We start from the raw sequence: 71928 nt of genomic DNA, 5'->3' as shown, positions 1-71928 counted from the left end.
ACTGAATCTCTATGAGACAAAACTTAAAGAAGAGAATGACCTGGAGTCTCTGGCTCCCATTCAGTGCTCTAAGAGAAGAATAGCCATGTCTGTCCAGGCGCCCCTGATCAACCTCACCGAGGTCTGCCAGGAGCACCCAGGAGACATACTACGGCTATCAGTCCTACTGCACCGTCTGCCATGAAGGCAAGGAGCTGCTGCTGTGTAGCAATTCAGTACCACGTCTGCCAAACAGCACCCAGGAGTCGTACAGTGACGGTGAGCTGAGGGGGCTCCATGCTTGCCGCGGTATGGCGTCTGCACGGGTAACCAGGAAAAAAGGGGCAAAATGATTGTTTGGCATTGCTTTCACAGAGGGAAGGGGGCCTGATGACATGTACCCAAAACCACGCACAACAATGTTTTTGCCCCATTAGGTATTAGGCGCTTAACCCAGAATTCCAATGGGCAGCAGAGACTGTGGAAACTGTGGGATAGCTACCCAAAGTGCACCGCTCTGTAAGTCAATGCTAGCCATGGTAGTGAGGACGCACTCAGCCGACTTAATGCGCTTAATGGGGACATATGCAATCGACTGTATAAAATCGGTTTCTAAAAATCGACTTCTATAAAATTGACCTAATTTCATAGTGTAAGACATACCCTGTACCTCCCGCAAGGGGTCTAGTGACAACACAAATGATCAGGTTAACAGAAATTCCCCTCCCCACATCCCCCCCACCCACCCCAGGCCAGAAATACAGCCTGAGAATAGGAACAGGCTGGGTACATCCTACTGTTATTCAACACAGATCATAGGAGTAGCACTTCCTGTCTCTCAGTAGGCCCCACTTCCATCATTTTGGGGTTTTTTTCCCCTTTCTTTTCCATTAACCATCTACCTTTTAATTTTCATTCAGCTTGCAGGATTTAGGTACAGACTCTTACTCCCATTCAAATCAGCAGATCATTCCAACCAATATGAGTCATTCAGAACAACAGTGAGGTTAAATCTGTATGCAGCTCTTTGAAAATATTGGTGCTAAAGTTCCACGAGCGAGATTATTTCAAACAACCCTGGAGTATAGTGTCACAGCCTGAAAGAATCGCGCACTGCTAGGGCTGCAAACAAGCATCAGTCATTCAGCTCGGACATGTTCCTGCACCAAAAGTCCTGACCTTTTAAAACTCTAGCTCTGCGAGCGCGGGGGGTGGGGTGGGGGGGAGCCAATGAGTAACACTGAGCTCCTGTAAAAAAAATTTATGATAATTTTAAAAAACACACACATTTGCCCTGCAAGAAAGGAGGAAATTTAAAAGATGAGGACTGTAGCTATGCCAGTGGTTGGGCATTCTATAAAGTGATTAGCGAGAGACATCCATCCATACTGATATACAATTCACACCTGTCTACCCTCTGGTGCTATGCTGGTCTTTTTTTCTCAGGATCTCTCACCTCTTCATCTCCAATCTTCAGCTGACAAAGCTTCAAACTCAGTAGCCAAAGACATTCTGACAACCCAAGACCCAACCAGCACCAGTGACAGGAATAATTCTCATCCCCTTAGGAATTCATTAGTGCCCGGAGGGCTTCCCATCCATACATCTGTGTATTCACAATACAGAAGTTTCTATGCATTTAGCCAATGGCTAGGTTCTGAAATATGAAGAAACACAAAACAGTTTCCCTTCTACTCCTTTATTCTTATCTTTGTAACTTTCTGACATATGCCCTTTTGGCGTGAAAAATGACCAAACTTGGACGCTTCTTCAAAGTTGTTGTTTTGTTTTTGTTTTTTTTTTAAAGTTTGAGCAAAATCATTTTGAATGATAGGAAATATTTTCCCAATGTACATTAATAATAAATTAAATAATAAAATAAATAATAACAATAATGTAATAAACAGCCAAAACAGCTGAAGCCTGAAACTTGAAATATGACAAGGGCATAATACTCAATGAGGCCCAGCACCTGGGGGGGGGGAGTGAGGGGGGTGAGGGGAGTAACCAAAAAAATGATTAAAAAAGTGAAAAATGGACTGCTGAGCATGCTCAGTGGGCATCTGCTAAGATTTTTAAAGAGCCTAATAAAGTCCTGACCATTCTGTGATTTTGTGCCCCTCTTTTCTGGCCAGGCCTAAAGGCTCTGGCAGGATAGGAACTACTGTTGGGACAATTTGCTTTCGGGTAGATTGTAAACATGTGAGTAAAAGGAAAGAAGCACAACAGAGTTCTCCAAAAAAACTGCCTAATATTCAGGCAAGAAGGAAAGCACAAGCGTGTGGAAAACAACATAAACCACATATCCTGCCATTTTAGGGGCTCGCCACGATTTTTGCTGCACTCTACGTTATTCTGCACATTCTAAACTCTTCATTTTAAAAGGTTTCCATTGTTTTCCTTTCTGAAGACAAGGCCATCACAATGAAAGCAGGGCTGCTGCTGCCCTGTTCACCTTGGCTTGGAGAAAACTAACTCCAGCCAAACAGCAGCACTAGCCAAGATGGGAATTTGTTCCCAACCTCGGTCCAATACTCACACGTGGTTAGGAACATCACAGCCTAGTTAGGATCAGTTCATTGCCAACATTATCAAATCCAAGGAATTTTTGTCTTATAAACAAACAACGAAAATCGCACCATAGGAAACAAAATGCAAAGCAGAGTGTTAACATGATGTTAAAAATAACAAGTAGAAAGAGTCAGGAAGTGCAAGGTTCCATCCCCAGTGGCGATCTGGCCAAGCTGAACCTATGGGACTGAATCCTCAATTAATAGAGTCAATACAGCTGGGCCAATTCACATTGGCTGAGGATCTGGTCACACAATGTCGAATTTGCTGTTCTTGTTTTTCAGCTTCACTGGCCTCAATAGAACAACAACAAATTTACACCAGCTGAGGACCTGGTCAGTATCTTGTCAATTGTGTACAATAAAACATCTCCAATGTGCAACACAGCTGAGTGAATATACCTTTTGGTGCCTTAACCTTTTACAGGTCCTGAATCATTAATACAGGGCATTGCAACAGGAGGGTTTTTTTTTGCATTTAATGGGCTTCGATCTCCTCTTACTTACATGATTTTACACCAGTGTAAATTCATAGACTCCAGTGGAGTTGCTGCTGGTTTACATCAGTGTCAGGAAGAGGAGAATCAAACTTAATAAATATACTGAGCTTGTCTCCTTTCATGTACACTGGTTTTACATTGGTGTCGCTCCACTGATTTCCATTGAGCCATCTAATTTATCCCATTGTAAACAAGCTCAGAACTATGTGCATGGTGTCAGTAAACTTCTGAGAACCAGACCCTCAGGTAGTGTAAGCCAGCTTAGCTCTGACTTTAATGGAGCTATGTCAGATTTACAAGAGCTGAGGATCTGGCCCATTGGGTCCTGCATCTGGCAAAGTACTTTTCGTCTCAAACATTGCTGCTGCTGGTTCATCCCTTTTTCTTGGGTTTGCCTTACTAAGGACCCTGTGATTCTGAAAAAATGATATTCCCTTCCATAAGGAGACACGTCTGGATCTGAAACTCACCTGTCTGACTCTGCGCACAAAAACCCGTCCTCTGGCAGGCACAGTGAAAAGGACAACTCACGCAACAGCTTGAGACATGCGGCCAGGAAGGAAATGTGCAAGCGAAAACAAAGCAGAGCCAAAAGCCCTTAATAAATAGATTGTTCAGAGAGAAAACCCAGGCCATCTGTCAGCTTGCCCGAGTAACAAGTGCTGGCATAATAATTAGCAGAGGGAAATGTAGAAGAGATGCCAGTTAACAATAAGCAGTTTTTACTTCTCATACCGGTTTGTTATGTACACGGTGAAAAATTCTGAACTCAGGAGGATACAATTCTCTCTCCCGGGCAAATTCTGCCAGCACTGAAACCCATGAAAGCTTGTAATGTCAGTGACACTGCAGGAATATTTTGAGGTGGGTAGAATTTGGCTCTCAGTATCTCAGGAGCAATTCCTGCCTTGCGGAGCACTGATAGCATCACATATTTGTTCTTAGGCTTGGATCAGCAGAAGGTTGAGACTATGGGCCTGATTCTGATCTCTGGCAGCAGCGCAAATCAGGATTAACTCCATCCCGATCAATGGTGACACATCTATAAAACCACTGTAAGTGGAGAGGAGCAGCAGGCCCTGTGAATGCTGAAGTGGCATTACTTCCTTTTCAAAAAGCACTTGAAACAGTCACATCGTGTCAGATCACTCATTGCTCAGAATCCTCCATCCCCTACTACAGCCAGGCCTAGTGGTAAAGCTTAAAATGTGCTAGGTTACAGAAGGCTGCAGACCTGGTCAATCAAAGACAGCAGAGGTGGGTCTGGACAAGTCAGTTGCTGGTGAGAGGACAGCATATATGAGAAAAATAGGAGTTACAACCAATATTCAGATTTTAAAAACAAAACTGCTTTCGAGCTCTGCACAGAAAACCTCAGTGCGGATGTTCTCACAGGACAGCAATGACTTTCTAGCAGTGACAGAGCTGTTGTAATAGCTACAAGAGTATTCCGTCCCTGGCGTCCTAGCAGTGACGTTCCGGCAGTGGCCCGGGCAGCGTAGCAACGAGGGAGGCGGTGTGGCAGTAACGTTCTGGCAGTGATGAAGGTGGTGTGGCAGCAACGGAGAGAGTGTTGCGCTGAGGTTCCAGATGTGGTCGTGTAGCAATGACGTTCCATCAGCAACATTCCAGCAATAATGAAGATGTCTGAGGCAAGCAGTGATAGGCTCAACTCGTGCTAGTCTATTTTTGCCTAACCTTTCTGTAAGGTCCTTCTGTCTTCCTTCTGAACCAGGACTTTGGAACAAACAAAACAGAAATGATGTGCCTGAGGGAATCCATCACAAGCATCACACTGCGCCCAGGTGTATACTCAGGCAGCACAGACATGATGGAAAAAAAAAAAAAAAAAGGGCTTAGTTAGGTACCTCATTGTCAAGTCTCGGTGCCTTGATTTAAGGGTTCTCAGTGACATAGGAGATAACACAGTCCAAACCTTACAATGACAGATTTCAGAGGAGCAGCCGTGTTAGTCTGTAGTCGCAAAAAGAAAAGGAGGACTTGTGGCACCTTAGAGACTAACCAATTTATTTGAGCGTAAGCTTTCGTGAGCCACAGCTCACTTCATCGGATGCATCCAATGAAGTGAGCTGTAGCTCACGAAAGCTTACGCTCAGATAAATTCGCTAGTCTCTAAGGTGCCACAAGTCCTCCTTTTCTTTTTGCAAACCTTACAATGTTGTCCCAAACTAATGAAGGTCCATTGTGGGTAATGGTGGACCCCAGCAGAACATCAGTGATACCACACTAGGTACTGACTGTGGGAGTGACGTTCCTGTCTAGCCTGTCGGCTTCAGCAAGGCCCTGAACATTACTTGAAAGTTTGTTTTTGTGTCTTTTATTTCCTTGTTTCATTTTTCAATGGTTAGCATCACTGTGAAACGAGGGGAAGAGAACGAATGTGTCTCACCTGTCCAGAGGCTGAAGGGCCCATTCAGTCCAAAATAGGCTCATAATGCACTAAAATCGAGAGGTACTTGGGGTTTTATTCTTCATGAACTATCCCAGCATAATCAGAGTCACTATATCAGCTGGTTGGGTGTGAGATGTGGTGGCTACCCACGTACAGCACTTAGGGGTGTGCTACATACCACATACCTGTCTGCTAGGGTGTGAATTGCAAACCTCACGTATCCACCTGCCCAGGTGAATCCCAGGTACCCAAGCTTTGGGGTGTGAGCTGTGAACTCTACATATCGCAGTTAAAGTATGCTGCGAAGAGCACCTATTCAGCTCCTAGGGTGCAAGTCACGAAGGGCACATGCACAGTGGTTAGGGTCTGAGCAAAGCTATGTAGCCAGAGCTGCTTGTCTGTGAACATCGCATGTACAAGTGGTGGGCACAGCCTGTGAATGGCGCATACGCTGCTGCTCCTAAGAAGCTGCTTTCGCTGCGAGAACATCATTGCCGCGGTTGTAATGTGGCTGCTACAACGCTGCCGATGGTGTCTCTCTACTGGGGTGTCACTGTGCTGGCTGGCTGGGCCAGGCTGGGCAAAGCAGGAACATTATCGTCGGAGCAGCTCCAGGCTGTGGGAATTCCGCAGATGGAACATCCCTGCTCCGCTGCCTCCATCCGTGCCAGCCTGCCACTGCCAGGACCTCTCTGCTCACCCGCCGCCTCCCCTGCTTGGGCAGCCATGCTGGCACATTGCTGGAGCTGTTAGAGCATCTCTGGCCTGGCTGGAAAGGTGCGGTGTGCCAGGGAGCACGGAGGTTTTCTAGACAGAGCTCAAAAGCAGCTTTGTTTTAAAATACAAATCTCAGATTATCAACCCTAATCTCCTCAATAAGGTGCAGGCAGGGCACAGATGTGGTGAGAGACATGGCGTCTCTCTGTGTGTCCATCTGTCTGTCACACGCACACACAAATACAGTTCTAAAACAAACCAAGCTATTGCTCCTACAGGCTGGGAAGGAAGCAACCCAGAGCAGCTGTTATTGCTGTTTCCGTTGCTGAATGTTTGGGAGATGCTCAAATACTCAGGTGATGGGGGCCACAGAAACACTTCAATAGACAGAGAGCGAGGATTCCCTCCCAAACCCGCACTACAGGCAGAGATTAACCCCTGAATACAGGCCAGGGCCATACATGGAGACCTTGCCTCCTATTCTGCAAGGTGAAGAGGATTTCACAGGCTGAAATTAGAGACACACACAGCCGGTTACATCATCTTGTGCTCATCCCACACATCCCTTTCCCAGCCTCTGCCGAGGGAGGATTAGTCCTCATGTGTGTTTGTAAAATGTCCAATTTAGTTTTAAATAAGTAATGGGGCTTCATCCACTTCCCTTGGGAAACTGTCCCCCAGCCTAACAGCACTCTCTGTCAGCAAACGTCTCCTTTCCCACCTTCACCCCATTGATTCTTGCCATAGCTTTTGCACCAACCTAAAGAATTCCCATCCCGCATAGGGTAAAACCCTCTTCACTGGTTTGCAGCTTGTTATTGTGTCCAATCTGAATTGTCGCTGAGTCAAACTCTGTACACCCAATTCCTGGATCCAGCTAAGGTGCACTTAGCCCAGGCTTGATGCGGGGGATGCCAAAGGTAGTTTTTATAGACTCATAGATTTTAAGGCCTGAAGGTACCATCACGATCGTCGAGTCTGACCTCCTGCACATTGCAGACCACAGAACCTCACCCACCCACTTCTGTAATAGACCCACAAACTCTGGCTGAGCTACTGGAGTCCTCAAATCATGGTTTAAAGACATCAGGTTACAGATAATCTACCATTTATACTAGTTTCAACCTGCAAGTGACCCATGCCCCAAGCTGCAGAGGAAGGTGAAACCCCCCAGGGTCTCTGCCAATCTGCCCTGGGAAAAATTCCTTCCCAACTCCACATGTGGTGATCAGTTAGACCCCGAGCACATGGGCAAGACCCACCAGCCAGATACCTGGGGAAGAATTCTCTGTAGTAACTCAGAGCCCTCCGCAACTAGTGTCCCGTTACCGGCCATTGGAGATATTTGCTTCTGGCAGTCGCAGATCGACTTAGTCACCTTTGCACTTCCTCAGTGCTGGAGTGTAACTGATGGTAGCAGTGGGGAGATATTTTTGCAAATCTTCCCTCTGTCTTCCCTTCCCAAGGCCTAGGACCAAACAGGTTCTGCCCACCAGAGGCCTTTCCCATGTGAGGTGGTTGTGCTAATGGCTACATTACAGCCATCAGCTCTTCTGAGGACTTTGATCCCTCTGAGCTCAGGCCAGGCAGGGCTGGGCCTTTCCCCATAGCCACCCAGTTCAGGCAGGAGCCAGTTCAACTGAACGATTTGAAGCTGGAAATCTCCCTCAATTCTCCTGCCAGCACCCTCTGTCGCTAAAACAGAACGTGAGGCAGAAGCAGTGATTTGCATGGCCATGCAATGTGACTGCCTGCTAAACTCTCAGAGGCATCTCCCGCCGTCAGGAGCCACTCTGCTCCTGGCCCCCCCCCCCCCCCCCCCCCCGTCACTCCCCTTGCCTCCTCTCCCACTCACTGAGATGCTGCTGCTGAAATAAATATTCATGGGGTAGAAACCAGAGATGAAAAATCCAGGGCGGTCCTGTGGCTGCTGCCATCCCTCGGCCAAGCCATGGAGAAGGAGATGTCATTCGTGCACTGGTACACTGTGTGTGTGTGTGGGGGGGGGGGATGGGGGGCAAGGCAACAGTGCTCTGTGTGCATAAGCATATGTATCTGCAGGGCTTTTCTTCTCCGTGCACTGGAGTTGGAGCAGGCTTTAGTTCAGCCTCCGTGAGACTCTCCAGCTCCTTTGAGCTGCAAATGCGTCCGAGTTATTTTTAAAGGCACGTCAGCTTCTGCGTGTGCAGCAAGAGGGAGGCCCAAATGAGAGGGGCAGCAGCAGTTTGGAAGGGCTCTGCTGGCACAGAGCCCAGGTTGTGCTAAATGTTGTCTGTGAAGTGCAGGAGAGAGCTGTGGAGGAGAACGCACACCCCCTCCCAGGCCTGGTCTTCTGAGTCCAGGGACCTGAGTAAGGAGAGAGAACAAAGTGGCATGGAGAGGTGAAATTGCTGCTGTGGCCCTCGGCGGAGGGCTGGGGTGCGGGACAGGCCAGGACAGTTACTGCCCAGCTTGTCCTGCTGATGCCCCTCACTAAAGCTAGGCAACATTTTTTGACCAAAACTTTTTTCTACTAAAAATGCAGACTCGGCAACACAAACATTTTGTGACTCTGTGTCGATTTCACCCAGTCTTTTCAGTTTAAAAAAAAAAAAAAAAGGAATCGCAATGAAACATTTTGAATTTTTGATTCAAAATGACATTGGTTAGAAATCACCTTTAATTTATTTTCAAAAGTAAAAATCATTTTGTGCTTAAAAAAGCACAAAAGCAAAACAAAGCGTCTCATTTCAGGCAGAACAAAATGTTCAGTTCAAACCAAACGTATTTTGTGTTTCGCTTCGCCAAGAATTTTGAACAGTTTTGCTTCCAATTAGATGTCCAGGGAGAGCTCATTCAGACCCCACTTACATGAGGAGCCATGATATGTAGTGGGATTGTCAAGACCCGTTTATGTTAATGTCACAGCTGTCAGGTAGCTACACAGCATGTACTCAACTCAACTGCAGACTCTCCAAACATGGACAGTTCTTGGCTGGCAGGATACCATGGATGATGGATGGATGGATGGATGGGTGGGTGCTTAGCAGATCTCTTGGCTTCCTTCTTCAGTTCTGGTTCCTTCTTGACTCTTGTGACCAGGTTCAGCTCTTCTGCTACAGGCCATCAGCTGCTTGCTACGAACAGGTCATCAGGGCAGATATGGTCATGTGCTTGTCTTCTCAGATCCCTGCACCAGGGAAATCTGGTCTCTGGCCTTTGTAAATCACTGGGCAGGACCCATCTGTCTGGGATGTTTTTATAAATCCTTTTTGCCTCAAGTCAGTTTCCCCTCAAGAGAGGTTACTGAATATATAACTCTTCTGCCAGGTGGTTAATGGCAGCAAAAAGGGCCAGGTTCAAAATATCTAGGGTCATTCTTGCTAAATAATTAAACCAGCTCACGTCCCCACCCAGAAGCCTGCGAAAATTAAACACATCCTCCCTGGGTGCCCTTAGCAGGTAGATCTTCCCCACTCGCAAGCCCTCCAAGATTGTGCACAAACAAGGGAATCTTTATTTTGGGAAAGGGAACACAATCAAACTTGGGGAAAACACAGCAACATAATAGAAATGGAAATAAAAAGTAAAACACACACCCTGCCACCATCTTCAAAGTAACCTTGGCAGTAGTCCACCTAATTCCCTTTCCACCCACCAGTGAGAATGTTCCACATTCAATGCTCCTTGACTGCACCACCCTACCCACCCACAAAACACCACTCACCATTTAGGTCAGCAGGTAGCAGTACTCCAAGTGCCTCTCTGCAGATCTATCACCCATCCCAAGGGAGATGCTTGCTTGGTCCTGCTTGGAGGTGCTACCCCAAAACGCAGCCTAGTGATTCAGCTTTACTAAAGTGCTGGGAAGGTAAGGCCTCACCAAAATCCATACAGCTCTTCTGCACCACCTCTCACATTGCCCTGGGGGATGAGCCAAGAGCGTTTAGGTTCCTTGAGTAGAATTCTGCTCCTGTGACACAAGCTCTTTAACATTGGGTAAGAACCCTTTTGATGTTTGAACCTGTCTGGGAGCCCAATACCCACCAGGAATCCAAGTTCATATACAGTTATGGTGACTCCCCAAGCGTCACCAGAAAGTAGCATATGCAAATGATGCTCTCTATGGCAGCACTTTTTCCTTTTCACCAACAGGGGGGAGTAGAGAGCTCTTTCCCCTTGGGAGCTTCTGGCCATAGGGCTTACAAATAGCTCCCCTTCAGGGAACTACCACAATAACAATTCCAGCCTCTCTTAGGAAAACATCTTAAGTCTCCCACCTCAACCAGAACTGCTCTTTTGGACTCGCAGACAGAGGTGGGACATATGCTCTCTTCAGGGCCTGGATCGTCCCCCACATCTACACAGAACCTGGGAAGCAGAGGTGCGTAAGCCACACAAATGTGCCTCCAAACCCAGCAGTCAGAACACTCAGATGTTACATCTGGGTGCCGAGGCACGTGCTCTGCCTCCCGCTGCTGCTGGGCACAGATGGTGGCAGGCTCTGGATTTGGAGGGAGGGGCATATCACTGTCTAGACCAGTGCTACTCAAAGGGGTGGGCCGCGGACCAGTGCCGGTCCGCGAGCCATCGGCTGCCGGTCTGCGCGCACATTGGGGGAAGAAATTGCCGGTCCCCCACATCCGATAGCTTGAGAAGCACTGCACTAGAGGGGGCTGCAGGTGTGTCAGCCAAGTGCAGGCTAAGTCAGACTGGGAGCAGGGTTCAATTCCTGCAGCACCCACACATGGGTTCTGAGTCTGACATCAGCCATCAGGTCTCTGGCTCAGTGCCAGCATAACCAAAGGGGCTGGTCTGACCCAGTTCACCGCGTTCTTTGTACTACTTGCCCACAGTATTGTGTGAGAATGGGGGTGAGCAGCCCAGCCGAGCTTCTGTGCCTCCTAAACACAAGACTGTGATGGAGGTGCTGCAGAGCCACCCTGGCCTAATGGAGGGTACAGTGCTTCCTAGACCTCCTGGGGAGGGGAGCCATCATTCCCCACCCCTTGGGAAGGTGCAGTGTATGCTCCTGTATGTGGCTGGCCAGCCATTGCCCTCCTCCTTTGGAATTGACTTGTGCCCATGGCAACGCTAGCAAGGAGAAATCCCTGTTTAACTGAGCATGTAGTGTGCCTCGGAATCAGTCAAATTGCTCTTACATTGCACATCATTCAGTGGGAAAGGAGTCACTTGGGACCATCACTACTCATTCTGCCCATTGCTTATCTGACCCATGGCGGTTTGCAGTTACCAGTTGCCATATGCAATGTCAGTAAGTACGAGCACAGATCAGACATATAGCTCCACATGGATAAAATCTGTCTGGAGGGCAGGACACTCATGTCAAGTAGGCTGGATCTGGCCTCCAGCAACCAGCATTTGCTACCACAGAACTAACACAAAGATTAACACTACCACCAGCTGAGCAAAATAACAGCAGCACCCATGGTACCAACACCAGACTGAAGGCAGACAGGCCAGGATGCTATGGTACAAGCACAGGCCAGTGCAGAGAGCCACCCTCCTTAACTGCCAGTATGACATGCTGATGACTGGTGCTGCTGGGTCTCAGGGCCTGTTGTCAAAATAGCAGTATTTAAATCTGATTGGAACTGGAGATGGAGGGAAAGGCAAGAAGGGAATCAGGCTGATGTGATTTTTCAGGTCCAGTAGTTGTTAATCACCAAGGCTATACGAAATTGGAATACCAGCTTTCCAATGCATTCATTAATTACTTTATGTTCCTATTGGCTCATGTGGGATCATAATTTCAAATGGCCCTTGGCTCCCAGGGACAGACAAAAATATAGGCCGTTCACCAGACAAACCAGGATGCGTTCAGCACCCAGACAACTGGAGCCAGTCCACTTCTGACCAGAATTCATCCTTCAAGCCTCTGACAGCTGCAAGATCTACACACGAGTACACTAGCACCAGGAATAATTCTCCCTGCCACTCTGTGCTATAAGGTCCACTCAGAGCCCCAATTCTCGGATTCACATCCCCAGCCTCTGCGTGCTAGAGGTGTCACATACCAGGAGGCTAACAACAGAGTTCACACTCCTGCCGCTCCATAGCGGAGGGTCCAGTGCCAAGGAGCGAGGAATGAATTCTGCAGTGCTGTGTATGTTGTCCAAACTCACACCATCTCAGAGAGGGCTCCTCAAACTCTCTCTCACACGGAGGCCTGAGGAACTATATACAGTAATTCTCTCTCTCGCTACATATACAATTTGTCCAAATACCTTGGAAATTGATATGAAATCCCTCTGGCATACACAATATGCATGGCTATGATTCACAACACAGACACGATGCACGGTGAGACCTTTCCAAACACGTCTTTTAATACAGATTTCGAGTACTACAGACTACATCACAATCCTGCCATAGTCTAGCCGAAGCCTACTGTGTCTAGGTTCGCGCCATACAGCTTTTGTACCTTGTAAATGTTACATACATTTTACACAATCAGTGCCAGCTGTTGGAATGAATAGATGAGAACAGACTCGTGGGAGACCTTTCCACTCCTTGGGGGCTGTGCCCGTTTCTTGGAGAAAGCTGTGCAGCTGCCTGCCGCACGCTGCTGCTGCTGAGATCCAGGCTGCAATGGAATTTTCTTTATTTTTTTGCAGTCCTCAGGAAAATGAGGCTTTCAGAGAAGATTTTTCTGCAGCTCTCTAAATAGCATCTTAGAATTAAGAGGTTTCATGGAGGATTATTTCAACTAAGCGCCAGGCGGGAGCTGGCAGGTGCTGGGGAGCACTGAGATCAGAGAAAACTCATTAGCTTGTAGGTAAAGCTAGTAAGCAGGGAGGAGGTGCAGCCTGCTTGTGTTACTTGCTCTGGGGAATAAGGGAGGAGGTCCCACAGCCTTCACCATAGAAGTGTCCTCTCCTGTGGCTCAGAGGTTCGGAGGGGCATGATCCAGGGAACAGTCCATCAAGGGAAGAGCGTTTCAGCCAAAAGCAGATGCTAAAGAGGATCACAACTACAACCAAACTCCACAGATGCCTATTACACTGGCACCAGAAGCTTGAAAGCAAAAGTGGCTGAGCAAAAAGGGCCAAAACTAGGACAAGAGCGGCACATGAGTGGTATTACCAAGATATGGTGGGACGAGAGTAATCACTGGGGTGTCACAACTCCTGGCTCTAAACTGGACAGGAAACCTACGTTAGGGGGAGGTTGGGAGTAGCACTATATATAGTATAAAAGAGTACATAGATTGTTGAAAAGGAAATTCTGGACAAGGAAGTCCATCTATAAACCAGACCTGTACACGATATAAATTCCAGCTTGTAAGACTACAAAAGCAACCATGCATGCAGAGCAAAACAGTATTGGAAAATGCTGAAAGGTGCAAGATCAGGAAGGACAACCAAAGCTTCCAGAACAGCGATAGCGAGTGACTCCAACAACCCTAAGAGAAACTGGTGCAACATGGTTTGGAGAAACAATTTTTTTTTGATACCATCAAAAATGATTGCTTGGAGCAACTCATTCTGGAGCATGCAAGAGGAGAAGCTATTTTTGAGTTACTTCTGAGTTAGACACTGGAGTTGGTCTTGGCATTTAGGGCCTGACGCTGCAAAGTGCTGAGCAATTCCAAAGGGGTGCTGAGCACACGCAACTTCCAATAGGAGTTGAGAGGTTCTCTGCAACTCTCAGAAGTGCTCTGTGCCCTTGCAGAATTGGACCCTCAGCTTGGATGAGCCACCAATTAACAGAGAGTGTGGGAAGAAAGGAGATAAGGGGGGGAGTGGTGGGGAGAGGGGAAGTGGAATGATCACAACTGCAATTAACCTTCACGGATGCCTATTGCACTGGCACCAGAAGCTTGAAAGCAAAAGTAGATGATCAGAAAGTGCCAACACTAAGACAAGAGCTGCACATGAATGGTATTTCCGGGACATGGCGGGAAGTGGAAGTGAAAGAATAGCAGAGGAGAATGAGAGAGAGAAATCAAGAGAAGAAAGAGAAAGAGAGAGTTCAGATTTTGCAGTGAGGAGGCCACAAAAGGGGGAGGAAGGAGAGAGAGAGAGAAGAGAATATGAGGAAAAGGAAGAGGCAGAGAAGGTAAGAGTAAAAGAGAAGAGAAGGAAGAAACAAGGAGAAACAAAGGGAAGTGAACAAGTGATTAATTCTCACTCGATGTATTTTATTAAGTGCCTGTATGCAGAAATGCACTGGCTGGTCTAGTGCTGCTGCATTTGAAATGATGTTATGTGCATTCCACATGCAATACTGCAAACTAGAGAAGTGTCACAACATGGTTGTGTTACCACAACCAGTCAAATAGAAGTGGAGATTTACAGATTTCCTGAGTTCTGAGGGACTTTTGTCTTTTTGAATTCCTCACCCCACCTCGGACTCCAGAGCGACAACATCTGTAATTACAGCCCGTCAAAAGCAATTCTCATGACAAATGCTGAAATTCACTCCTGTTGAAGAGGGCCAAGAGGTAAGCCCTTTGTCCAAGATTTTCGGGAATCATTAATGATATCGGGGGCTTCCATTTGTGACTTGACACACCTTAAAGTAGCCTGATTTCCAGAGCTTGGGTGCTCAGCACTTCCTGAAAAATAAGGTCTTAAGTTGGCCACCCAAGAATTGAGGTACCCAAAATCACTAGAAACTCTTGAAAATCTTGGCCTATATTTTGAGGGCTTAAGTGGGTCTTCAGTGATGCACAGGTCCAAGTGCTGGTCCTCGGTACAGACATCATTTTCACACAAACATAAACAAGTTTTAGATTCATGGGACTCAAAAAAACAACCTTGAAAACTGTGTCATAAAAGCAGGACAAGATGGAAACCCTGACAAAGGAAGGAAGTGTATGTGGGGTGATTCCTGGACCAAGTGTTAGGGTTACTGCCTAAAAATATTGCAGGACATAGGAGCAACTCTTCCATCAGACCTTGGCATGATTATCCAACATATTCTTGAAATGTATTGGAGACAATGTTTTATTTCAGAAGGTGGAGAAAGTTACGAGGGGAGAGGCTGTTCTAGATTTGATTTTGACAGATAAGGAGAAACAAGTTGAGAATTTGAAAGTCGAAGGCAGCCTGGGTGAAAGTGACCATGAAATGGTAGAGTTCATGATTCTAAGGAACGGTAGGAGGGAAAAAAGCACAAAAAAGATAATGGATTTCAAGAAGGCAGACTTCAGCAAACTCACAGAGTTGGTAAGATCCCATGGGAAGCCAGTCTAAGGGAAAAAATAGTTAAGAGAGTTGGCAGTTTTTCAAGGAGACATTATTAAGGGCACAAAAGCAAACTATCCCATCGTGCAAGAAAGATAGGAAGTATGGCAAGAGACCACCCTGGTTTAACCAGGAGATCTTCAATGATCGGAAACACAAAACAGTTCCTACAAAAAGTGGAAACTAGGTCAAATTACAAAGGATGAATATAAACAAACAACACAAGCATTCAGGGATAAAATTAGAAAAGCAAAGGCACAAAATGAGATTAAACTAGCTAGAGACATAAAGGGTAACAAGAAAACATTCTACAAGTACATTAGAAGTAAGAGGAAGACCAAGAACAAGGTAAGCCCGTTACTCAATGATGGGGAAAAAACAATAACCAAAAATGTGGAAATGGCAGAAGTATTAAATGACATTTTTGTTTCAGTTTTCACCAAAAAGTTTAGTAGTGATTGGACGTCTAACATGCCAGTGAAAATGAGGTAGAATCTGAGGCTAAAATAGGGAAAGAACAAGTTGAAAATTACTTCAACAAGTTAGATGACTTCAAGTCACCAGGGCCTGATGTAATACATCCTAGAATACTCAAGGAGCTGACTGAGGAGATATCTGAGCCATTAGCGATTATCTTCAAAAAGTCATGGAAGATGGGAGAGATTCCAGAGGACTGGAAAAAGGCAAATATAGTACCAGTCTATAAAAAGGGGAATAAGCACAACCCAGTCAATTACAGACCAGTTAGCTAAACTTCGGTACCCGGAAAGATAATGCAGCAAATAATTAAGCAATCAATTTGCAAACACCTAGAAGATAATAAGGTGATAAGTAACAGTCACTATGGATTTGTCAAGAACAAATCATCTCAAACCAACCTAATAGATTTCTTTGACAGGGTAACAAGCTTTTGGATAGGGGGGAAAACAGCAGATGTGCTATATCTTGACTTTAGTAAGGCTTTTGATACCGTCTCACGTGACCTTCGCATAAACAAACTAGGGAAATACAACCTGGATGGAGCTACTATAAGGTGGGTACATAATTGGTTGGAAAACCATTCCCAGAGAGTAGTTATCAGTGGTTCACAGTCATGCTGGAAGGGCATAGAGAGTGGAGTCCGATTCCATTCAATATCTTCGTCAATGATTTAGATAATGGCAAAGAGCGTATAAACGTATAAAGTTTGTGGACAATACCAACCTGGGAGGGGTTGCAAGTGCTTTGGTGGATAGGATTCAAATTGAAAATCGTTTGGACAAACTGGAGAAATGGTCTGAAGTAAATAGGATGAAATTTAATAAGGACAAATGCGAAGTACTCCACTTAGGAAGGAACAATCAGTTGCACACATACAAAATGGGAAATGACTGCCTAGGAAGGAGTACTGCGGAATGGGATGTGGGAGTTACAGTGGATCGCAAGCTAAATATGAGTCAACAGTATAACACTGTTGCAAAAAAAGCTAAAGTGTTGTAAGAAAGACACAAGTAATTCTTCTGCTCTACTCTGCGCTGATACGGCCTCAACTGGAGTATTGTGTCCAGTTCTGGGCGCCACATTTCAGGAAAGATGTGGACAAATTGGAGAAAGTCCAGAGGAGAGCAATAAAAATGATTAAAGGTCTAGAAAACATGACCTATGAGGGAAGATTGAAAAAGTTTGGTTTGTTTAGTCTGGAAAAGAGATGACTGAGGGGGATATGATAACAGTTTTCAAATACATAAAGTGTTACAAGGAGGAGGGAGAAAAATCTTTTTTGGTAACCTCTGGGTATGGGACAAGAAGCAATGGGCTTAAATTTTAGCAAGGAAGGTTTAGGTTGGACATTAGAAAAAACTTTCTAACTGTCAGGGTAGTTAAGCACTGCAATAACTTGCCTAGGAAGGTTGTGGAATCTCCGTCATTGGAGATTTTTAAGAGCAGATTCAACAAAGACCTGTCAGGGACGGTCTAGATCAGTGGTTCCCAAACTTGTTCTGCCACTTGTGCAGGGAAAGCCCCTGGCAGGCCGGGCCAGTTTGTTTACCTGCCGCATCTGCAGGTTCGGCCAATCGCGGCTCCCAGTGGCCGCGGTTCGCTGCTCCAGGCCAATGGGAGCTGCTGGAACTGGCGTGGGCTGAGGAACGTACTGGCCACCACTTCCAGCAGCTCCCATTGGCCGCTGGGAGCTGCGATCAACCGAACCTGCAGACGCGGCAGGTAAACAAACCGGCCCAGCCCGGCAGGGGCTTTCCCTGCACAAGCGGCAGAACAAGTTTGGGAACCACTGGTCTAGATAATACTTAGTCCTGCTTTGAGTGCAGCGGAGGGACTAGATGACCTCTCAAGGTCCCTTCCAGTCCTGTAATTTTATGACTCTATGATACAGGGCCATTCCACTCACAGAATGTGAATTGTATGAGCTAACCCCTGGGCAGAGTGCTGGATGCAGGAGGGAGCAGATCCAGTGGTAGAGCAGAAGGCAGGGGCTACTCTGTAGGCTATGGATCTGTGGATTGTGTGTGTGAGGAGGGGCACTCCCCAGTCAGGGAGTTTTGACCCCATTCCCTTCCTCCAACTCCACAGGGCACCGTACAATGCCATGCCAGGGCATAGAGGGATGGAGTAAGTCCAAGTCCAGAACTCCCAGCTGGATCAGGACATTCTGACCCTATTCCCTTCCTTGCCTGCTTCAGGATCCCGCCTGAGCACTTCCCACAAGATACCTGTTCCCCTCTCAGGCTCCATGAACGGATTTATTCTGCACTGAAACTGGGTCTGAGCGTCAGCAGGGATGCCATCCCCAGTGAAAAACTTGGTACATGGTCATTGGTGTGTAGCTAAGAGATAGACAACTCCAATTCGCACATCTATACAGAAGTTACTTTTCAGACGCACCTATCCCATAGGTGGCCCCACAAGAGGGCCATTTTGGGGCTGTCCTGTGTGGAACACTGCTCTTACACCTGACTGAGGTCCTATCTGCTGGTCAGAAAATATTGGGGTCCTAGGTGCATGAGAGAACTAGGGCAAGTGAAAACAACAGATTCCAGGATGTATATGGCTGCTGTTACAAGCCACCTGCTCTGAAATGACTTTGTAACCTGGAAATGTCACTTCAGTGCCAGTTCTCACTTTCCTCTGGAGCTCTCATCTCTCCTCCAACATCATCTGCAACACCACACTGCCCTCAGTGCCATGCTGGGGTGCGAAAGGCTAAGACATGTCAGGGTCAATGCTGGGATGCTGGTCAAATATGCCTAGGTGAGGATGAAGGATTGTACCTCCAGCAACAAGCACCCCCCTTGATACCATGATGGCGTTTTAGGGAGTAGATAGGGGATATGGCACATACAGCATCTTAGGACACCACGTAACACAGAGGTGTGCAAACTACGGCCCGTGGGCCACATCCGGTCCACAGGACCATCCTGCCCAGCCCCTGAGCTCCTGGCCCAGGAGGCTCGCCCCTCCCCCGCTGTTCCACCTCCCCCGCAGCCACACCACATGGGCAGCAGGGTTGCGAGCTCCTGCTGCTCCACGTGGCATGGTAAGGGGACAGCGGCGGCCCGCAGCGGTGCGGGAGTTGGGTAGGAGGTCCCAGAGGGCAGTCAGGGGACAGGGAGCAGGGGGCAATTGGATGGGGCAGAAATTCTGGGGTAGTCAAAGGTCAGGGAACGGGGGTTTGGATAGGGTGTGGGAGTTCCGGGGAGGGCCTGTCAGGGGGCAGGGGTGTGGATATGTCGAGACAGTCAGGGGACAGGGAGCAGAGGGGGTTGGTAAGGGGGTGGGATCCCGGGGGGGCGGTTTGGGGCAGGGGGTCCCAGGAGGGGGCAGTCAGGGGACGAGGAGCTGGGGGGGTTGAATGGGTCGGGAGTTCTGAGGGGGACAGTCAGGGGGTGGGAAGTGGGAGGGGGCGAATAGGGGGCAGGGCGGGGACCAGGCTGTTTGGGGAGCACAGCCATCCCTTCCCCACCCTCCATACCGTTTCGCACCCCGATGTGGCCCTCGGGCCAAAAAGTTTGCCCACCCCTGACATAACATCATACCAGGGTGTGTCAGGATGGAGCATGCCCACATTATAAAGGATGTCTCCTCTACCAGTACAAGGGAATCTTAGATCTATGGCTCTGTATAAATGACTGCTAATAATAACAACAACAATGTGTGTTCATGGCTAAAGGACAGCAGCTCCAGGAGCACAGCACCCCTTATGCCTGTCCAGATTGCTGAGGGGTATCCAGTAGCCACCAATATTCTGTATTCCTGGTTGCTGCATCCATTGTACAGCACTTAGGACTAATTATTCCTTAAAGGTACTTTATGCTATATTAATTGATAATCATCTGGAATTTGAATCCATAGCCAAAATACAGCTGGTTTCATGCTGTGACAGCCTTGCTGTTCATTAGGGGGTGCGTGGTGGACTTTAGTACAGAAGAGGGGCTGAAGAACACAACGAAAAAGGAGACGTTATTGTACTATAGAAAATACCATCTGTGGTCAGCAGGAAACTAGGGCCTGGGACATTCCTTTCTGGCAGTATGGACTGGGATCATAAATTATGAAGACAGTCACTGCACATTGTCCTTATGGAGTTTAAAATAGAGTCTTGATCAGCCAGGCTAGGGGGCAGTGCCATGAAAGGGCTCCCCTGTTTGATCCTTCCCATGCTGACTGAAACCAACCGTGGAGTTGGGGACACACAAGCAGCGCCAGGGGAGGTCAAAGCGCAGGGGCGGGAGCAGCTACAGAGCAGGATGAATAGGTTCTGCCCTCTGCCTAGACAGCAGCATCTGAGACTCTCCCATTCAGTGAGGTCTTCGGTTTTAGTCCATTGTTCTGAACATCCACCTCTTGCGTGGGCTGAGTCATCTGCTGAAAACGCTGTCCAGAAACAAACAAACAAAGATTACAGGAAGGACACAAGTACCCAGGAGAAAATGAGGAGACCCTTTCACCACCACCACCACCTCCACACATGGCATGTGGCTGAAGCTGACGGTCACAACCGTTCTTTCTAAATTGAAGAGAGGTCCCTAGTTACAGAAAGAGGGCTACCAAGGGGATAGTGAACACTGAAGGTGATTAGGACAATTGCTCCAGATACCAGACACCTTTATTTGGCAATGTAATCACTTCCCCTTTGCTCTTCTATTACACACAGTTCTCTCTTCTGAATAACAGAGAGCACCATTACAAAATGAAAAGGAGGACTTGTGGCACCTTAGAGACTAACCAATTTATTTGAGCATAAGCTTTCGTGAACTACAGCTCATTTCATCAGTTGCATCCGATGAAGTGAGCTGTAGCTCACGAAAGCTTATGCTCAAATAAATTGGTTAGTCTCTAAGGTGCCACTAGTACTCCTTTTCTTTTTGCGAATACAGACTAACACGGCTGTTACTCTGAAACCCACCATTACAAAGTAAACCAGTAGTTACCGCACAGTTGTAGCAGCACCTAGACGCTAAAGCTAGTCAAAATTTTAAAATTTGTTACCAAAAACGTCAAGGTTCTTCCCATTTCACAGGATTCAAAATGGACCCACTTTTCATTCTCTATTCCATTTTTCATGGAATTCTCATTAAAAATGTTATCCAATGGTTACAGAATGCCAAGGAATTTACAGTTTATGGCTCTGATCCTGCATGGCCCTTTATGCCAGCATGGATTCCCATTTATATCAACCTGACAGGATCAAAGTCTAAATAAAACTGAGGTCCATTGGTAGAGCTGTGTCCGGAAGACACCCCGGGAGATGGAATGTGAGAGAGAGCGGTCCCTCAGGCAGAGGGGCACTGGTTGTCTGAGCAATATGGGTTGAAGCCTAGGGTTGAATGGACATGGAGGCTGAATTCCAGGAGGGGAAGTGGTGCTTTAAATTATGGAACATGAGGCAGAGAGGAAGGGGGCCTGAAGTGAATGGACATCACTGAGCTGGAGAAGAGCCCCTCCAGGAGAGGGAAGAGCCCCCGTACTCAGACATAACTGAAGTGTTTCTTGCTGGGTGAAGCCCCTGAAATGTTTAGGGAGGCTCTCCTGCCATTCATGCTCAGTAGGATTAAAATATCTTATAATCTTTCCTGTCTGTCAAAACCCTTTTATTCTGCATTGACATCTAATTTCCCTCCAGCCTCAGCTCTGTTACAAGCTAATCCTCTCTCTCTCACATGCACACACATACACACACACACTGTCTAACTCCCTACTGCCATCAGCTGTTTAATGCTAGTGCAATGGATTATGGAGGCCAGGGGCCTGGGTGTGTGTGTTGCCTGCCTCCGAAAAGAGTGACATTCCACTGAACTGGCAGAACGGTCAGTGCACATGGGGATATCGAGTCTGATCGAGTGAGCAAAGGGAGGGGAAGGTAAATAGAAGCCAATCACACTGTTATTATTTCTAATTCCCATTGACTGACATTGTCAGTGTGCACCAGATGCTAAGGTTGCTCCTGGAGCAACAGAATATAACTGCGTTCCATGGGCCTGCAAGACGGGGACTCAGTGGAAATGTGGACAACAGGTGGGATCTCAGGTTACAGATGGATTCAGAGGCACAACTACAGGGATTCAGCTCACTTAGGGGCAGATTGCGATATCCCTAATCACTTGGTATGGTACAAGTCGCCCTGCTGAAGTCAGCGGAACTACTTGAGGATTTAGATGCTACTCAGTGAGAGTCAGGACATTACAATCTGGCCTTCCCAGCCTGCTCCTGCTCCCAGTGAAGTCAAGAGAATACTGTCCTCAGCTTCAATGAGAATAGAATTGGAACCAAACACAGGGAGGAACTGATGCCCGCGTTAGGAGACAAGAAGGGATTTCCCCCGGTGGCATATTACCAGTGAGTGGCGGGGAGGGGTGGTGAGTGTTCATACCATCCTATGGAGCTCTGAGCAAGGATCATCTGTAAGGATCAGAGATGGATCTGAGTGGGGATTGTTCGCTTTAATTCTCAACACAATGCGCAGCCTATTGCTATCAACAGAGAGAAGGGTAATGCCCTGTGACTGCCTTTGACAGTCTCTTCTTCTGACCCTAAAGGAAATGACATTGTGGTGGGGTCTATATTGGTGCAGCACTGGGGCCTCTCTCTGTCTTTCTTTCATTTTTAAAGTGAGTTGAATGCTGGCGAAAGATAGGAGACTGACAGCCCTTTTTATCCATGAGACAGCCAGCCCCAGTGCAAACCTCCCTCACCAATAGACCTTGGCTCTGAGCTAGTTCAGGCTTCTCGCTCAGTTAGAACGTGGCATCTTTGCTGAGATTGCCTGTTAGTGACTTTCATAACTAGAACTATACAGGAACTGGAATATCCACAGTTTCAAACATTTGCTTTTATTCCAAATCGGAACAAAAAAGAATTTAGAACTTTCCCATGAAACGAGATGTATGAAAAGATTTTGTTTCAAGACAGTCAAAAACATTTCCTTTTGATTTTGACTTTTTTGAAAAACAAAATGTTGATAATATTAAATACATTTCAAAATGAAAAGTCATTTTGAAATGAAAAAATCAAAAAGTTCCATTTCCGAAATGGTCCAGACAGAATGTTCTGACCTTCGCAAAACACATCATTTCAATTTCTTTTTTCAAAACAAAATTTGTCAGAATCAACATGTCCCCTTGGAAAGCTGTGTTTCTGACAAAACAGCATTTTCCAATGGGAAAACTTTCTGTTGGAAGATTTTCAAACATCTCTCTATGTAACAGTGATAGGCTGATGTGAACAGTAATCTGCTAGGAATAGGACCAAGATTCCCTCGACTTATTTCACATAAGACACCAAACAGGAATGAGAAGGTAACAATTTTTGGTCACTACTGACCTGTGAGGAATTGTAACCAACAGGTAAAGGCACATATCTCCTTACCCCAATCCCCTAAGTCATTCATTTGCCTCAGTGAGAAAGGGCTTTCTATTGGCTTACATGGAATGTGTTGTGCAGGAGGTAGTAGAAAGCATAAGGAGCAGATCAGAAGAGCGCAGAGGGTGTTGGGGGAAGAGGTGGGAGTCTCTGGAAGCCTTGGTTTACAAAGACTACAGGAGTCAATGCCATGACACAGGGGCTGAGTGAAGTTTATAGTGGGTTGCTGGTGGGAAATTCACTCTGGACAGATAAGTGAGCAGAGGCAGAAGTTGGAAAGTTGCTTTTACCTGCCTGATGGTCCCCTCGGAGATGAAGAAGTAGTATAGCATATAGCCCGGAATCAGCACCATGGAAGACAGAGCCATGAGCCAGCCGATGCCCTGTCCCCATGTGGGATAGACGTATTTCCCCAGAGACAGAGGGGTCATTTCAACCACGCTGAAGAAGAAAACACCCTGAAGAAACAGGATCAGCAGTCACAGCATCGTATGGCACAAGCAGAAATATTCACTGACTGTCCTTTTGAGAGTTCCCTAAATTCTCACTATGAGTTCTAGTGAATAATCACACACCATTCCCAACAGCCCTCTCTGCCCCCCCAGCCAGGGCTCCCGCACCATTCCCAACAGCTCTCCCCCACACAGCCAGGGTTTCCACACCATTCCCATCAGCCGCCCGCCCCACGGCCAGGGCTCCCACACCGTTCCCAACAGCCCCCCTCCTCCCAGCCAGGGCTCCTCCACGATTCCCAACTGCTTCTGGCCGCCAGCCAGGGCTCCCGCACCGTTCCCAACAGCCCCCTTCCCACCCAGCGAGGGCTCCCACACCATTCCCAACTGCCCCCGCTCCCCAGCCATGGCCCAAGAGCTGCTCCAAAAGCCAGGGCTCCCAGATCAGTCCCAACAGCTCCTCCCACAGCCAGGGCTCCTGCACCAACTGCACCTTTCTCTCTAATCTTCTCATTCCACCAGAGATTGTTTCTACCCCATTTCCTACAGCAATTCTGGCTGAGAGAGACTGAGAATGCATGGTAATGTTTTCCCCATGGTCAGTGCCCCTAAACTTCCCTGCTCCAGCCAAGGCACTTACACCCCTCCCTACTTAGGCTTCTGCTGCACACTGCACTCCCAAACCATTTCCTAAATAGCTTCCTCTTAGCTGACTCTCAGGAGCTAGGAACTTCCCAAAGCCAGTATTCCTGCGGCAATGCCAATAGCACCTCCTGCTGGGAGAGGAAGGGTTGGAGGGGGGCGGAGGAACTGAGAGCTCATCAGTGCCAATTCTATTATTTCTGAGAGTGCCTCCTGCTGAGAGAGGCTTGGGAGGGGCTGAGGCTGGAGCTGGAGTGGCTGAAAGTTTTCCCCACAGCCAACAATGATTTTTAAAGTCATAAATCACCAGTTCAGCTTCTGAAATATCAAACACAGGAGTAATGCATGAGTGGTTTGAGCATTGGCCTACTAAACCCAGGGTTTAGAGTTCAATCCTTGAGGGGGCTATTTAAGGATCTGGGGCAAAAATTGGGGATTGGTCCTGCTTTGAGCAGGGGGTTGGACTAGATGACCTCCTGAGGTCCCTTCCAACCCTGAGATTCTATATTCTATGATTCTAGGCCAAACTCCCCGCTCTCTTCTGAGAGTCAGTTGCAGGGATTCAGGTGGGAGAATAAAAGAGGCTCTACGTATTTCTTTTCCTGCCAGTCACTTTGACTCTTCTCAGGACCAACTTGCATTTAATGCCAGATCTGGATTTGGAATGGAGTTACCTTGAATAAAAATTTAGTGCTTCCCCCACCCACAGAATGATCCCAGTGAGGTGGCCCTTCTAGATCAACCTCCTCAAAGAGAGTTGCTTTGTTCTCACCACGCAAACAAGGGGAGTGAAGAAGGCCCAGCAGAGCTTCCACCAGCTGCAAGGTTGGTAGCCAATCATCTCTTCAATGTTCATGTAAAATCTGTTCACACCTACAGTGAGAAATGTGTATTAACAGCAGCAATGATATCTCAGCACCATTCTCATCACCTCTGTCCAGTGACCCAACACAGAACAGGAGAAGGAGGACATGTGAGATCAGAGAGGAGAGCAGGCATTTAAGGTGAGCATGGAGAAGTGTAACGCTGACTCCCCAGATAAAAAGTAGAGGCCATAGACACAAACACTGGACTCTATCTTAATGGGAAACTGGATAATTTTATGACCACTAAAAACATCTACAGCTTCCCAAGCTAAGACAGTGATAATAATCAACTAGCAAAGGTCTAGATCATAAGATAGACTAGGTCATAGATTGACCTTGGAGGGGTCAAGAAGGAATTTCCTGACACCCCAGCACTGCACAATTGGATGGGCAAGTTACTGAAGAGGGGGGACTCCTAAGCATCAGACATTGAACACTGCCAGGATACCAGGGCAGATGGCTCAGCAGTCAGATTTGGCCTAACAAATTCTATATTCGTATCATGCCCTCAAAAATCCAATTCTAGAGGCCTGTGCATATTTCCATTTGTATAGGAATCTCTGTGAACATGTGCTCAGCTGAGTGGCTGTCTGAGGAAGCAAGATGAAAAATCCCGGGGGGTTTCAAAAGCTTTCAGCTTTGGCCCAACACTATAGTCAGTTGTCCATCTCCCACTGACTTCAATGCTAGTGTTGAGGGCTTTTGCAAATAGCACCTTCTGTGCCTGTAGATAAGAAGCAAAGGAACAAGGTGAGTTGCACTTACCATAACACCAGGAAATTGAGATGGTCTCAAAGAAGACGAGGAAGAGAAGACACATGCCACTGGCTGAATAATAATCAAACAGCTTGAAGACATAAATGCCACCCTGAGGAGACAAAGCCAAAGGGAGGGGGCCTGGTTATAGAGTACAGCCTGGGTGGGGAGCTGAGGATTAATACGATCAATACTTTTATCTAATCATTCTGCCTGTGTGTGTTAATTTCCTTGGCCTATGGAAGCCAACAAAGATGCATCATTTTGTTATAATCAAATTCCTGACATTTTAACAGACGTACTCTGGAATGTGGTCAAGGAGTGAGTGTTCAAGCCTGGCTGAAGGCAGGGAGACAAGCAGGACTCTCGTGTGGCTGCCTTCCTCCTCTAGTGTGAGGTGAAGCCACTTTGTAAAATGAATCCATTCTGTCCCTCCTGCTGCACTTCAGATGCCTCTGCAGATGTTCCATGTTCTGTGACTCATCCAGCACGAAGTCACAAAGTGGGAAATCCACACCCTGGCCTCCATGTCACCGAGCCTGGCCCTGAAGTCTGCACAAAAAGCCTGAGCCTCACTGCCATACACCCAGTATACAGATCTCTGCATTAGGTCACTCACTAGGGCATGTAAACATGGAGCCTGGGCCTTAGTGTCACTGCCCCAGAGCCCCACCAGACCTGCTCTCTTTTGGTTTATCTCAATCTTCTGCTTAGAGAATGTGTCACCCTCCAGGGCATAGGCCCATCCTCGAAGCAACAGGAGTCCCAGCTAGACTGACCACAAGGATGATGATAACTTACTGAGATTTAATGTGTAGACTGCAGCTTGCTGGATAGATGACAGTGCTGGGCAAAGCCCAGACCAACAGTGGCCCTAGTGTCTTTCACAGACAATGGCCCTTCCCCCAGGCTTCCTCTGCTGCTGTTATACAAAAAGGTGGATGGAAAAGCACCAGGAACAGAAGCGGGAGTGAGCACAGGGAGAGGTACCTGGGTGATGTTGGAGAATCCAACAATGTAGGAGATAAGACAGACCACAGCAATGAAGAGCTTCTTCCTGGCCCTCAGGAGATAGGGATACTCATCTAACAGGGCTGTGACAAACCCCTCCACAGTGCAGAACTGCAGGAGGAAAGACACACACAAACATATAACCACCCTCTGCATTCCCTTGAAACACTCCTCCTCCTCCCCCCGACTCCCCCGGTGTGATGCCACCTCCCTCCCCTCTGGAGAATGCACCACCTCTCAGCCTGGATTTGTGTTACTTCTTCTATCTCTGTGTTCGACTGACCACTGCTTCCCTGCTGCCTTCACCTCATTTCCAGCATGTAGTGACGGTGCTGAAGGACCATCATGCTGAAGCCTGGTGTGGGGGTCAAAATCTGTTCCTTTCACTTGACTGCAGGAGTTACCACAGGTAGCTGGATAATGATTGGTGTTGTGGAGAAGGAAAGGGGCTGGTGTGGAAGTGAAGGGGAGGGTGGCTGACAGGGAGGACTGGATATGCAAAGTAACAGGGGGAAAGTAGAAGGGAAAAGAGAAGGGCCTGGGTATGGGAGACCATCAAGTGGGGGAAGATATGGGTGTGGAAAGCTATGAGCAAGAGGGTAAATGGCAAGGGAACTGGAAGTCACTTCAGATTAAGAGTGGTGTACGGAAGGAGAGAGAAGTGGGCACAGGGAGTTACTGGAGCAGATATGCATGGGGGAAGTCCTAGGGGAGTTGTGTGAGGAGTAGTGGGGGGGGGAAAGGAAGGCTGAAGCAGTAAATACCGATGGGATACTCCACATCCTAACCAGACCACAAGGAACACATAGGAAGAGATGGCCAAATTGTGCAATGCTGCTCGTGCAATCCGCACCTGGCTGGGGGCTAGGAAGCCCCCAGGTCTAATCCTGACACGGACCTGCTATGTGACCTTGAACAAGTCATTAAGGCTAAACGTTTCAAACCTGGGTGCCTAAAGTTAGACACCCAAATAGAACATTTAGGCACCTAAACAAAAATGGCCAGATTTATAGCCGTGCTGAGCTCCCGCGGCTCCCACTGACGTCTGCTGGAGTTGCGAGTGCTCCATACCTCTGAAGAGCAGGCCATTGCAGTGTTTCCTATTTGACATTGCTTGGGCTGCTGGTGTGCAGAGTCCACGGCCTATCGTGCTGACCAATAGTGTCTCATTGGTTCCTTTTACTCACCCCTCCCTGCCCATCTATCTGTCTGACTCCATCTGTTCTCTCTTGCTGTATGTTCAGAGTATAAGATTTTGGGGGCAGTGACCGTCTTTTGTTTTGTGTTTGTGCAGCACCTAGCACAATGGGATTCTGAGGTCCATGACTGGGGCTCCCAGGCACTAGCATAATACAAATAATAAATAATAATTGTTATCACTCTGTGTACTCGCTTCCTTCCTTCCTTCTTTCTTTTTTCTCTTTACAGTGGCTTTTGTGCGTTTTCTGAAATGTTTCACTTTCCTCAGTATATTGTTGTGTCTTGTCATTATTCCTGTCACTTTTCTATAATAGGCGTCTGTCCCGCACCCCAAACCTGAGTTGGTGATCCTGTTATTTCCTGTTTCTTATTTCCATTCCTGATTCTCCCCCACTCTTTTTTCCGCCCTTGCCGGAGTCTGGTCACTCCATCAATTGTGGGGCAGTAGAATAGTGAGTCACTGACAGGCTGGCACCTCACAACAATTAGCAGACGAGAGTTTCCCACAGTTCAAGGGGCTTGCGATCCCCACCACAGGATACAAAGAACTCCCACTGGCTTCAGGGAGAGCTCCTTGTATCATGCAGGAGAAGAAGACGGCCCAAAGGGAGTTTAACTGCAGAAAAACAGCTGTTCAGCAGATAGGCTTGTGAGTGGGTGTTTCTGCTGTGCAGGACTCTGATTCCATCAGCAAGAAATGCTCATGAATAACCTGTAAAAGATGGCATCACATGGGACACACGCGGGCTTGGAATCACAAGGCTCCACTCACTCCCCTGGTGGAGCAAACGCCTGACCTGGAAACTGGCAGTTAAAAGGAATCATTAGCACATTATGCAAGAGATGCAAGAGAACTAAACCTAGATCTAGATGCAAGAGGACTGAACCCACGAGTGAAAACGTGTGTGTGTGTCTGTGCGTATCAGCGTATGCCACTGCAGCTGTGAATAAGAATTTGCGATGTCCCTCATGATGCAAAGAGACAGGACGTAGCGGTAGTAAATACACAAAGGATTATTTATTGAGGCTACTGGGCACAGACAGACCCTGTTATTCCCCTTGACTCTCCAGCGCCCTGTGCTGCCTACCGTCACCAAAAGCGGTTCTCCTTAAGCCCAGGTGTGAGCAGGCTGAGTCCCGACTCTGTCCTCCCCAGAGCACACAGACCCGGAGTTAGGCCCCGATTCAGCCAAGTACTTAAACACATTCTTCGCTTTAAGCACATGCTCAAGGGCTTTGTTGAGCCGGGATGGACTTAAGCGCATGTTGAAAGTTAAAGATGTGCCTAAGTGCTTCACTGAAATGGCCCTGGAGGCTCAATTTTGTAAAGGTATTTAGGTGTTGTGCTGCTTAGCACTGCAATGCCTGGCTGATTGAGGAGTCTAAATCCCCTTGAGAACCGATAGGATTTAGGGTTCTAAGTGCCTAAACCCCTTTGGAAAATGAGATTTAGGCTCTTAAATCAGTTAGGTGTTTCGACACTGAGCACAGCAACACCTTACTGGCCAAACACCCCCCACTTTCATGGGCTTTGGTTTTCTTGGCATCTCAAACATGACCAGAACATAAACCTCAATCTTAGCTTCCCAGCTTGGGTGTCCCTCCAGGCCCAACTCTGGCCTCTCTCCAGGGAACCACTCCCACCTCCCTTCTAGCCCAGCTGCAATAACGAGCTGCACCTGCGACAATGAGCCAGCAGAACTTCAGCAGCCCTCTGAAGGGGTCTAGCACCTGTTAAGGGTGGGGTTTGACGCAAGAGCCTTCCCACCTTGCTACACCTGGCCTGGACTAAGCAGTCATGGACTGGGCTGCTGACCGTCCTGCAGAAGATGTTCCTGTGCACAACCAACGCTTTCTGAGAACATGTGGGGCCTAATTTTCAAAAAAGGCAACCTGAAGTATTTGTGCAATTGCACACTTGCATTTGTGTGCTCAGTTATAGCAACACATGCAAATCAGGAGCCTGTGTGTACTAATAACTAGCCAGGTACCTACCTACCTACCTATTTGCATGCACAGTTGTTACTGCACATGCAAAAGTAGGCATATTTTTTGCAGGCATTGTGGGTTCCACGCTATGTGTGTAAATCATATCCTGAATGAGTAAATCTCCAGTATGCAGACAGAAACCCTCAACATCTATTTATCTGTTTTTCTAAATGCTTGTTTTGCTTTTGATGCCTCACACACCCCTTCCCCAGGCACTGACGGCCCCCAAAGAGCTCCGTGCCCTGTGAGACTGACAGTCATATGGGACTCTAAGACTTTCATGTGATATTTGAGATGCAAAGGCATCAATAATTCCACACAGTGCTTAGGAGCCTTATTGTCATGTATTGAACTATTTACGAGAGCCGAGTGAATGATCCACAGAGAATAGTTCTTTCAGTGAACTTAGCTACTTTGGGAACATTTACTCATTATTTGAGATTGTTTGCCAAATAATATCAGCAATAAGTCCTGGTCTGAGCTGTTCAATGGGAGCATTCAGCATGTGAAACTCCAGCAGGGTTGATTAGATTTGATTGGACACAAGGTGTGACAGTTTGGGGAATATGTCCATGTCCATTTATGAATTTCATGTCGTTTTATGAATGTTATCTGTAATTGCAACCAGTTTTTGTAGATCAGATCAGTAATTGTAGATCAGATCATCCATTTTTCAGCATTTTGTAGCAGAGAGGCTATGTAGGGGTGAGGGGAGGGAGGAAGGAAGATGTGACAGAGCAATCAAGGGCCATCAACACTGAGCAAATTTCCCTTGCTCAAACAATACGGTTTCTGCCAGCAGGGCCTTTGGCTTTGAATGGACTCTCTTCACAGAAATCTGTCTGGGGAGAGGGGGAGCTGGAATCCCACCACTCCCCCCATCTAATCTAGTCTTTTTGACAAGGTAGCTGCTTTCTAAGCCAAGGAAGCCATTTCATCGCCAGGAACAGAAGACAAGCTACAGTGAGTGGAGGAAGGAAGGATTTTACCTCCCCTAAGGCCTTGAACCAAACCCAGAACTCACAAACAAAACTCTATTGTGCTTTTTAAGAGTAAGGTGTGTGTGTTTATGTTTAAGAAATCCCTTTGCTAAGCCTGTGTTTCCTTGTTTTACTGACACATTGCCCTTAAAGGGGTTAACTAGAAACCAGAGCTCCCACCACCAGGTGGGCTCTTCAGGGAACTTGTCTAAGTCTTGGTCTACACTTAAAATTTCAATCAACATAGCTACAGCGCTCAGGGGTGTGAAAAATCCACACCTCTGAGCACCATAGCTAAGCCAACTGAACCCCAAATGTAGACACGACAAGGTTGACAGAAGAATTCTTTCATCAACCTAACTACTGCTGCTCAGAGAGGTGGATTACCTACAGCAACAGAAAAACCTGTTCCATCGCTGTAGGAAGCATCTGCTCTATGGCTATTATGTCACTAACTGGACCCAGGGGCTAGGAAGCATGTAGGATTCAGCAATCCGATCCCATCACAACAGGCTGGTGTCCCTCCAGGGAGTGGGACTAGATCAGGCCATGGCACAAGGTTTTCTATAACTTGTGGGCTTTCTCCTGCACTGCCCCATATGCACAGAATGCCCTCCCAGAATTAACTGGGAAGGGCACTACCATCTTCCCCTTCCAAACCTACTGCTTCTGTAAGCCTTTCAAGGAATCAACCATTGTCTGGTGGGTTGGCTGTGTCACTCAGGAATAGCTGGTATTTCCTTTGATAAAGTAAGCCGACTTGCCTGTGTCTTTACTATACCCGGTACAATAGGGCCAGGAGCTACTGAAGTACAAAGACATCCTGGTGCCTGTGTTCTCTGACTCTGAGTGGTATCTCTTGGAATCAGGTGTCCCAGGTGAATACTCAAAATTACTATTGCCTTCTATAAATATTCTCTAGTATTTGCCTAAAATTTCCCTTGTACGTGAAGATCTGCCCAAAATGGAGGATCTCATTTTTGAGTGTGAGAAATCACCCTATACAGGACATACGTTCCCTGTAAGCAGCCACCCAGCAGGCTATTAAGTACCACGCAGTTCAGGTATCCCTCCCACAACTGTCGTGTGCTCCCCCTGCCCTGGAGCCGCTCCCAGGAGCCTTCCGCTTGCTGTGCAGAGTGGGGAGGGGAAGGGAAAAAAGGCAGGGCAGCGTGCTGATGTCAGGGTGTCCCCCTGCCCCTGTACACCATCTCCACAGAGCCGGGGGGGACACACAACAAGGCTCAGGATGGAGAGGGCTTGCTGGCAGCTGCTGCTGTCTGAACTTGTTGATCTACTTAAAAGGGTGGCATACTTAAAGGGGCAATGTGCTCCTCTGTCTCTGTCTCTCTCTCTCTCTCACACACACACATACACTCTGTCTTTCACACTCACCTCCCAACACATACTTCTTGTTGTTGTTGTTACTTCTTGATACTTCTTTCAAAGTGTGTTATTTTAGTGTTTTGACTAAAAAATTTCACAATTTTTATTTCTCTCTTACGCTTACATTTAATTCTTTGAGTAGTGAGTTCTAAAATGCTTAACCTGTCCTGGCTGGAGTAATTATCCCTGTGGTAACTTTTTAAAAATATATATTATATCTAGATTTTTGGTTTCTTCTGGTGGCGCACATCTGCACATTACCTCGATATGAAAAGGAGTACTTGTGGCACCTTAGAGACTAACCAATTTATTTGAGCATGAGCTTTCGTGAGCTACAGCTCACTCACGAAAGCTCATGCTCAAATAAATTGGTTAGTCTCTAAGGTGCCACAAGTACTCCTTTTCTTTTTGCGAATACAGACTAACACGGCTGTTACTCTGATACCTCGATATGGTGCACATAACAAAATTCATTCTGCACATGGATAGAAAAAATTAGAGGGAATACATTACAGGACTGACAGAAGAGGACAGACAACTATCATCTGGGGTGGTTCTTATCTAACCACAGCTTTGCTTCTTACCCACTTTCCCCGGTGTGTTGTCTCACCTGGCTGTCGAGGCCTAACATCATTAACATGGAGAAGAAGAGAATCGACCAGAGAGGGGACATGGGCAGCTGCGTGACCACCTGTGGGTAGGCAAGGAAAGCCAGTCCTGGACCTACCAGAATGAAAACATATTGAATAATTTACGTTTCTAAAGAGCTTTAACAATGAGGCATGTCAAAGCTCAGTATGACTATTAAACCGAGCGATGGCAACAGCAAAAACTTGCCAATATTTTAATATGGGCTCCATGAAAATCTGCCCCCTTGGTCTGTGCTGCAAAAAGGAGGGGTGAGGGACTTGACAATCCATTCATCTTTTCCCCCATTTAAATAACAATGCCATTTTGTTACCATCATCAATGATGCAGGAACAGACTGGGGGATCAAACGTTTTCCTGGAAATGCATATACTTTGTTACTGACATATACACTGAGAATGAGAGTTGATCAAACATTTTCCAACAGGATTTTTTTCGGTCCCAAAATGCCATTTCGTCAAAATTGAAACTTTCTGGGGGAACATGTCAATTGCAAAGAAATTTAGTCTGGGGGAAAAAATTGAAAAAAACTCACCTCTTTGATAAGGTTGAAAATGGAATTCAGAACAAAAATGTCAGAATTTCCCACAAAAAGGAAACGTTGAGCTTCAGCCAGCTCTTGTAAGAATACTGATCGTATCAGAGCTTAGCTACTCCGTGGGAAAGCTCTAACAAAGGGCTATGCCCGTAAAGAGCATCCTTAAGTGCACCAGTCCTGAACAATAGACAATCTAGGTGTAGAACAACAACAAACCTCAGAATTTCCTGTGTTGGGAACCTGAGTGGAAAGAGCACCTGAGTCTATCAGGAATAAGCTTCCCAAATTCCTCTGGGACCCAGGCCATTCCTCACATCTGTTCAGCTTGGCAAAGAATTTGCCAAATGTCTCGTTCCCAGTCTCCTGAGCCATCCAGTCCTACAACTCTGTACCATCTCAGGAAATTGAATTACACACTTGCGCCCCAGTCAGGAAAGCTCAGTGAGAACCATGCTGATTGACAAAATGCTATTCACTATTATTACATTCTGAAAATTTGGAACCTGTTTTCTTTTTGGAGGTCATTTTCACTCACTTCATGGGCCAGATTGTCTGTCGTGAAAACTGGCATTGCTGCATTGAGGGCAGTGGGGCTCTGGTCTTGTAAGTTTAATAAAATTAGTTGTGCACGATATATAAAAATTCTCCTCCAAAACTGGCCTTATTCTCCTCTCATTTACACCACTGTAACTCCATTGAGCTTCAATGGAATTACAAAGGGTACGAGTTTGCAGTGTTGTTAGGGTAGGGGGAGAAACAGAGGCTAGAGAGGTGAAGTGACTTGTCCAAAGTGACATAATAGATCAGTAACAGAGTTGGAAATAAAACACATCTTTCCTGACCCCCATGCCAGTGGCCCACCCACTGGATCTCATTCTAGTCTGAACACTACACATACAATGTCTGCTTACCTGACGATGCAAGTTCAGCGATTGACTTCTTGGTAATATGACCCATGAAGCCAACAATGGAGAAAATGACAAATCCTGCAAATATGCTGGTGGTGGAATTTATACAGCAGACAATGATTGAGTCTCTGGAAAAGCAAACACAGATGGGAGAAAACCTTCTGCATTTCTGGTCAAGTCAGCTAATCAGAACAGGATTAGAGTTAGGGGATGAGGTGAGGGTGAAAATGAGGCCTGAGGAGGCAAGTTACCATGCTGTGGACAGATGACAGTGAGAGGTGAAGGTCAGAAGTGGGGTGGGTAACTTGGTGATGTCCTTGGTGATGTGGCCAGAAGACATTCAGATATGAAGACCCGTGGTGAGGCCTGGGTTGCATGCTGATGAATTACAGACCGTACAACATCAGGTACTATGGCCCAGATTGTGAACCCCTTACACTGGTGAGTAGTTACTCACAGGAGTAGTCTCGGTGACTGCAATGGGAATACCCCTGTGACTAAACGCTTACCAATGTCACACAGGGGTTCACAGTTTGCCTCTGTGTGTCTTTCTGCTTGTAGAGGTATTTGAAGAATACTGACTTGTATACATTGTTATGGAAGGAGTTATAGCTTCCCAGGGCAATCAGAGATCCCAACCCCAGTCCATAGGAGAAAAAGATCTGTGTGGCTGCATCCATCCAGACCTGCGAAGGAAGAACAGGCCGGGACTCAGTATTCCATAGCACTGTCAGGCACATTCTGCATAATCCAGTCTGTCCACCTAGCTCTCTAGATCTTCTTTGAACAATATTTTATCGTGTTTAAAGCATGTAGCAGGGGAAGTGTGGCAGGTAGAACAGTCGAAATATTGATTTTGATGAAGCTTTAGGTAAGAGACTACACTGACATACTCCAGAGATGAACGTCAATGTCCCTATCAACAGGCCTACGATTCCCTTTGGGATGTGCAGTATTGACTCCTATGCTGTTTAGCTAGGACAGAAGAGCCTGCTGCAGTGAGACTCCCAGGTTGCTTGCACAGCTCCTGCAGCAGCTAGCAGGAATAAAAATCAGTGCTGGAGATGGGCCCTAATTAGCATGTTCCCGCCCCATCTCGCTCTTAGCACTAAACTCTGATCTAAACTCTGCAACTAAATCTCTGCAACGCAGGCTCTGCTCTTGTCTGTCACTACTGAGGAGAGAACCTCAAATGATTTTAAATTTGGGTTCCTTTCACATAAACACCTACAAAGTTGGCTGCTTATCCAAACTAGCCAGAGCTTCTGGGGCCAGCACAGCAGGACTGGAAATCTCACGAGAACAGGCCTTCACACTTGATTTCCACTACTTCCCGCTCCCAGAAATGCCAGGAGAACAGCTCTTCTCCCTCTATTTTAGCACTTCCAGAGTCAGCCTGAACTCAGAAGTACAGAGACAGGTGGAGATGAACAGTAATGGAAGAAAACAGTTAAGGGCCAGATTGTGCTTTAAGACACTAGCCTGTGTTGTATGGGGGTAGGATTCCCAAGTGGAGCTCAGGGAGACATATTACCTCATGGAAGTATAACCCACACACCTCCTGGCACTGAGACCACTTAGAAAGAGAGAGATTAATGTGTTTGCTCGACAGCCTTAGGTAAGAGCCAGTTAGGTTTTAGCAGATGCAGTAAAGTCTCATGCACTAAGCTCCAGAGGCCCCAGGTTCGATCCTGCCCACCAGGATCTGTAGGTGTTACAGAAGCATAATGCCTCTTGTACTCGGGGGAATGCACCTCCATATGGGAAGAAGAAACGAGCACACCTCTCCAAAGCAAGCCAGCAATACAGGTTAGGGGAGGAGGTGGGGGGGACAGCCTTTGCTTCTCCTTGCTCTTTTTGGGGTTGCTAATGTCCCAGAGGGTTCTAGCAGAGAGCAGTCTCTGTGCTTGGGAGATGCACAGTAATAATACCTAGCTCTCATATAGCACTTTTCATCAGCCACAAGAAAGGGAGATCTTCTTGTGCCTTCCCCAACTTGCAAACACATCAAGAGCCAGCTGCAAACTGGCTCTAAATGAACATCCCAGAATCCTTACAATACTTTGGTTCAGGTTTTGGTTCCAGAAATGGGCACAGACTGGGGGGGGGGGGCGGGGGCTGAGATTGTGTCTTATTATTCTGAATCATTTTCTCCACCTCACAATGCAAGGGGAAGGGAAGGGGTCTCCGGAACATCTGTACTTAGAGCAGGAGTGTCAACAGTTGCGTTTTATCACAAGTCTCACCATAGCTGGTGTGTCTTCTTAAAGCCCCAGCTCCTGAAGTCAGCGGATTACATGAGAATCTCAGCTTTCACTGTTTAGAAGTTGTAGTTTCTAGCCTGCATAGTTGCAGAGAAAAGCTGGAAAATGTGGCCCCTGTGTAACTTAAAGGCCCCAAACCCAGGGGGCTAATAAAAAGAACACAGAAGGTGTTTTTTTATATATTTATGGCATGATGTTTAAACCAATCTTGTAATTTTTCTGAGGAGAGCCTTACTCATGGGTTGACAATACTGTTACAGTGCAGTGGTTCCTACAAAGAGGGATCACTGGGAGCTCTACACAAACAGGACTATTCAGTTGTCACCACTTGTGCATGGCCAGCGACCTCACAGACCTCGAAGGAGTTGTTACTCTATCACAGAGAGAAACTTGCCTTCTCAAGCATCTCTACTTCACTGGGCTTCCCACTGAGTAAGGCAAACAGTATATGGCTATCACTTGCCATTTAAACACTTCCACCTAAAATAACAGCTATGTCTGATGCTGAACTCGTAGCTACATCTAGCATTGCAGGTATGGGTAATATAGGGTTCCATTGCCTCCTCTACCTGGGACTGCACTATCCAACCCAAACAGCTGCCCCTAGAATAATCAGTGGAATGGAGCATCCGCATGTTGGAGGGTCACGTCTGCAGTCGGTGTAAATCAGCATCGCTCCTTTGATAATACTACAGGATTTCAATGGAGCACGGCTGATCTACACCAGTTGTGGATCTGGCCCAGTTTTGTCTCTGACTGTGAAGACTCTGGCAACTGGGATTCTAAGACGGGGAGGGGTTCTTTTTGTTATTAGAGAAACTTAAAATGTTCAAAGTGCCAAGGAACTTGAATACAGCAGTGCAAAAGCTTTAAACATTGCGGGACCCACCTCAGACTTAGAGAGTTTGCTGAAGTCTGGTGTGATGTAAAAGAGAATTCCCTCCTTGGCTCCCGGTAGAGTGACTCCACGGAAGAAAAGAATAATTAACATGAAGTAAGGGTAGGTGGCTGAGAAATACACCACCTGAGAGAGACAGAAAGGGAGACATTAGTTGTGTAGTGAGGCACTCACAGTCAGAGCTACAACAGTGACTTGATTCTCCTCGCTTCAGTGGGTTTACTCCTGATTTTCACTGATGTAAGTAAGAAGTGAACCGCGCTCTAAGGGCAGGTCTACACTACGGGGTTAAGTCGACCTATGTGATGCAACTCCAGCTACGTGAATAACTGTTTTATTTAAATGATTCAAGTAATGCTAGTTTGCCTGAAGGTGCTTCCCCCACTTTTCTTGGGAGACTAATTCACAACCTAAGAAAGTTTACTGTGAAGAATTTTTTTTTGACATTCAGTCTAGATTACTCTTTTCTTAATGTCATCCCATCACTCCAAGTTACATCCTAGATAATATATCCCAGGAGCACCATTTTACCAAACTATTCAATTTCTCAGATGTTTCTTTTTTATGGTGCTGGTCTGTAATGTTATACACTAGGAAATAGCAATATGTTTCTGTTTCGAGGGCCATCCTTAAAACCCAACGTATGAGGTGAAAAGAGACCAGTGATTCTGGATGCTCAATTTCTAATCCCCTAAAATGACCTGAGTTTCAGAGAGCGGGTGCTTAGGGTGGGGCCCAGGCCCCTTTAGGTGTTTCAAGTTGGGCTTTGAAAGTCCTTTTTTCAAAGCTTGGCTTAAATTGTTCCAAAAGTCTGACAGTTCAGTACTCAGCCTGGAGATTCTACGGTTAAGAAGTATTCTCTATGATTAGAATTCCGCAACTCCTGCAATTTTTACCACTGTGAAAGGTAAAGAATTTAATGGCACACACTCCAATTCCTCCTTGAAACACAGTAAACCCTAATTACAGGCACTCAAAATTGAATCTGGAGGACGTTTCAACATGAGAGATGAGTACAGTAATAAAAGGCAACACTGTATTGCTTGATTATTACAAAGTACCTTTCCAGTCCACTCTACTCCTTTCCAGATGGAGAAATAGACCAGAACCCATGCTAAAGCGAGAGTGCCAGCTAGGGGCCAGCGGATGTTACCTGGCTCCCCCAGGCCACCAGAAATCTGGTGCATGTTCCTCCTGCAGACAAAAGACATGGAATTAGAAAAAAGTATAATCTACAGAGACTGAGAGATTCCAGACACAGACAGAAGGAACGAAGGATTAGGGTGAGCCCAGATGCGGGCAGAGGGCACAAAAGGTGGGTGTGAGCCCAAACATGAGCAAAAGGCAAGAAGGTCAGCAAGAATATGAGATATAGTGTGAGGGACTGATGGAAGAAGGATGGATGATGAGAGGTGTTTTGACCCTCCTTGCCCTGTCTGAATGTTTAACTGCACATGAACCGGACATTTAGCCCCCTCTGGAGACAGAGAGCACTCATTCAGCATGGTCTGATGAACAACTTCATGTCTCCAACAGAGACTTTCAAAGCTACTCTCAAATGGATGAACAAGAACCCCCCATGAATTGATGAGATGGTCCCTGCAGTGGTGAAACCTGACTTAGGCTGGAGACATACTCCCAGAACTCGGTCACAGCGCTGGTCAGGTTGGTGGTATCATTGAGGGAGTAGTTGGAAAAGCATCTCTCTGTGTTCCAGGCATTACCACAGCTTTGCCATGGCAGATCCTAATGGGAAGAGGAAGGAGAGGATAAAATTAGGGAAGCATGGCTCAGTTCTGTTCTCAAAATGCTCTCTTGCGTCAGTCACTTATCCCTGTGTCATTGCCCTGTTATGGTTGAGAACATATTTGTTTGTTAAGCTGCTCCCATCTCCATTTGAATTAAAAAGTCGCATTCTAACAACAGGATATTCTGTGGGTTGTGATGAGGGAATGTGAGGACTTTCTCGAGGGTAGGGGGTGTGCAGGGGGTGTGGAAGCATGAGGCGGGGTGGGGGGCAGGGTAGGAATGTAAGAATGTTCTGGGGGGCTGTGTAAACAGAAGGCCAGGTGGGTGGAGAAACTAGAATGTGAGGCCAGGTTGGCAGGGTAACTGTTGGAACAAGTTTCAGAGTAGCAGCCGTGTTAGTCTGTATTCGCAAAAAGAAAAGGAGTACTTGTGGCACCTTAGAGACTAACCAATTTATTTGAGCATAAGCTTTCGTGAGCTACAGCTCACTTCACTGAATGCATCCGATGAAATGAGCTGTAGCTCATGAAAGCTTATGCTCAAATAAATTGGTTAGTCTCTAAGGTGCCACAAGTACTCCTTTTCTTGTTGGAACATGAAGACATCTGAGGTGTGTGGGGGGAACATGGAAACACAGGGAGAGGTAGCTGAAGTCATGAGGGCATGGCAAAGAGGAGTTGCAGCAGTACAAGGATGTACCAAGTAGAGGGTGGGACTGGGAAGCCATATTGGTGTGGGGAATGTGGGTGATGTAGGGAATATGAAAATGTATTGGGTGGTGGAAGGGACTATAGAATATGAGGACTGCAGGGAGCATCAGGACATGCTGGGGGGATTGTGGGGAACATGTAGACATAGTGGGGTGGGAGAGCTCAGGGATGTGATAGGGGAACTGTGGAGAACATGAGTGGAGATCCCAAGGGTCATGCTGTAGAGGTTGGGGATCACAAGGACGTTGGGAATATGAGGATGTACTGGGCAGACAACTGTAGGGAAAGGAGGACCATGCCAGAGCCCATGTGCAGCATGAGGGCGTGCTGGGGACCTGGGAAGAACACTAGGATGCACCTGAGGAACTGTGAGGAATGTGAATAGGCACTGTGATGTAGTGTAAGGAAGACAAAGATGTCCTGGGGGGGAATAGCCAGAAGCACCCGAGTGGGACTGTCGGGAATGCCAGGATGTACGGATGTCTGTGCATTGGGAACATGAGGGTGCACCAGTGGGGAGTGTAGAGGGAATGCCAGGGCATACCTGGGGAACTGTGAGGAATGTGAGGTTGTGCTTGGGAAGGCAAGGATGTGCTGGATAGATTGCAGAGAATGTGAAGATGTGATGGAGAGGGCTCTGTAGGCATCTCAAAGATATGATGGAAGGAGAGCTGTTGGGCATATGACCCTGTGCCAATATAAGGCAAGGAACAGGTAAAATATTTATGCCTGATCACCACAAAAGATCAAAGTTTACATGAAAGATTAAACCTTATTTATAAACTTAATACTATTAAAACAATTTTACATCAATGGCTTCATAGTTCCTAGTGCAGCATATAGGCAGGTGTATGGTCCGGAATGTTTGTGATGCATCTGAATACTGGCACAAAACTTCTTGTAAAATTATCTTACTTTCAGAAGGAGGTTTTGCTCTATTGAAAAGTGATTTATTCACATTTTGCTCTACATGACTCCTGGATAAGGAACAGTAGGTTCACTGCAATTTAAAAAGAAGTATCTTTTTTGGAGATTGGATAAATACAGATATATTAAAATGAAATATGTGCACGCAGATACACACATACACTTTATCTTCTTGGTAGAATTAGTCGATGGCAATGGTGATTAGTTAGTGACTTTTGGTGCCCAGATGTTTGGGAACACATCTTGAGACACTTGAAAGGGGTCTGAATGTCAGAGGCCAGGAGCTCAGCAGCCAGACGTGCAAGTCACTTTCCAGAATATTAGACAAAGTATTCCTTGAAATAATATCAGGCTATGATTAGGGCAATACCAAATCCTTAATAAAATGACATTAATAGCTTAAATGTTTAAAATTGCTTGTCACTGATTAATAGCTATTAATTAAACCAGGCACTCTCATGTTGCTTTTCATCATTAGATCTCAAAAGTTCATTGGTTGAGGGATATCATATTTATAGTAACTGTAGCTTTTTGTTAGCCTCACCTGCAACTAATGGTTTGGTTTTATTGAACAAAAAATAAACATATGGCTTGAGTTTGAAATATTATTTGTACCTAGATTTATACCAGAGGTGGGCAAACTATGGCCCGCGGGCCACATCCAGCCCGCAGGACCGTCCTGCCCAGCCCCTGAGCTCCCGGCTGGGGAGGCTAGCCCCCAGCCCCTCCCCCACTGTCCCCTCTCCCCCGCAGCCACACGGCTGTGCAGGCAGGGCGGCTTGCGCCCACCCACCTCCCAGGCTTTCCAATAAGCCTGTCCTGCTGCTCTGAGCGGCATAGTAAGGGCTGGGGGAAGGGAGGTGTTAGATAAGGGGCAGGAGGTCCTAGGGGGCAGTCAGGGAACAGGGGGCGGTTGGATGGGGCAGAGGTTTGGGGTGGTGGGCAGGGGCGGTCAGGGAACAGGGAGCAGGGGAGGTTGTATAGGGGGTGGAGTCCCGGGGGGGCAGTTAGGGGTGAGGGGTCCTGGGAGAGGGCGATCAGGGGACAAGGAGCAGGGGGGGTTGGATGGGTGGGGAGTTCTGAGGGGGACAGTCAGGGGGCGGGCAGTGGGAGGGGGCAGATGTGGGCAGGGGCCAGGCTGTTTGCAGAGGCACAGCCTTCCCTGCCCAGCCCTCCATACCTTTTCGCAACCCCAATGTGACCCTTGGGCCAAAAAGTTTGCCCAGCCCTGATTTATAAAATTAAAAAGCCAATTTGTGATGCACTTGAAAAGTCAGGTCTAAGGCCCCAATTCAGCAAAGCACTTCCGTGTGTGCTCATGTCCCTCCCTGTTCAGCACAGCACTTAAACACCCACTTAGGTCCCATTACAAATAATGGCTGATTTAGCATGTGCTTTCCTGACTTGGTACGTCAGGGCATGTCTACACTGCAATGAAAAACCCGCAGCACTGAGTCTCAGAGCCTGGGTCAGTTGAGTCAGGTTCATGACACTCAGGCTGTGCGGCTAAAAATAGCAGTGTGGATATTTGGGCTCGGGCTGGAACCTGGGCTCTGAGACCCCACAAGGCAGGAGGGTCTCAGGGCCCAAGCTCCAGCCTGCACCCAAACATCTCCACTGCTATTTTATAGCCCCACAGCCAGAGCCTTGGGAGCCTGAGGCAGCTGACCATATTCATCCCTGGTCTATTCACTTCAGTGGAGCGAACCCAGGGAGGAATATGTCTGGGCAGGACTGTGATTAAGGAGTTTCTGATGTGGCAGGGGTGGGGAATTGGGTGGTATTTATTTATTTAATTTATTTTTTTGTCCCACTTTATCTTACTCTAGAGCTGCAAAATTCAGACAGGGATCTGATTTAATGCTCCCTTGATCCAAATTTTGGGGATGCTCCAGTCTGAGATGTTGATTCAGACCCATCTCCACTTAATTTAAAGAAACTGATGGTATAGCTCTGATAACTGTGAGCTCCTTGAATCAAATCTCCGATCTTCTGCATTCAGGCACATAAACCATCAGCTGTCCTGGTCATGTCTGCACTGCCTGGGTGCACAGGCAGCACCGACTGAACTCCCAGAGTCCCTGTCCCAAGGCGCAGTGGGCTCAGGAGGGAAGCTGGGACGCCTTCTCCAGGTGCACACTCTTCTTTTGTGGTTGTAAAGCAGGGGTGGGCAAATTTTTTGGCCCGAGGGCCACATCTAGGTAGGGAAATTCCATTCAGGGCCATGAATGTAGGGCTGGGGCAGGGGTTGGGGTGCGGGAGGGAGTGCGGGGTGTGGGAGGAGGTTTGGGGTGCAGGAGGGGGCTCAGGGCAGGGGGCTGGGGTGCAGAAGGGGTGTGGCAAGGGGCTAGGGGGATCAGGGCAGGGGGGTGGGGTGCAGGATGGGTTCAGAGTGCAGGCTTCAGCCCGGCACTGCTGACCTTGATTAGCTCCGGCATGCAGAGGGGCTAAGGCAGGTTCCCTGCCAGCCTTGGCCCCGCGTTGGGAAGTGACCAGCATGTCTGGCAGTGGCTTCTGGGGGTGGGGCAGGCGGCTCCGTCGCGCACTGCCCTCGCCTGTGGGTACCACCCCCAAAGCTTGCATTGGCCATGGTTCCCCATTCCCGGCCAATGGGAGCTGTGGGAAGCGGTGCCTGCGGGTGAGGGCAGTGCTCAGAGCCCTCTGCCTGCCCCTTCCCCCAGGGGCTGCAGGGATGTGGTGCTGGCAGCTTCTGGGAGCAGCACGGGGCCAGGGCAGGCAGGGAGCCTGCCTTAGCCCAGCTGCTCCACGGTGCTGGCAATCCCATGGGCTGGATTGAAAGCTCTGATCGGCCGGATCTGGCCCACAGGCCATAGTTTGCCCTCCTGTGTTGTAGAGTCTTGTTCAGGAATATGTAGGGGATCTACCTGGACCACAACAACTGACACTTGTACAATTTGCTAGTGTGGGATTAAGAGAGAACAACAAGTACTGCAGGTGTTCAGAAGGCACTGGAGACTACACACACACGGTTTGGGAGTGCTAAGCAATAAGAACATTTTGACAAATGGCTTCACAGATGCTGGAAAACATAATCAAATAAAAACTGAAGCTGGACTGAACTATGGTACATGTACAACATTTTAGCAGGCGTGTCTAAACGAAATAGAACCCCACAGGACCCATGGAATTAGATATCTTTATGTCTATGGATTGGTAAGGGAGCTCTGCTCTGTCATTAGATTGATAAGAATGGTTCAGTTGTGAAGAAATGTACTTCAGACTCGAGGCTCCATTCTGACCTCGTATACACTGGCACAAGGTCCCAATTCAGGAAAGCATCTCGTTGCAGTCAATGGGACTGAAGCCTATGCTAGAAGTCATTTGCTTAAATGCGGTCATACTTAGGGGATAGATGTAAGCACGTGTTTAAGTGCTTTTCCACTGGAATCAATGGAACGGGAGCAGTGTAAATGGGGTCTAATTAGGTTCACAACCAAGCCCATGGTAATGAGACAATCTCATGAAGAAGCCATTTTTGGAACACATCGCTATTACCGTGACTGGCGCTCTCTGACTATGATAGACAGAAAGGAGAATGTGAAAGGCTGTGGGGCAGAGGGACAGATTTTTAAGATTTATAAAGGGAGCATAACCCCTAAAAGAAAAATATCAGCACACAATAATGCAGAACAGTTGATGTCATAGAATGTCAGCAATGGATCCAGCAGCAACATTCAGCGAGCCTTTGCACAATCTGTAAGCTGTATGTTGTATATTTCATGGCACAGACAGCAAGTAACATGTTAAACTCCACATTTTATGAGAGAAACAGGAACTGCAAAAATTACACTGAGCCAATTAAGGTTTATAGAAATGGCTGAAACTCACTGCAGTGAAAGAGTTGAAGAGATAGTACAGTGCCCAGGCAATGATGACAATGTAATAGATATTCAGCCAGAACGAGAGAACCACAGCAGCCAGGCCCACTCCTAGGAGAGAAGAAACAGAGCATGTTCAACACAAGCCATCCAAAGTCTATGGAGTTGTATTGAGCAGATGGATACAAGCCTCCTGTGCTGAAGTGGGGATGGCAAGCTGAGAAGTGACAGCACAGAGGAGAGACGAAGGTTTGTACACCTAGGAAAAGTGAATCATCTCACAGAGATCAGTGAGTGACAGTGCACCGTGCCTCAAGTTCACTGATCAGCCAGTGAAGGCTTGTTCGGATGTCATGCCTCTCTCCCATGTTTCAAAGATTGAATGGTGGTGTCTTTCAGTATCCTGCTAGCAGAACTGTATGTGTGGAGCTCTATGAAAACCGAAGAGGGGGAACCAGCTGTGTCTCTGCCTGCTCCTGTAATTGAATTAGTCTCCCAATAAAAACACTTATTATTCTAATTCACCAGTAGCCTCCCATATGTTGTTACTGCAAACACAACAGGTTTACGCCCAACTGGTAGACAGCCAACCTTTTAGTGTACAGTAAACAGGGTTCTGCTGGTACAGAGCAGCACAGTCCTCCCCGCCAACTTACTGCATCTCGTTTTAAGTACAATCCCGGTGTGCCAGGTGGCTCCATTCAGTCATTTGCCTCCATCAAGGCAGTGTTGTCTACCTGAGCGTTTTGTCACTATCAAAGGTCATTCAAACAGAGGGCTGGAGTGTTATTGATGCCTAGACACCATGGTGAAGGGGACCCTACAAATACCATAGATCAGATGTAACAGTCTCCAGAGACTCACCACCCATTCCCCAAGGGCTTATGTCCCAGTCCCTGAGGTTTTGCTTCCCATTTCAGTAAATGGTTTCAGCTCTAAAGCTAGATATAGGGCATCAGCATCATGGACTTACAGTACAGTACCTTTGAACATAGGCGCTAATTTCCAGACCCCCAATCCGCCAACAGAGGTATACTGGCCAAGAGCTGTCTCCAGCAGGAAGAGAGGAATCCCAGCAAACACCAGTGTCAGAAAATAGGGAATCAAGAAGGCCCCTGGAAGAACAAACAGCTGTTAGCAGCAGGTTCTGCAAGGTCTCATCACCACAAGACTTTTTGGGGCCCTGGACACCTCTTCTCCACAAGAAATGTAAAGCTCAGCTCATAGTTACTGCACAAATCCCTGGGCTCACGTTGCAATCCCAATGCTCTGTTCCAGCTCCAGTTCTCAAGCTAAGATGCCACCCCCAGCTTTGATCCCTCTGTTTGATGGTGGACAAGGGTGTTCCGTGGTGGCTGTTAAATTACTATTTGGACTGTATCTTTCTCTGTCACTTCTTCCTTCTCACATCTCCATCACCCTCTACCCCAGCACCCATGTGCCGATCTGACATATCAGTCTAGATATTTATACCACTCTCTTCAACGTGATATCTGAGACCAAGGCAAGAAAACAAACAGGAACTGGTAGTTCATGGGCGATTTGTTCTCTCTCTCTCCCAACCAGGCCAACAGCAGACAGGAGTCTTTGGCATGAGCCATTAGTTTATTTGTTAGCTATTGTTTTATTGTTGTAGAAAGCTAGGGCAAACCAGCTGGGTCTTACAGCGGGACCCGCCGGCAGTGAGATTTGAGGTCAGTCAGATTTCTCGAGGAAGGCAGTTCTGCAGGCATGGGATGGCTGTTGGGAAAGCTCAGACTCCAGCTTTCGCAGGTCTAACACAGGTTGTAGAGATGTCCATTGCCCTTAGGATGGATACTGTCACAGAGGGTCCTAATTGTGTAGAGAGCAGTGGTTGCTCAGCTACCTCAGACCCAACCCCCTGAGCTCTGAAGATTTGCACCATGACTTTGAACGGGCACTCTCTTTAGTGAGGTGGGAGTGACATGACTGGGGCACTGCAGTGGTACACTCCTGCCTCCCAGGGTCACTTAGCAGAGCGCTGCTGCATTCTGGATTAGCTGGGGTCTTTTTCCCACAGAATTTGCACATTCAGTCTCAGGTATAGGGGTTTGCAATAATCAAGCCTGGACATCCTGAAATCATGGATCATTGTGGCTGGGTCCATCTCTGACAGTATTGGGCTCCACCAAACCACTAGGGATGGCCCTGCAAAGACACATCACATCAGTTAGGACTGCTGACTAAGTGGGTAAACAGCTGAGGCCCAACGGGAGCTGAGAAACAGCTGAGCACCATAGTGGGAAGTTGGCTTCAAGTCCCTTTACATGGGTCTAGGGCAGTGACTCAGGAACATAAGTTGGCAGCAGGTGGCAGGGGGACATGATCAGTGTGCTGTGGGCAAGCAGCTTGATGGCTGTGAGCTTGAACTTCCAGCTGGCAAAAAGCGCCGGCTTTCATATTCAACAACATCTTGACTTAAAAAAAATTATCCAGCACTGTCATAGAAACGTGTCAATCAGCATCCCTACAGCATTCTAGCTAACAATGGATGCCCGCAAGCCAGAAATCAAAGTCAAGCCTTCAAAGAACTTTGGGAAAGGTCAGATCCAATCTCTGAGGCTATTAGTATTTATTCATATTGTAGTAGATCCTAGACATGCACAAAACAGTGATCGGGGCCCTGTCGGGCTAGGTGCTATACACACAGGTAACAACAAGTGGTCCCTGCCCTACAGGGCTTCCATTCCTCTCTCTGTGATGGGCTGACCTAGACCAGCAGATACAAACACCCCTTTAATTGGGGGGAAATTCAAATTCAGACCTAAGGCTTGATCTGAGTCCCACAGCTCTAGCCTTTCTCTAATTACATAGCCACTCTGGTGGGGCCACCAGCTGAGAAAGGACTCTATAATCAGGCACTTATGACACAAGCAGGCCATTTGTCTAGTTTTCAGCCAGACCACCCAGTTTTTGTATGGTTTGTTTCCTGTCCAGTACTGATATAAAATTAGTATCACTCACAGAAGACACCATTGTGCAGAGTGCTGCTCCGCCCCTGCAGTGTGTGAGGTCACACAGGCCAGGGCAGGATCACCCAGGGAGGGGTGGAGACAAACAAGGCGATGTCCTGTATTCTGGGAATGCATCACTGGCCACCCTATTATAACATTCTGAGAGGAAAATTACACCTTGGGCTGAAATGGTTTGGAGAAATGTTGGTAAAATTCAGCGTGCTCATTTTTAGTTCTGAGCGCAAAACCAAATGGATGGGACTCAGGAGATCTGGGTTCCGTTCCAGTGTGATCTGGGGCAAGTCAGTCTCTGGGGGATGAAAATAATCTTTCCTTACTTCCTTGTCTTATTTGCCTTCTCTATTTAGATTTAGCTGTTTGGAACAGGGACCGGGTTTGTTCTGCACCTGCTACAATGCAGCCCCAATCTTAGTTGGAGCCTCTAGGCACTAATGTGATACAAACAAATACTACTAATAATTAGTAAATAAAATGGCCACCACTGCCCACTGATTAATTACCAGGATATAAAAGCACCAATATGTTTTTGCTTGTAGCCTCAATCAAGGTCAAATGCCAGTCTTTAGGAGGTAAAGAAACATTCACTATCAGGTATGCACAGTCTAAATTTCTCATCAGACAATTTTGAGGACCTACTGAGCGACATTCAGTGCTAAGGGTATGTCTACCTGGGATGAATCTCACCCTCACTATATCCCTGATTAGAACCCAGATTAAATCGACTGGGGATAGATCCGATATGACAGCAGTAAGTGAAACGACAATATTGTCATTCCGTTCAATTTGCCCACGCGTAATGGAAGCAGCCCACACAACTCTGCTTTCAACACTGCACGTGCGGATATATCATTGGAGTTCCACCCACTGTCTGCTCAGCAGTGAAGGTGCCTCAGCCTAGGCGCGGGAGGCGTTGCCTACCCGGTTCTGAGTCAGATGCTGACTGATCCTTCCTCTCTGCTTTAAATTGGCTTCGAGCAGAGCTTTGGGTGTCCCTTTGCCTGCTTATTTGCAGACGTCAGCAGCCTCCACTGCTGCTCATTGTTGCAGGCTGCAGAAAAGGCTGCTTGTTGGTAGCCAGACTGGAAGGGGACCAGAGGAGTGACTGATGTAGATGGCAATGAACAGCCAGCATGGACCAGCAGCATGGGGTATGCAGGCACAGTGCACGACTTTACATTTCCTGAGAGCAACGTTTATTACGGCAACTGGCAAATTTGCTAGACTCATCCAGCATTTTCTGAACATCCTGCTGGATTGCTCTGTGTCCCTGCCCCTGCTGTGTTAGAGATCATATAGTGCTGGATTTGTAACACTACACAGCAGCACTTGGCGCTTCCCTCCTTGGAGCTCAGCATGTTTTGCAGAGAGGAATTATTTTAGCTTCATATCACCCCTGAGGTCTATATTATCATCTCCAATTTATTTATGAAGAAACAGCCATGCTGAGGTGCTGTGACTTGTCTGAGATCATGCACCCCCAGTGTGGCAGAACCAGCAATAAAAACTACCTCTCCTGTCTCTCGGTACTTCACCATAAAACCGTTATTCCTTATGAATTGACATAAGAAAACAGGAACGGTCATATCAGAAGGGATAGAAAACTGGGCCACCTCACCTGGTGGCCAACAGTAGTCGGTGCCTGATACTTCAGAGGAAGCTGTAAAAGCTGATACCTAAGGTACGCTATTAGGAAGAACTTTCTAACTATAAGGGTAGTTAAGCACTGGGATAGACTTCCAGGGGAGGTTGTGGAATCCCCATCTTTGGAGGTTTTTTAAGAACAGGTTAGACAAAGACCTGTCAGGGATGGTCTAGGTTTACTTGGTCCTGCCTTGGTGCAAAGGGTTGCCCTAGATCAGTGGTTCTCAACCAGGCGTCCGGGGCCACCTGGGATGCAGGGGGGGGCACAGACAGGTTTCAGGGGGTCCGCCAAGCATGCCTGGTGGCAGACTTTCTAGGGTCCATGGCAGAAAGCCAAATCCCCGCTGTGCAGAACTGCAGCCAGGGGCACCAAGCCCCACCACCCAGGGCTGAAGCCAAAGCCTGAGCAACTTAGCTTTGTGGTCTCCCCTGTGGTGTGGGGACCAGGGCAATTGCTCTGCTTGCTACCTCTTGATGCTAGCCCTGGCTTTTAAATGCAGAAAAACAGTTGTGGCACAGCTGGGCCGCGAAGCTTTGATAGCATATTGGGAGTGGCCTCCGGAAGAAAACTGTTGAGAACCCCTGCACTGGATGACCTCTTGTGGTCCCTTCCAGCCCAACATTTCTATGATTCGATAATCTGCTGTGGTGGAATTTCATGGGCAGAGCATTGTCTAGTGATTAGTGTAGGGGACAGGGAGTCAGGACACCTGTGATCAGTTGGACAGGTCTCTTTTCCCAAAATGTAAACTAGATGAAACAGACACAGGCAATATCAGACATGGGACAACAGTACAGTAAGGAAGGGGTGGGAGAGATTGCTCATGAGGAGGACAAGCAGGTCAGAGAGGAAGTGAGTTTTTAGGAGGAATTTAAAGGACGGGGAAAAGAAGACTGGTGGCCTAGCAGGGGAAGGTTTTTCAAGCATAGGGGGTAGCATGACTGGAGGGGGAAAACCAAGACTGGGAGATGATGATGGAGTGGGGCGAAGTGAAGAGGGTGGGGAAGGAAGTAGGAAGAAATGTGAACCTAGTGACAGCTGGAGCTGAGATTATTTGTAGCTTTGGAGGTGAGGAGAAGGAGTTTGACCTAGACATGGTAAGGGATGGGAAGCCAGTGAGACAAGTGGAGAAAGTGAGTGACATGGATGAAGCAGTGAGAGAGGAAGGTGATGTTTGCAGCAGAGCTTTGAAAAAATGGTGGGGAGGGAGGAGAGGACTACAGAAAATCGAGGCTATCTAGGTACTTCTATGACTACCATCACTGGAATATTTTAGTGCCTCAATCACTGATGGATTTTATCCCTGTGAGCCAGGCTAGTACAAATAGCCCCAGTTTATAGAGACAGAACGGAGGCACAGCGTGGATTATGTGACCTGCCAAAGTCACAGGAGTCTGTGGCTGAGGAGGGAATTGAGTCCAGTTCCTTTGATTCCTAGTCCAGTGCCCTGCTTCCATCAGACCACCACTCTCACACACTTTAAGAGATGACCAAGGTAAGGCCAAGGGATTTAGCCAAGGGGGCAGTGAGGAAAAGAGGGATTTTAGTGGAATTGAAGAGTAAGAAGTGATAGCACTTAGCAAGACACTGGGTACATGAAGAGAAGGGCTCTATTTCCATCTGTGCCACAGAATTCCTCAGTGACCATTGTTAAATCACTTAACCTCTCTGTACCTCAGTTTCTTCACCTGTAAAATGGAGATAGTAATACTACTTCTCTCACAGCTGTGTTGTGAGGCTTAACTCATTCATGCCCGTACGATCCATCCATGGGTGAAAGGCACTGCTGTATGGAAATGCAAAGCATTACTATGATTTCTTCCTGATCTCAGCTGGCAATTGGCTTATGCTGCCTCAGTATATCTGATGTGGTGAATTGTGGGTACACTGAGGGCAGGACAGGAGGGAAAAGAATCAGTCAGTGTGCAGACAAATTTCAAAACACTAACTAGACCCTTGGGTTGAGGCTGATATAAAGGAAAACGTGTTTAGCAGTCTACACTCACCTCCTCCATTCTTGCCACAGAGATATGGGAACCGCCAGACATTGCCCAGCCCAATGGCGTAGCCCACGCACGACAGCAGGAAGTCAAATTTGCCCTTCCAAGAACCTCTGTCTGGGAGCTCCTTCATCTTCTTGGTGTTCCCATCTCCTTGGCCAATTGGCTCGAATTCCTCAATGGCTGCCTGCTTCACCCCGGAGGGTGAATTCAACTCCACAGATGTGTTGTCAATCTTCCCCATAGCTGCTCACGTTTACCGCATGGGTTGGAGGGGCAGGAATGACACTCTCAGTCCCAGCTGATCTCAGATTAAATGGGACCGGTGAGTTGGACAAAGCTCCTGCTGGTACCTCTGAGGAGAAAGTGGAAGGAGAAGTTGCTCTTTGCCCAAAACAGTGGGATAGGACATAGGACTATGAGCCACATCCTCCTGAACGCTCACGGACTGACTCGTTGTGTAGCCTTCAGCAAGTCATGTAAACTTCTCCGCACCTGTTCCTCAGCTGCCCCATACTACAAACCCAACAGCGAACAGCTCATCTGGAAAGGTGCAGGGTCAGGTGGGAGGTGCGGAGGGTGCTGGGGGCCAGGCAGGGGGTGAGGGTTGGGGATGGGGAGTGCAGGGGCAGGGCTGGGATGGGCTGGAGGTGCAGAGGGCCGGGCAGGGGAAGCCCAGGTCCTGTTGTAGTTGAGCTGAGCAGCTCCAGGGGAAAGGTTGCTGGGGGCTGAAGGTCTGGCCCCAGGGGCTGGAGGAGGCCAGGGGAGAATTGCAGGGGGTAGATGGGGAGTGGGTTCCTGCTGCAAAGGTTTGGCTTAGGACAGCAGATTGGCTTGAGTGGCCTCTGGGGATAAGGGAGTGTGTGTAAAAGAAGCAGAAGACACAGGACACAGAGAGAGACAGAGAGAAGCAGAAAGAAAGCCAAGCAGATACTGCCTGCAAGCACAGGGTGTGGCCCCCAGGAACCCAAGAGAGAGGTTTTGGGTCAGGGTGCTCACTGAACAAGTCTTGGCCTTGTAAGAAAGGACACTGTCTCCTCTTTGGTTCTTCCTGTGCTCATGGAAACAGGACTTGGTAAATAAACAGGACTGCATCAAAGAAATACCTGACTATCACCAATTTCTACTGCTAACTGGAACAACCCACAAGATGCTGCATTTGGCTAACTGCTCAGATCAAAAGGGGTCACAACATGAAGATGGCTTCCCATGCCACGGCAGACCCTCCTGCACTTTGTTGTGAGGTTTGAGTCTCTTTTGTTGTGCAATATGGTGTGTGAATGTATCTAATCGTCATTTTCTACTGGTAGTCTCTCCAGATGAAATTCACCCGTATAGCTGAGGGCCAGCATGGGCCTCTGCACCACTTAAGTCCCTTTGAAGCCCTCAACATAAGGCAGAAGAGCCTGACCCAAAGCCCACTGAAAATTCCCATTGACCTGAGGCCCTAAGTAGAGGATATAAGCCATGCACTGGCACCCTGCTCCACTAAGAGGAGCTTGTATTATACTCAATGATACCATCCTTACAATCCTCCAGAGAGATTTGTTGGGGCAACAAAATTTGCAAATTCAAAAAATAATAGGGCAAGTATTAGAATACAAAATAATGCAGTGAAGAGGCAGCAGTGTCTAGTGGCTACAGCTGGCCTGGGGCAAGGCATTTAACCTCTCAGTCTCAGTTTAGAGAGATAATAATACACATTTGCCTCGCTGTGAGTATTCATTAGCGAATGATTCCAAAGTGCTTTGAACATAATGTAACTACCACAAACATGTTAAGTGGTATTATTGGGTCCTAGCAACCACAGTGATTGGCACCCTATTAAATACAATAGATAGATTTTCTTCTGCCGTATAATCTAACAAGGAAGGTAGAAAAAGTATGGTGATGATAAAAGGGAATGGGAGGGACAAGAAAATAACTGTAATTCTTATACTATAAATGAGGTGCCACAAAAGCTTCTGCTTCCCACCCACCCTACACAGAATAGAGACTCAAACCACTTTCCTGCATGCTACAAGGCCAATTTTGATCAATGTAATTCCTTTCTCCAACAAATTGTTAACTGTCCCTTCAGAACTAGGGCTCAGCTGATACTCTGAGACACAAGAAACTCCAAGGGAAAAGAGACTCTTTTCAATAGCCCATGACACAAATGCCAGAATAGCCCTGTCATAAATATAAAGGGAAGGGTAACCATCTTTCTGTATACAGTGCTATAAAATCCCTCCTGGCCAGAGGCAAAACCCTTTCACTTGTAAAGGGTTAAGAAGCTAAGATAACCTCGCTGGCACCTGACCAAAATGACAATGAGGAGACAAGATCTTTTCAAATCAGGAGAGGGGGGAAACAAAGTGTTGTCTGTCTGCGTGATGCTTTTGCCGGGAACAGATCAGGAATGAAGTCTCAGAAACTCTGTTAAGTTAGTAAGTAATCTAGCTAGAAATGCGTTAGATTTCCTTTTGTTTAATGGCTGGTAAAATACGCTGTGCTGAATGGAATGTATATTCTTCTTTTTGTGTCTTTTTGTAACTTAAGGTTTTGCCTAGAGGGATTCTCTATGTTTTGAATCTGATTACCCTGTCAGTTATTTACCATCCTGATTTTACAGAGGTGATTCTTTTATCTTTTCTTTCATTAAAATTCTTCTTTTAAGATCCTGATTGATTTTTAATTGTTCTTAAGATCAAGGGTTTGGACAAATTGGTGAGGATTTTTAACCAATCCTTCTCCAGGAAAGGGGGTGTAGGGCTTGGGGGGATATTTTGGGGAAAACGTCTCCATGTGGACTCTTTCCCTGTTCTTTGTTTAACACGCTTGGGTGGTGGCAGCATAGAGTTCAAGGACAAGGCAAAATTTGTACCTTGAGGAAGTTTTTAACCTAAGCTGGTAAGAATTAGCTTAGGGGGTCTTTCATGCAGGTCCCCACATCTGTACCCTAGAGTTCAGAGTGGGGAAGGAACCTTGACAAGCCCATTTCCTGACATTTGAAAAGAAAGGTTGAAGTATCAGCTCATCACTCTGTCCCACTCAATCTGCTAACCCGATCCAAAAGAGCAACCCACCCAATCCTGGTATTTAAACTACTCATTTTTTAGAGCAAAAAGATTGTAGAAAATGTGTCAGGAAATAAAAGGGAATAAAGGACTATTTACAAAACTACACAGAAGAGGCAGCACCAAAAACTCTATGGTGGGCTGTCTGCACAATTAGCTTTGCCTAGAGACATAACAAATTAGAGCAACCAAGGATCAGCCAAAGCCATGTTGACTCTTTTGCTCAGAGACAGAAGCTATATGTAGGCTGATGTCTAAAATAAATAACCCCCATTCTCCCTTTGCTCCTTTCCCAAGCTTCTACAGTCGTACCGCTTAAAGAAATGATGATTACATGACAATATGTTACACTTTCTATATTTAGGGTGGGGATGGAGAGAAATTGGACTGTACTGGAGGTTTCATCTTGGCTTGCAATGAGGAGATTGTTTTATCTCCACCTGGAGGTGGCTAAACTTTTGAACCCTGCCAAAACTGATTTATAGGACACTCAACCCAACCAAGAGGCCAAGGAGAGGAAGAATCAGTGAGGCATCACAACTAGCCCCGGACTACTGCTATAGACAGTAACATTGCAGTGCCCCCGTGTACCCCACCAGTTTCACACATCACTAGCTTTGTAGGATGATTGTGCGACAGAAACTGAAGGTGGAAGAAAGTGGGCATCAGTGAGGGGAAACTGCAGTCTGCTGGGACAGGCCATGTGGGCTGAAATGCGAGTAGCCTGCAGGTGACACCCAGCTCTATATCGCCTATACATCAGATGTGAACAGCACCCTCTCCCAGCTTCCTCAGTGGCTAGCCAAAATCAGCAGCTGGTTAAAACTGAACCGAGGCAGAGCTGAGGCAGTGCTACTTAGAAGAGAGGAGCACTTTGAACAATGATTACTCCACAAAATCCATCACTTTTGAAGGGGGTCTGCCCTCAGATGCTTGTGCTGATCTGCAGCCTTGGGGATTTTTCAGGCTCCTCGATACCCAAATAGCCTTGGCAGCAAAAACCACCCACTTCCATATGTGACTGGCCAGGAGATTGTACCCCTTCTTATCAGACACTGTCCAGGCCAGAGTGACCCATGCATTAGTTGCTTTCCACTTTGATTACTGCAGTCATGTCTAGGAATGTAATCGCACACCATCCGACTGGTACAAAATGCAACAGCCACTACCTCAGGAACACAGGTCTTCATAAAGACCAACTCCTGAGCTCCAAGCCCTACACTGGCTCCCTGATGAGAGCAGAGTACTTTTCAGCTTCTCCATCATGTCACATTAATTGTTCTGTAAAGTGCCTAGCACACTTTGGGGCACTGTAAACCCCATGTAATTATAATTAATGAGATCAGAGCTACAAGCAGGAGTTGGGCTGTGCTCTGCAGAGCCTTGAAAATGAGGCCAGAGCACTTAAATGTGATGCAGTGATGGGTTTCTGCATGCAGCCTGCTTCGCACACATTGTAAACTCAAGCTGAGATTTTCAAAAGCACTTATCAAAAGTTAGGGTCCTAAATCTATGGCAGCTAAATAAGTGACCTGAATTTCAAAAGTGCTAAGCACTGAGCCATTACGGGCCTAACTTTGGGTACCTGCTGGGGTGTGATCCAGTGCCCACATTCCCATGCACTCCAATGAGTGTTGGATCAAACCTCTGTTTCTGAAAGCCTTAATTTTGGGAGAATTCCACTTAAAAACAAAAAATCCCCCTGAAAATGCACAACCTCTGCTTCAAATGTGGCAAGCTGAAATTGAGATCAGCAGCGACCTTTTGTGTTTTCACATCCTTCAATGTGAAATATTAACCGACTCCTCAAATTTCACAGAAAAACAAAATTTCAGGGGTATGAAATCGCCTGAAACAAAACAGCAAAAATACCCGTGGCAATGTTTGTGAAAGATATTTTCACACTCCTCCCCCTGTTTGGCAGAGCACTACTAACCACAGAAATGAATGTCACAGGTAGAGTCACAATTAATTTAATTACACGGCCCAAGCTGTTGTTCAGTCAATTAACCTGCTCCTTCCATCCACACCATTTTAATGACAGCCAAGCAGCCTTGCTCCTCCCCCCGCAGTTACTTCTTGTTTAGAACTGTGACCAGCTGATTAAGCCACAACAGATTCTGTGCTGATTTTCTGCTCTTTGCAGAAGAAGCATACGTTTAAGTTGTTTGCATCTGTGATCATTAATATTACTGGCACCCCTCGCAGAGCAGTGAGGCTGCAAATAGGGCTGCTCAAAAATTTCCCTTCAAAACTGTTTTCCAAAGGAAAACTAGGTTTTCGACACAACAACATTTTCACAGAAAGTGCCCTCTTTGCCTTGGAAATTTTGGGGCTTTTTGCTGAGAAATCAGAAACTGGATTTTTTGTTTGTTTCCAGCAGTTTTCAGGTAAAAATTATTGTGTTTCAGGGGTTGATTACTTTGATGGAAAAGCAAAAATTTCATCTCAATTTTTTTTTTTTGACAAAAACAAAGAGGGGAATCTGTTTGTCATAATTTTCTGCCAGAATTGCCCCTCCCCTTCCCCTGACCAGCTCAAGCCTGCAACACAGCCAACAGGAAGTGAGAGACCAAGATTCTGACCCCTCTCCCGGTCCTGATCTCCTTAGAGTCAAAGGGAGGACCTTCCTGATGTTGAAATATTCCTCATTCCTCTCACAGCAAGAACCAATAGGATTTCCCTGCCAACAGCACCAATTTGGCCAGGCCTGGCCCATGTTTTACAAACTCCTCCCTGGTATGGGTGACCCTAGCCAATGCCATGGCAGCTGCTGGCTTCCACAGCCTGAGATTTGGGTTTTTTCTCAAGCTGGCCTCCCAGAACCGGGTGTTTCTGGGCACAGCAGACAGGAAGCTGATGGTTGACTGCTTCCCACCCACTACCCCCAAGGCTGTCTCTTGGAAAGTCTCTGCCCTGGGTGTTGGTGGCACACTGAAAGGTGTGCAGGGGCCATGTTACTAGCTGACTCAGACAGACTATCCTCTGGTATTCCCTAGGTGCACTTGCTGGAACAGCACCCCTACCATAGAGAGGGTGCCAGCTGCTCCTCATTCCATGCTGGTCAGTGCTAGGGAAGGAGTTGAGACCATAGCCTGAGTCTCACCTTACCTCTCCCTCAATGCCTTAAAGGCAGTTAGCACTCACAGTTGGTGCTAGTAAGAAGCAGGTGTTGTGCTCCTCAATGGGAACCTGTGCGACCCTTTCATAAGGGTGCAAAGACAGAGATGTTCCTTGCATTCTTCCCCCCTGTGCAGAATCTGGCCCTCTGAGACCACAGGGGAACGGGATTCCTTCCTGACCCCAACAGCCCCGAACATGAAATCTGACCACCTATTACCTTAGCATGCAGAGCGCCGAAGGTTATTAATACTAGCCCCCTTTGAGCTCTATCTCCAATAGCAGCTCTCCAGTGCCTTTTGCACTGCGGACTGCTTCAGGCCAGGAGACGCTTGTAAGATGCACTGCACTGCACGACTGGCGCTATATAAATAACTAAAGCGATGGCTGGCTACATCAGACAGATTTTGAGAAGCGTTCCACGCTGTGAAAAAGGCTGAGATCGACTCCCTCCCAATCCTGATTCTGCCCTTTCCCTGAAGCAACTTCAGTGCTCGGTTACATGAAAAATTAACATTAGCACAGTATTAAGGAGACAAGATGTAAATAAACTTGCTTTAATATGACAGGGGCAGCTGTTTTGTTTCTCTCCATCTCCTCCTCCCATTCCATTCCCTCCACCCCCCGTTTTGTATCTGCACAGTTTATTCTCTCTCTCTCTGGGTCTCAGTCCTGACATTGCTTATTACCCAACCTCCTTCTGTTATCTGCAGCCCCCAACTGCTCTAATCTCTCTAGGTCACTTTGCTATTTAGCTCCACCTTCAAGTTGGTTTGCTGACCCTCCAATGTTAGTGTCATGTTCTCATTTGATACTGGTCAAATTTATTCCAAAGAAAACACCCGGCTAAGAAAGAGAGGGAGGGTGCAGAGAAGTGGCGGTGGTTTAAGTTTAGTCAGGCAAACAAATCATCAAGAAATTCTAAGAGAAGCCTGCTATAGGACTGACTGATGCTAACTGAAGCAGATCCGGGTACATGTAAAACGCAATGCCACAGCTCACCTGGGTCAGCTGACTCTGGCTTTCAGGGCTTGGGCTGCATGGCTAAAAATTGCAGTGTAGATGTTTGGGCTCAGGCTCACACCCCTCACTTGTGGGGAGTGTCTCAGAGCCTGGGCTCTGGCCTGAGCTAGAACTACTACAGTGCTATTTTTAGCTCTGTAGCCTGAGCCCCCTGAGCCCAAGTCAATTGACCCAGGCTCTGAGACTCGGTACTGTGGGGTTTTCTATTGCCATGTAGATGTACCCTACCTGGAAGTGCTACTGGGGCTGCCAGTGGCCCAGAGAAGACAGCCCAAGAACCACAGAACTATCATTTTTGACTCCAGGATGTCCTGTGGGAGTCTCAGAATTCCACAGGATGATGTACCGTGGGAGGACTAACCGTTAATCCTTTGTTCTAAGTTCACTGCCCAGTAACTGCATAAAGTGATTCCCTAATTCTCATATTACGTAAAAAGAAGGAACTTCTCTTTAGACCCTCCATATTTTTGTACATCATTCAAATCCCTACAAACTCTTCTCCTTTCAGGGGAGACACCCTGGGCAGACACCTTCATTGACCCTACATCTTTTTCCTTCAGAGAATCGTCAGGTTCAGAATCCAGCGGCATACAGGAGATGTGGAGGCTACCATTCCCGAGGGTGTTACCTTGCCTTTCTCTAGGGGAATGCACCAGACTTGGTAAATGTAAACCATATTACTCAAGTATCAGGGTTCAGGAGTGTCACTGGCAGGGCATGGTCATTTTCAGGGAAGGGTCACTCACTGCATACTTGCAAAGACTCCCAATGGCAACAGTAGTATGTGGTAGGCACAGCTGCACTAGGATTATAAAAGACCTTTCTGGCAATGTAAGAAACATCTCTCACTGTAAAACAACATTACCAGAATGTTGACTTTTTTTTTAAAAAAAAAGGGGGGGTAAATGAAGAAATTGAGCAGTAAGATTTTTAAAATATACATGTCTGACAGGAAATTAGAAGCTTGTAGACATTAAAAGGCTGGGAATAGCTAAGATTCCAACACCAACCTTAACTCTGCCCCCTTGACTTTACTTAATCTTCCCATGCTGGTGGGAGAATGTAGGAGTTGTCAGTTGAATGAAACACGGGCATTCCCTAAGGTATACTGGAACTACAATAGTATAGTCTTGTTGCCTTAGCATAATCTGCACCCTTGATTCCAGTCTATGTAAAGTAAATTGGGAGTGTCTTAAGTCTATCCGACTATGGTTTGTAGGGTAGTGTGTGCCTCTAGCTTTAGTGGCCTGTACGCTTAGGGATGAAATGGGAAAAATTGATCTGTACCTTATATCTAGAGAATGGAATTGTCTGTTAAATGCTGGGAGGGTGAATGGGTGCAGAGGGTAACCAGACCATAGTGCGGCTGTGGCTAAGGTCATGTCATGGACCACAATCTTTTCGTAGCATTATCTATAGAAGAGACGGGTCCAGTGAAGGTCTGTAGCCAGGTCTACCCTTAAGGTCTTTAATGAAGGGAGATACCCATATCTGTGAACAATCAGTCCAGATCGCCTCAGGTTCCCCTACCCACCAAAACAAACACACCACCAAAACCCTCATCTCTCCAAAGATTACACAAGAGAAATTTCAGACAGAAAGATTTTTTTTGAGGAAGCTAAAGGACAGGTGGCAGATCAAAATTGGGGTTGTAGTGGAAAATTACAACCTTAACTGTTGTGGTTTAATAATGGAACAGTGAAGGATCAGAGACTTCACGGGGAAAATGACAACTAGAAGAAAGAAAGGCTGGAAAAGTGGGAGGTGACAACCCAAAGATTGATCCATGATGGTTAAAGCCTCAAGGAAGTGAGTTCTTCTTCCCTTACATGGCACAAGAATAAACGTAATGGCTGATATTTATCTCCCAAAGGGTTCCATAAAACTTTACGTACAGGGATCACTTTGCCCACCACTGGGATGAGGCAATTGTTTAGCAGTATACAGGATCACTGCATCACTGTTCAGGGTGGGGAGGGAAGAACACTGGATGAAGTTTGCAAAGCAGCACAGTTAATTTAGCCTCACAACGTCCGTCTCTTTCCATGGAAGGTGTGTGGCTATATCTCCTGCACTGCCTTGAAAGGCCTAACCACTGAAACGGCAAGGTGGAATTTAGGGAGGCAGAATGTAATTGCCTCGGAATTTGGGCTTAATATTCTGTCTCTCACAAAAAGGTCTATGGAATTTTTAATAACCACGCATAGGACCAGGATCTCATTCAAATGATAAAACCGACTTATACCATATGAGTGCATTGATTCAGTTCTGAGTATAAGTGAAGCCTACTGAATTCTGTAGCTTTAGCCCTGGACAGGCACTGAGGGGACTTGTATTCTCCTTTCAGCCACAAATTGCTTCATTCTCCTCCTCTGTGAAATGGAGGTGATGATAATTCTCCTCCCTCCTCAAGGTGTTGTGAGGCTTCATTTACTCCTGTTTTGAAAGCTCTTTGGAAGAACGAAATGCCCCAGCACAAAGCACAGTTCATCTGCAGGAATCACAAGTGAGCAGTGCTAGATAGTGGTGCCTCTGTTATGTGCAAGCCAGAGAGATGGATCCCTTGGTCAGAGATTTCCCTTGACTGTCTCAGGAAAAGCTTTCATTCACACATATCCAAAAGGGCAACATTTCGCACTGTCTGGGACTTGCCTGTAAGTGTCAAGATATTAAATGAATTATTATTTCTATTCCTGTAGCACCAAGAGGCTTCCACTGAGAAAGGGCCCTTGTTTTGCTAGGCACTGTACACACACAGTGAGAAACAGCACCTGCTCCAAAGAATTTACAATCTAACCAGATAAGACAGGCAAAAGGTGGGGGAAAGGAAGGATTATCATTCCCAGTTCACTGCTAGGGAAGAGAGACACAGAGAGACGTGACCAAAGTCACACAAGCAGTCTGTAACAGAGCCAGGAACTGCACTCGGATCTCAGGAGTCTAAGTCCAGGGCCTTCACCATGAGATCATCTCCCGCAGGGGTGTCACTGCAGGCCTTGAATCACTGGCTCTCTGCTTCTCCAATGTATGGGTCCTGGCTCTGTGAGATGATGAGAGGGGTGCGCAGGTCGGCACTCCGTAATGGGAAATCAGACATTAGCTCCTGGTATCCATTAAGTTGCTCAAGAAAAAAAATGTATTTGTAGGTAGATAAGAGTGCTGACGTTTGCCCCTGGCTCCGTGACAAAAGGAGTCTCAAAGTGTGCCAGACCTTTGGAGCGGGGGTATTTAACACAGGTCAGAGAGCTGCACCAAACACGGATACAATCTGAGCAAGGACCCCAGTGGAATGAAAAGCAACCACCAGGACTTTAGAGCAACTATTAGTGGCCAGAGAAAGGCAGCAGAGAGATCTAGGGATGGAGCTGTCCTCAGTCATACCCCACTCGTGGGGGTGGGGGGTGGAAAGGGGGGTAGGAAAGGAGGATCAGGAAACTAAAGGACTTTACCTGCAGAGCGATAAATCTCCTGGGGGGATGGCTCTCTCTCAGACTGACTGTGGTGGGGTGCCATGAGGGTGGATTTGTACATTTGGCAGAGACAACCCCTCAAAATGCACATCCTGCAAACCCAGTGGCTGAGGTAGAGACTGTCAGAGCCATGGAAAGTTTGTGGAGGCTTCTCTTCCCTCACCAAAAGGTCTTGAGAGGCAGGGAAAGGCCACAGTGCAGCATCTCACTGGGAGTCCAAAGGAGGACAGCCACCTTTAAGTAAGGTTTGTTTCTGCTCCCCCTCTCCTCTACCCCTTTTCCTCTCACTCTCTCTGTCTTACAATGATCAGGTTCCTGAGGGGAACAGTGGTAACTCAGTTACTGAGCACAGGAGGGCAGGGAGCGGAGACCCCAAGCGCCCACTGGCCATCGATGCTGCAGCATTGGCAGGAAGTGAGAGACCATGGCCTGAGCCCCCTGCTGAGTGAGCTCCTCTGACAAGATAATCCCAAGGGTGTGTTCTGAGTGTGTCACGGGTTTTCTCAAAGGGCAGAATGCAGCAAAGGCCCAAAGAGAAATGCTACCATTGAGAAAAGGCCTGGACCCTAAATCCCTGAATAAGGACCCCAGATCTCCCACCAAACCTTTCCAAATATTTGTCCCTGCTCTCTGCCCAGCTCCCCCACTTCCAACCCTTCTGCTGTATTATTCCACTTCTCACCAGGTATCCATTTAATTATAGTTCTTCACTACAGCAGGGATTTTTTTTCTCACTGCCTTCAGCTGCCGTTTGCAGAGGATGATTGGGGCAATGGGATATCAGTTTGGGAGAGGTGCTTTCTTTCCAGTGAGACCAGCCGGCTGCCTCCTTCCTTTCCCCGGGGGGCGCTCACAGTCAGAATGGCAAATGGGTGAGGAAATGTCAACTGAACACTGTTGGAGACCAGAGTCCGTCCCTTCCTTCCTGGTCCCGTGGGTGCAGAGCACTTTCAGCTCCCATCAAGTTCAACAAGAGTTAAGGCTGCTCAGTACCCAGCAGCCCTGGGCCCTCACATGACCCCAGCCCAGATTTGTTTTACTGCTCTTTAGCTAATCTTGGATAGGCAGCTGTTCCCTCTTCTCTGCTCAAATGCCCTCTTTGCTGTCGGATCCCAGAGGTCTGTACCCCTGCCATAGACCATCACCACACCAGGAGGTCCCTGGGACTCACACTCACATACCAGAAGAGAAACCTACCTCATGGAGCTTCTTGGTCCTTAAGGATGGCTGCAACCCTCGGAGCAGCTCAAGGGGACACTGGACCAGAAGAGCACATACTGGAAAGCCCCGGCGCTGACAGGAGAGCTTTGAGCCCCTCCTGCCACACGCCCTCCTCCCTATGACTTGCCCCGCACAACTTCTCATTACCAATATTGACAAGTGGCTAATGAGCTTTGAGCTCACGTCTGATCAAATCAACTCTCCGCATGTCGGGGGGCTTAGACGCCGCTGGAAAAACACATGTTCCCATGGAAGTAGCCTGGAGAGAAAAGGATTCAAGGACATGGACACGTGGGATGGGGGTGGGGAGGGAGAGCAAGCCAGTGCCCAGGGCTCATCGTTCTAACAGGCAGGGAGCTGGTAGATCCATGATAAGAAGGAGGTGGGTGAATGGAATGCAAAGGGATCCCCAAAGACAATGGTGCTGAGGCAGTCCTGGTGAGCTGGCTGTAGCATAGCTGGAGAGGAGGTGGGGGTGAGATCAACAATGCAGGCACTGTAGCTAGTGTTGGCTCTAGGAACTTGCGTGCCCTGTGGTTAGAGTGGTGCTCTTCAGATATCTGGGGCCCTCGGAGGATGTGGAGCTCAAGGTGGATGTAGTTCTCGTGGTCTTGTGGATGATGCGACGCCCAGCATGGAGCACACATGAGGGCAGTTCTCTGCTCAGTAGCCTTCCCCTGCTCTGGATTGCCTCTCCTGTTTTGTGACAGTGGACATATCTTGGGCTTTGAGACATAAACTGATCACTGCAGGGGTTAGGAAGGAGTGTGCCCTAATGTACAACATTGCAGGTAGCCAACGGCATTGTTGGCTCTTGGTTTGATTTTGTATTTGGGGGAGAAGAGGGAGAGTATTGCTTTTCACTGAAGCATCATGTATTGGCCACTGCCAGAGGTAGGACTGGTGGATGTAAAAGACCAGTTGTCTGATATTGCAGATCCAATGTTTCCCCCAGTGGGGATAGCCAGAAATCATGATTTTTCCTTTTTCAGGACCTGCAACAATTGGCATCTACTGGGAATGCTGAGTTGTCTCTCAAAGGAATTGTAAGCAACTGACTGCAGTGCAAGTGCCTCCTCATTAGGGATGGTATTTTCAGAGACACAGACGCACTCAAGGGAGTTAACATATGATTCTACTCAGAAAGTGCCCGTAAAAATGACACCTTCTTACTTAGCTGATCTGCTCCTTGTGGGAATGCAGAGCTGTATAGGCTCAAATTAGTGACAAAAATACACTTAACAGCTCTTGCCCTGCAATAGGCACAGCTAAAATTGACCTGGATTTGATTCTTTCTGGTGCATCATCAACAGAATGGTTTGCTTCATTCCAATCCGTTACACCTGTGCAAACCCACTTGAGGTAATGGGGCTGCACTGGTGCTGCTGAGGGCATACCATGGCTTTGAGACACTTTATAACTGCTGATGATACCCAAGAAGGAAAGAACTAAGATCTCAGGTTGAGTTCTCAGAGCGGACAGCTAGGGGGAAAAGAAATCTTTCCCCAGGTGAGTGCAGCATCTCTGATCAGGAGTCACCCAGACACAAACATGGAGTCCCAGGATGCCATATTAAGTGCGATTTTCAGAGTAGAACCACACTTGAACGCGCACCACTACATAACTGAGAGGAGCATGTCAAAGGCTATATGAACCCTCCTTAGCGCCTCCTTTATTAAAGGAAAGCTGTGCTAGCCCCATTCCACTGAGCTACGTTCAATGACAATTCATGCCCAGAAGGGCCCATCCGTATAAATAAGTGTTTTACTAAATCATATCACGGACTAAGAGGGGTCAGGGGAGTGCAGAAGAGATAACAGGCCATTCGTGGCCACTGGGCAAAGGAGACAGATGCCAGTGTCAGAGCTGATATAAGGAGCTGGCCAGGCTGAAAATAGGGAACCCACTGCCTGCCTGTGCGGAGAATGGGAAAGGGGAGAAGAGCCCACAGATGTGTGGGTATGGCCCAGCCTCTGCCAGCCAAATGCCAAAGCTTAATGTGCAGCATTTGCTGTTGAAGCAATATGCTGGATCTGAGGCCCTGGCTCACCTGCAGGGCATCCTGAGGTAATGGCACTTGATCTGAGCTGAGATAGGCCCTGAGACTCCGAGCTGCACCCCCGCCCTCGCACCACACAAACCAGCAAGAGTTCTCCGGGGCTTCCCGCTGGGAGTAGGCAGGTGACAGTCATGTCTCTGCTCGCCAGCCTGGCCTCCCTTAGGACACTGACTGATTCTCCCCCCAGATGCTGATCGTCTCCTTTCCCTGCCCAGGAGCAGTATCATGCCTCCTTACCAGCTCCTCTCCTACCACCAGCTTCACACGTAAGGAGAGAGGTGGAGCTGGTAGGAGAGCAAGCTGCTTTCTGCTGACAGGCTCCTGCCAGTCAGCCCATCCCAGGGTCATTCAGGGGATTAGACACCATCTCCCTGCTTTGAGCGGCTCTAAAAGCAGTTGCCCAACCAGTCGTCCTCCTCCTTCCCTCATCGTCTCTTCTTGCTTTGCCTAAGCAATTCCCTCATGCCACCTGCCCTGACTACTGCAGACACACAGCCCCTCTCCCTCTGGCATGGAGTCTCTGCATCAGTCACCCGTCCACCCTCCTGGCCTCTTTATAGGGATAGGGGCAGTTGAGAAACATTTATTTTACCTTGTGCAGGGTGTCCCAGCTGAGCAACAGGGATATTGTCTGCTCTGTCCTGCTGGTGGTGTGATCAGAGGAGTGATACCAACTCTTCCTTTCAACCAGGAAATGGAGATGGACCAGCATTGCAGAAAGCCAATCTAAAATGTAAGCAGTTATTTCAGAGAGGACTCTTTAAAACACATGCACACAGACACACACACACACACACACTTGAGGGTTTGCTCTACAAGACCTGCCAATGGTTGCTATGTTGGTTTGGGATGGGACATGCCTACCCCTTAATTAGATTGGCACTTGATAAGATTAAAGGAAAAGAATACTACACATAATGTCCTGGAGATCTCTCCTCTGGACTCCAACCAGGACTTTGAAACAACCAACAAGGAGTCTGTGTTCCCTACCGTCTAAGGAATCCATCTCAAGTTTTAGAGTGAGCCCAGTGCAGGCTAGCTCAGAACTGTGGGCATTTAGTTAGTACAGTATGGATACAAGCAGAGCAGAAAAGGGGAATAGTTCTTCTCTCACACTGGGATAACTCCGCTGGAATTATTCCTAGTTTGTACTGGCATAGGGGAGATCGGAATTTGGCCCCACTAGACTGGGACTCAGGACACCTGGGTTCTAGTCCCAGCTCCACTGAGTGACTTTGATCAAGTCACATCCCTCCCTGTACCTCAGTTTCCCCACCTGTAAAATGGTGATAATGAGGCTGACCCCATTTGTAAAGTGCTTGGGGATGTACGGCTGAAAAGCTCGATGTAAGAGCTAGGTGCTGTTATTATCTTTGAATCTCATCACTTATACACCTTGCTGTCAAGTCTCAGTGTCTTGATTTAAGGAGATCCCTAGTCACCTGGGAGGTCATACTGTGTTAGGTAGGCAAGGTTTACTTGGGCAAAACCAGGTTGGCAGAGAAGTGGCCAATGGCTGCAGTTCACAGTGCGTGCAAATAGCATGTTTGGTGGGAAGCTTGTACCCAGCCCCTAGTCCTCCAGCTCTCAAATCAAAAATTAACATAAAGCCAGCTCTGCAGCAAGGCTTCAGGCTCACCGACTTCATGAATACTCCATTCCTGGTGACAGTTCATTGCAGTTCCCTCTCTGTCTTCAGATCCCTCCTCAAGACCATCTCTGACGAGACTCCTATAACAATAAAATCAGATAGTCAGTGGTGGCTTGCGTGAGGGGCAGATGGGAATAGCCTCCCTTGACTTTGTCTAGTTATAATAATGTCCAAAAAACAAATGTATCCAGGCATATATAAACTGTATATATTTATTGGCCCCCTCTCTCCTGACCCATGTCACTTGCCCTCTCAGCCCTAGTTCAGCAAGATGTTTAAGCATGCGTCTAACTTTAAGCCCATGGGTAGTCCCACTTAAGTCAATGTGAGTACTCACATGTTTCAAGGTAGGGAGGTGCTTAAGTACCTTGGTGAACTGAAGCTGTAGATTGTAAACACTTTGGGGCATGGCCCATGTCTTTCTGTGTATTTGTACAGCTCCTTGCACAATCCCAATTGGGGCCTCTGGGTGCTACCACAATATAAATGTTAAACAACACTAACAGAAATGGCAATGACATGTGCGCTGTGCGAACTTCATGGGAGAGGCAGTCCCTTTACTGGGAACGGCACAGGCATCCGTCCAAGCAATATTCTTCACAGACGTGCAGAGAAAGCAGAGCACAAAGCAGCTGCTCTTACTGAAGGAATGAGAAAGGAGCTTGAGATGAACACCTGTGTTATAACAAAAATTAACACACTGTGGATGTCCAGACACTGGATTCCACAGTACCAAGGACTCTCCACAACATGGCATCAAACTGGGTAAATTCTATATTGTCCAACCCAAAGGAAAGTGGGATCAAGAAGAAAAGAGGGCAGGGGAGGAATGTGCCGTGCCAGGTTATGACTAGGCCAGCGCCAATAATACAGAATGCATTTGGGAACATGCCTGAGAGCAAGACTTGAGAATTTACTTTGATGGATGGCACTTGGAACCCCTTTATTGGTTGTCCTCCACAGACATTCATGTAAGTGAATTTTCATTCACTAAAGCACTTGCCAAAAGAGTTGCAAAGACTCACGCAAGTGTGTATTTGCAACAGACATGCTCAGGTAGCCACCTGCAAAGCTCTTTGTGGCTTGGGAAGTTACCCAACCTGGGAGCAATAACATACTACATGATCTGGGTGACCAATCACACAGTGTAGAGAGCAAGTTATGAATAAATCGACATTCGATGCAGTAATAATGGTAAAAGAGTTTGTGAGCAACCTATTAGTTTGAAATTCATTTGCATAAACAATTAGTTAAATGGTTTTAAAATAATAAAAAGGCATACAAATTTAAGCCTCGTCATGGATAATTTGTGAACAATAGAAAGGGTTATGTGCCTTGAATGAATTGGTTGCTGCTGTTAGCATGACCAGCTCTAGAGCTGATTGACATTGAAAACTTGCTTTGACATAGCTACATCTCTCAGGGGTGTGAAAAATCCACACACTCCGAGGCCTGGTCTACACTAGAAAATGAAAAACCCACACCCCTGAGTGACGTAGCTAAGCCGACCTAAATCCCCGAATACACAGTGCTAGGTCACTGGAAGAATTCTTCCATCCACCAAGCTACTGCCTCTGGGGGAGGTGAGAGGGGATTACCAACACAGACTGGAAAATCCCTCCCAACGGCATGGGTAGTATGGACACTGAAGTGGTGCAGCTGTGCCCCTGTAGCATTTCAAGTGCAGACATATCCCACAAACTTCAGAGGCTGGGGCATTAAGCACCACGCACCTGGCAGCAATTGCCTTAGACAAAAGACTTCCTAAGGTTTTCAGCTCAGCTCAGAGCCAAGCTGGCTACATTGTTCACCATGATTAGACCAGCTGGGCTTGATTACCAGCTCATCTCAAGCTCTGCTCAGCACAAGAATGGAGGTGGGGGCCCAGGGTGGGTTTGTGCCAACCTTTGTGTTTCTCCTGTTCTTGGAGTTTGCTCAGCCATACGCATGAATTAAAGAAGTCTCAGAGCTATCAGCGTACGCCTACTCTACGAGCACTACAGCTGCACTGCTGTAGCATAGACACTTGCGACAGTGACAGAAGGGGTTTTGCCAGAGCTATAGTTAGTCCACCCCCTCAAGAGGTGGCAGCATAGGCATTGACTTTTGTTTTTGCCAGTGGGTCCCTGTAGCGAGGCAGTTGCCCCGCTCCTGAAAAAGGTAGGCTGATTGGGTGTGGCTGCAGCTGTGACCGCTTCACCGATCCGGCCACAGCTGGCCCTGATAAAAGGGCTGAGGGCAGAGCTGGGTCAGAGTCTCTCTTGCCCTCTGGAGAGAGAAGGACCTAGCTGTCTGAAGAGTAAGGGTACCTGAGTCCGAGCAGTGCTGGGGAAGGGCAAAGGAGCTAGGGAGCTCCAGCCTGGCAACTCCCCAGGCTGAGGCCTTGGTTAAGGCCTAAGACGGTACCGGGACCCTAGAGGGGCAGCCCGGGGATACGCAGAGGCAGCTGGTCCAACCCCCTTGCCAATGATGAGTGGCCATTACAGACTGGAGTCTGCCCCAGTGAGCAGGGGGCTAGATGACAACTGGCAGTAGCCACTGAGGCATGGTGGGGATAGAGGGTTGGGGGTTCTGCAGGGAGGGAAGACCCAGAGTGTGGGGGTACTGCAGTGGGAAGAACCCCAGGGTAAGGGGCACCAGGATCCAGAAGGGACACGGGGGGCCTGAGGCAGGTGAGACCTGGCGGAAGAGGGCACTCCAAAGCTGAAGAAGAGCTAATTCCCAAGACGACCAGCAGGAGGTGCTGTGCCAGTGAGTGCTTGATCTGCTACAGTGCCCCACACCAGCTCTGCCCCCTCCCCTGAGGCCCCCACTCCAACTCTTCCTGCCCCAGCTCTGCACACTTTCCCCAAGACCTCCCTCCTCCTCCCCTGAGCACCTCCCACCCACTGCCCACTCCTTTCTGCCCCATCCTGCCTTAAGGGCAGTGAGGAGAGGAGCGAGTAGCGGGGCAGCCCTGCTCAACACCTGATGGGTGGGGCAGCCACTGAAGAGCTGATGGGGGCGCAGGGCCAGCTTCTGAACAACTGATTGGTGGCCAGCTCCAGGGACGCCAGAGTAGCAGCTCCATACAGCCCCGGGGGTGCTGAGCACCCCTATTTTTTCTCTGTGGGTGCTTGAGCCCTTCAGAAAGTAGCAAGGTCAATGGCAGTAGCAAGGTCAATGGAAGAATTCTTCCCTCAATCTAGCAGTGACTAAACTGGGGGTTAAGTCACCTTACCTGCATCTCTCGGCAGGGGGATTTTTCACACCCGAGCGACATAGCTAAAGCAACCTTAGTTTTAGGTGTAAACCAGGCCTCAGCTTCTTAGGCCCCCTTGCATCTGCTCTCCTGAGCTGTGCTGTGCAGTCCTTGGCAGTCAACAGGAATCTGGGTCTCAGCTCTAACACCACTTAGTGCTTATTTTGTCCACAAATCTTAAAGCACTTCACAAAGGTGGACAAGTATCATTAATACCAATTTACAGACAGGAACATTTAGTACAGAGACAGTCTTCCCCAAAGTCACACAGTAAGCTACTGCCAGGCTCCTAATTTCCACTGGACCCTGCTGCCCTCTTGTCTTTTCAGAGATTCTCAGAGTCTGGGTTCCTTTCTATCCCTACCACAGGACATCTCCTATAATCTTCACCTATCTACTTGGCCTCGGGGGTTAATACAGTGCATGGCCAGGTTCTGCCCTCTCATTTTCAGTCACTCACAAATTTCCAACCACACTGCAAGGCCCCACACAGAGCTTCCAAACAAAGCCTGTCAAAAAGATCAGCAGCCAGCAATTTTATCTTCAGTCACCCACTACTCTCAACACACAATTGATGCTATTTGCCCATGCAGCTCCTCTGAGCCCTGGGGAACAATTCTCGCAGGAAATTATCTGTGTCAAAGAGTGGGCGTTCTTAAGCACCTTCACGTCACTGCCAGCAGCACAAACAGAATGGCGCAAAGTGAAAGGCAAGGCAAGGAAAGAAAAGACAGTCCAATAACAAAAGAGAGACAGGTTTCAGAGTAGCAGCCGTGTTAGTCTGTATTTGCAAAAAGAAAAGGAGTACTTGTGGTACCTCAGAGACTTCCAACCTGGATCAAGGTTAAATGTGACCTGCAAAAGAAAAAAGATAGGGATGGTGCCCTTTGATTGCTCCTTTTATGATGTATAAAGGAAGTCTGAAAGGTTTTGCTCAATTAAAGTTTTTTCCCTGCTTGTTTTTTACACCAGAAATTTGGGGCTTGTCTACTCTATTTATCCTGAAGGACTCGAGGGATGACTGGAGAACCAATGAGTTAATCACTTCAGAGACACTGTGCAAGTGAAACTTTTTCAGCTGAAAAAAAGTCAGACTGTTTAAAACTTGGTGGATATTTCGGTGTGGTTGGTTGGGTTTGTTAACAGCAATTTCACAAGTGTGCCTGAGAAGCACTTGGGAGAAGAGAGATCTTTGCTGAAGATTCAATGTCTTTCCCCTTCAGGTAAAGGCTGAGAACATTCATAATCCACATCCGAGATCTCCAAGACTCCTCCAGCAAAACTGATAAAAACTAGACTTGACATTCCTGATATTTCTAGATGCAGGGAAGAGGGGAGAAAAAAAACTTAAAAAGAAAATCCTTGACCTTCTCTATGTATCCAAAAAGGACACAATGACCGCTTTTTCCCTTCTCTGCACAACTCTATCTTTCTTTTCTTTGAATGAAAGCCTCATCCC

General features: G+C 47.4%; 1 protein-coding gene across 1 annotated transcript; it reads right to left on the bottom strand.

The window, feature by feature from the left end:
• Nucleotides 1-20134: 20134 nt before the first annotated feature.
• On the bottom strand, nt 20135-51869 carry LOC144273021 (sodium- and chloride-dependent GABA transporter 1-like). Its single transcript, XM_077831513.1, has 14 exons — nt 51632-51869; nt 45971-46102; nt 44998-45098; nt 39399-39508; nt 38824-38956; nt 37754-37888; nt 35183-35286; nt 34604-34728; nt 33117-33229; nt 26931-27062; nt 25950-26052; nt 25091-25191; nt 23515-23682; nt 20135-20239 (listed from the first exon to the last, which is right to left on the bottom strand). The coding sequence occupies exons 1-14, from the start codon at nt 51867-51869 to the stop codon at nt 20135-20137; spliced, it is 1800 nt and encodes a 599-aa protein (XP_077687639.1).
• Nucleotides 51870-71928: the final 20059 nt, after the last annotated feature.

This window comes from Eretmochelys imbricata, chromosome 1 (assembly GCF_965152235.1).
Source record: "Eretmochelys imbricata isolate rEreImb1 chromosome 1, rEreImb1.hap1, whole genome shotgun sequence".
NCBI classification, from domain to species: domain Eukaryota; kingdom Metazoa; phylum Chordata; order Testudines; family Cheloniidae; genus Eretmochelys; species Eretmochelys imbricata.
This window is presented reverse-complemented; position numbering and strand designations above follow the sequence as displayed.

What these genes read in the sequence shown, in the direction of transcription:
- LOC144273021 (XM_077831513.1), bottom strand. Translation starts at nt 51,869, where the DNA reads ATGGGGAAGATTGACAACACATCTGTGGAGTTGAATTCACCCTCCGGG. An exon ending in TTCCATAACAATGTATACAA is followed by an intron (nt 34,729 to 35,182) that starts GTCAGTATTCTT and finishes TTGCTTTTCCAG; the next exon opens with AGACTCAATCATTGTCTGCT. An exon ending in CCGAGGGGACCATCAGGCAG is followed by an intron (nt 20,240 to 23,514) that starts GTAAAAGCAACT and finishes GTTTCTGGACAG; the next exon opens with CGTTTTCAGCAGATGACTCA.